Genomic DNA, 62,357 nt, shown 5'->3' on the forward strand with positions numbered 1-62,357 from the left:
TCACAAGGTTAAGATTTGTATGAAAGATGCTTATAATTCTCAGCAGACAGTATCTGCTGTAAAAACAGTACTCTTTATGTAGAGACCAGGGTCTGGCCCTGGGGTCATCTCTCCCTGGTACCATATAGAACAGAAACATTAACTCATGCTCTGGAATGCAGTCTCTAGGTTTTATCACCCAAAAGACATTGTAAATCTCCTGTCAGTGTTTTCTCCCAGAGGCCCATCCTCAGTAGAACACACAGACACAATAGTTCTAAGAACCCTCTATTCTGTTGCATAAAACAACCATTTGATGCAATAAAAGTATTATAACAATGTTGCAGTTTTGCTCTCTCAGTGTCCACTGGAAGTTGACTAGTAACAACAACTGGGACATAAAAGACACCCACCATGAGACCCACTAAATCTGCCCAAGAAGAGGCAAACAAAAGAAAAACCCACACCAAACTTAAAGACAGGAAGTAAACCAAAAAGGTGGAGCAACTAAAGGTGTTGACTCTCCACATGTATCAAGACAACTGGAGCACTGGGCCAGACACTCTTAAATAGAACCTGGACCAGCTCAGGTGAAACACCTTCCCACTAACGAGATGGACAAGCCAGCACAGGTGTAACACATACTGACTAACGATGTGACACCAATCAGTGCGTCCTACGTGCTAACGAGCTAGACGTGCTAACGAGCTAGACGTGCTAAAGTCCAACCTCAAAACATAAATGGAAAAACCAAAGCCTGTAACACCTTCCCCCTTAAGACAACAAATATATCCTATATTTATGTTGGACAAGTTTGCTCACCACCAACAGAAAACAACTTCCATTTCTCATGATAATCAACTACAATGATTCACCTTCACCAATATAAACATGATGTCTACTGGATGTCAACAATTAAAAACAAGAAAAAAACACGTATTTCTAAAAAATAATATACAATAGGATTATTTGTTTCTCCTTTTTCTTTCTATAGAATCCTAAATCCCACTAGCTTCTAGAACACTCATCTTCCTAAAACTCACTAGCTTCTAGAACTCTCCTCTTTCTAAATCCCACTAGCTTCTAGAACTCTCGTCTTCCTAAAACTCACTAGATTCTAGAACTCTCCTCTTCCTAAATCCCACTAGCTTCTAGAACTCACTTCTTCCTAAATCCCACTAGCTTCTAGAACTCTCGTCCCCTTGGAACCCAAACAAAACTCATCTCCAATACGGAAAAAACGTGCAGTCAAAATACATTGTGATCCATGGCAACGCACTGTCTAAACACAAAACTTTTTAACTGCCCACCCTTGAGACAATCAGCAACCAAGTTGTCCTCACCACAGACATGTCTGATTTCAAGAGGAAACTCCTGCAATATCCATAGTAACTTTCCACCTCACTGCAGAGCTTCTCTCTCTTTTCAGGGTTCACTAGATAGGCATGTTGTTGGATCGGGGCCCAGTCCCCAATGTCATGTTCTAGTACATTTGGGTTGGCACATCTGAGAATGAACCCTGATATTTTAAAAGCAGGGCAACAATGTCAATATAATTGTACCAAAAATTGTCAGTTGGTTGCATGAATAAATATCATCAATAAATCGATTACTAAATCTGATCATGAAATGTAAATATGAAATATTTGGTTGCATAGTCATATTTTCAATGTCTTTTCAATGACATGTTGCTAGATGGGATATCCCCAATGTCAAAACACAGTTTTAACGTGTCCTAATCAATAACCAATATGCAGAAACAGTTTGGGATATATTGAAAACCTAAACATAAAATGTGCTATATACACAAACATCTGCCACAATAAACACAACACATGGAAATGGGAGATATCTGTTACCTCACTGGTTAGAGGACAACCTGCAGAAGACAGTCAGCTACATTTTGGAGTGATGCATTTAAATGTAGGGGTCGCTAAACAAAGGAACACAACACTTATTTGTCATAACTCATCGATATCATGTTAAAATCATTTGTGTGACAGGAGGGAGATGAAGTTGCACGTCCTGTTAAAACGAACAGCTCAAAAAGCACACGGAATCTGGGAATAATGTGTACATCCCTGGTCAGAGGACAATTTGTAGAAAACAGCTAGCTACATTTTGAAGTGTTGCATTTTGATTCAAGTGCGTCACCAACATGGTAAGTGTAACACAGCTCTTTTTTTGTTAGTCACTTTTTGTTAAATCACATAAATAGTACTCTTCCATTTCTGAGCCTGGATTTTCCCCCTGAAACTAAAATCAATAGAACAGGGGGCAAATATTTAGGGTTCTACATTGTGACATCATTAAAATACTCCTACTACAATGTTAAAACATTCTACATTGTGACATTATTTCATTGATATCATGAAACAACTCCTTCATGTTTTTTCTGATGTTTAATCAGAGATCTGTTATCAGAGTATCTCTTCCCACATTGATCACAGCTAGGAGATTTCTCTCCTGTGTGTGTTCTCTGATGTGATACTAGGCTGGTTAGCCAAGAATATCTTGTCCCACATTGACTACAGCTATATTGTTTCTCTCCTGTGTGTGTTCTCTGGTGTATAGTGAGATAGCTAGACGTAGAAAAACTCTTCCCACATCGAGTACAGCTATATAGTTTCTCTCCTGTGTGTGTTCTCTGGTGTATAGTGAGATAGCTAGACGTAGAAAAACTCTTCCCACATTGAGTACAGCTATATGGTTTTTCTCCTGTATGAGTTCTCTGGTGTTTAGTGAGATAGCTAGATGTAGAAAAACTATTCCCACATTGGTTACAGCTATATGGTTTCTCTCCTGTGTGTGTTCTCTGGTGTATAGTGAGATAGCTAGATGTAGAAAAACTATTCCCACATTGGTTACAGCTATAAGGTTTCTCTCCTGTGTGTGTTCTCTGGTGTAATATCAGGCCGTCTGACTGAGTAAAACTCTTCCCACATTGATTACAGCTATAAGGTTTCTCTCCTGTGTGTGTTTTCTGGTGCTTCTTCATATTCTGTGAAGTTAAGAATATTTTTCCACAATCTGAACAGTGGAAAGATTTCTCTCCTGTGTGTGTTTTCTGGTGTAGAGTCAGAGAGCCAGATGCAGCAAAACTCTTCCCACATTGATCACAGCTATATTATTTCTCTCCTGTGTGTGTTTTCTGGTGTAATATCAGGCTGTCTGGCCGAGTAAAACTCTTCCCACATTGATTACAGCTATAAGATTTCTCTCCTGTGTGTACTCGCTGGTGTTTAGTCAGATGGCAAGATGAAATATAAGTCTTCCCACATTGATCACAGCTATAAGGTTTCTCTCCTGTGTGTGTTCTCTGGTGTATTATCAGGCTGTCTGGCCGAGTAAAACTCTTCCCACATTGATTACAGCTATAAGGTTTCTCTGCTGTGTGTACTCGCTGGTGTCTACTCAGATGGCAAGATGAAATATAAGTCTTCCCACATTGATCACAGCTATAAGATTTCTCTCCTGTGTGTGTTCTCTGGTGTATTATCAGGCTGTCTGGCCGAGTAAAACTCTTCCCACATTGATTACAGCTATAAGGTTTCTCTCCTGTGTGTACTCGCTGGTGTCTACTCAGATGGCAAGATGAAATATAAGTCTTCCCACATTGATCACAGCTATAAGGTTTCTCTCCTGTGTGTGTTCTCTGGTGTGATAACAGGTTGCTTGACTGAGTAAAACTCTTCCCACATTGAGTACAGCTGTACGGTTTCTCTCAGGTGTACTTTTAGTGCTTTTAAACTTGAGTAACTCTTCCCACAATCAAAACAGTGGTGAGATTTCTCTCCTGTGTGTGTTCGCTGGTGTATTTTAAGTTCTGATGAAGATTTGCAATGTTTTCCACAGTCAGAGCAGCAGATAGATTTCTTCCCTGTGGGTCTCTGCTGGTGTTTCTTGAGGTGATAGAATCTGGACAGACTCTTCTCTGACTCGTTAGCATCATGATGTTGAGGCTCCCCAGAGGATCCATGATAGTCACGTCTCTCTCCTGTGTGAACAAGTCAGACAGATAGTTAAAGGCTCACAACAGCAGAAATCCACTGAAAAAGGTGATGCCAACAGCGTAGCCATGATAGTGTACAACAATTGACGTCTGTAATGAATGTTAAAATGACTTGACAATTGTCTTAAGACAGTCAAGTGAGCAACAATAGTCATATTTAGTCTTGTTTTCACATTAGTAGTAACTAGAAATAAGTAAAAGGTGTTGAACTCCTAAGCAGTGTGCCAGGCGACTTTTGTTCTCAAATATAGGCACCTTTCTGTGTTTGCTAAAATTGCGACAAGGGCGATGCGCACACAATTTGATTGCAGAAACACCTCCCTGCTAATGCAGAAACCGCTAGTTATGGATGTAGTATATCTGCCTGGAGCAAAAATGGTGAGCAAGTGGCCTAAGCTGTGCCATTAGAGATTCTGGGTTCGAGTCCAAGCTCTGTTGCAGCCGGCCGCGACCGGGAGGCCCATGGGGCGACGCACAATTGGCCCAGCGTCGTCCGGGTTAGGGGAGGGTTTGGCCGGCAGGGATATCCTTGTTTCATCGCGCACTGGCGACTCCTGTGGCGGGCCGGGCGCAGTGGACGCTGACCAGGTTGCCAGGTGTACAGTGTTTCCTCCGACACATTGGTGCTGCTGGCTTCCGGGTTGGATAGGCATTGTGTCAAGAAGCATCGCGGCTAGGTTGGGTTGTGTTTTGGAGGACGCATGGCTCTCGACCTTCGCCTCTCCAGAGTCCGTATGGGAGTTGCAGCAATGAGACAAGACTATGTACCGATTGGGGAGAAAAAAGGGGTGAAAAAAAATATATATTTAACAAATGGTGAGCAAAGATTAGTTTTCACAATGTATTCTGAATATTACAGCACTAGATCAGGAGTGCTACTCAAGGAAACTCACATTAAGCTCTGTGTCTATTCACTAATTCACCACCGTGGGGGAAACTCAGGGGAGTTCTCATAGGCTGACAGCAAAAATAGCCTCCATTTCCAGGTTGATTATGATTATTATTATCATCATTTGACACTACTTTGGATTATAATTGTAAGGCTCGTTTGAATGTCCTGATTTAATATAATGTTTGTGTTATTGTCGAAAATGTACTACTTTATATTTAAAAACGACTTCAACCAGTAAAATGATCATTGGCCAGTTTACCATCAGCCTGACATCAGCCTGACAATGAGGTTTTGTCCACTAAGTGTATGCCAAAATGGTCTATAATCTCACCTAACAATAACATAGACCTACTGTAGGACCCATAACTTCACCTAACAACAACATAGACCTAGGACTATAAATCATTTAATATTTTAGGTGAAACAAGGAGACTAAAATGTCTTTGTCATGACAATTCATAACCTGATCACCAGATAATTTTGTGAATAATCCCACTAGGCTACTCTGTAATGTGTTGTCATTCTAAATGTTCTGAATAAAGGAAAATAGCTCTGTGTGTTGTACAATAGCCTATCCATCAAGGAACAGTTCTCTACACATTATGAGCTAAGTATCTCCGTTTCCAAATGGACTAACGAGACCCTACTGTAAATCAAGTAGACAATAACACATTATAAACATCAATTTGTTAGGGATGTTGGATCCAACGTGGAGCACGGCATAACTGTCTTTAACGGTGTAATGAATGAAGAACTACATTTGACTGGCATGCAGAAAATGATTTCCTGGATCAGCTGATGATAGTTGAACATGTGATTGTAACTAAAAAGCTACAGTATTAAGTATTATGTGTAATTATTTACGAACCGCATTAATGACAGTATCCATTTGGGAGTTGTCAATAAAGTTAAGGTGACTCTCGGTAAGAACCATTGGATTTAGTAAACTGAAATGATTTAGGATTTCTGTGCCCATGAAAACTGTTTTCCCAGCGTAACATAAGGAGACACTAAATGTCACGTAGTTAGAGAGCATTTCAGAGATCTGAATACAAAAAAACTGTCCGACAGCAAGATCCAGTATTTAAGTTAAAGTTCATCATATGACAAGCTTAACATTATGACTATATCTACTATTCCCTGAAGGAGGGAAACTAGGTACAACATACTATTAAATCCTCATGTTATGACTATAACTACTGTTCCCTGAAGGAGGGAAACTAGGTACAACATACTCTTAAATCCACACGTTATGACTATAACTACTGTTCCCTGAAGGAGGGAAACTAGGTACAACATACTATTAAATCCATACGTTATGACTATAACTACTGTTCCCTGAAGGAGGTAAACTAGGTACAACATACTATTAAATCCTCATGTTATGACTATAACTACTGTTCCCTGAAGGAGGGAAACTAGGTACAACATACTATTAAATCCACACGTTATGACTATAACTACTGTTCCCTGAAGGAGGGAAACTAGGTACAACATACTATTAAATCCACATGTTATGACTATAATTACTGTTCCCTGAAGGAGGGAAACTAGGTACAACCTACTATTAAATCCACATGTTATGACTATAACTACTGTTCACTGAAGGAGGGAAACTAGGTACAACATACTATTAAATCCACATGTTATGACTATAACTACTGTTCCCTGAAGGAGGGAAACTAGGTACAACATACTATTAAATCCACACCTCGCTGGAAGCCCCGCATTCCACAGGTGATGAGCGTGAGACTCGGATATATTCCTTAAATTATTTAATCCTTAAATTTAATACCTCACTTCACCGACCCAGGAAGTGGCGGAGCCAAACAGGTGTTGTAACTCGTTCATAACTGGCATGCAGATCGGTAGAAATGGTAAGATAAATTGGCACTTCAAACGGAAATGGAAAAAGTTTGCCTATTTTACCGGAAACTTCAGGAGCATAACGTCAGAATTAACGAAGGCCAACAGCAGGTGGGGAATTGGTTATTTTCTTCTGGTTATATTGACCTCTGGCTTCCTCAAGTCATTTGTGTGTGTTAATTATTTAATCAAACGCTTGAAGCATCAGTTCAGTTCAAGTTCTGCACATACAGTTGATTTTATTAAACACATGGGGTGTGTCCATATGGAAAAATACACGTCATAACATTTCAACCAATCAATTGGTAGAAAGAAAATACTATTTTTTTAAAAAAATCTGCCCTAGAACATACAACATACATGCATTCAGACCCATTCCCTTTTTACACATTTGGTTATTATAAAAATGTTTTTTTTTTTCAATTATCAATTTTCAGATAATACCTCATAAAGACATCACAATACCCCATAAAGGTGAGAAAAAAAGTTTAGAAATGCTTGTATATATATATATATATATATATATATATGTCATGCCAGTAGGCTACAGTAGGTTGTATCTCTCTAGGTCATGCCAGTAAGCTACAGTAGGTTGTAACTCTCTAGGTCATGCCAGTAGGTTACAGTAGGTTGTATCTCTCTAGGTCATGCCAGTAGGTTGTATCTCTCTAGGTCATGCCAGTAAGCTACAGTAGGTTGTAACTCTCTAGGTCATGCCAGTAGGTTACAGTAGGTTGTATCTCTCTAGGTCATGCCAGTAGGTTGTATCTCTCTAGGTCATGCCAGTAAGCTACAGTAGGTTTTATCTCTCTAGGTCATACCAGTAAGCTACAGTAGGTTGTAACTCTCTAGGTCATGCCAGTAGGTTACAGTAGGTTGTATCTCTCTAGGTCATGCCAGTAAGCTACAGTAGGTTGTATCTCTCTAGGTCATGCCAGTAGGTTACAGTAGGTCGTATCTCTCTAGGTCATGCCAGTAGGTTACAGTAGGTTGTATCTCTCTAGGTCATGCCAGTAGGTTACAGTAGGTTGTATCTCTCTAGGTCATGCCAGTAAGCTACAGTAGGTTGTAACTCTCTAGGTCATGCCAGTAGGTTACAGTAGGTTGTATCTCTCTAGGTCATGCCAGTAGGTTGTATCTCTCTAGGTCATGCCAGTAAGCTACAGTAGGTTGTAACTCTCTAGGTCATGCCAGTAGGTTACAGTAGGTTGTATCTCTCTAGGTCATGCCAGTAGGTTGTATCTCTCTAGGTCATGCCAGTAAGCTACAGTAGGTTTTATCTCTCTAGGTCATACCAGTAAGCTACAGTAGGTTGTAACTCTCTAGGTCATGCCAGTAGGTTACAGTAGGTTGTATCTCTCTAGGTCATGCCAGTAAGCTACAGTAGGTTGTATCTCTCTAGGTCATGCCAGTAGGTTACAGTAGGTCGTATCTCTCTAGGTCATGCCAGTAGGTTACAGTAGGTTGTATCTCTCTAGGTCATGCCAGTAGGCTACAGTAGGTTGTATCTCTCTAGGTCATGCCAGTAGGTTACAGTAGGTTGTATCTCTCTAGGTCATGCCAGTAGGTTACAGTAGATTGTATCTCTCTAGATCATGCCAGTAGGTTACAGTAGGTTGTATCTCTCTAGGTCATGCCAGTAGGTTACAGTAGGTTGTATCTCTCTAGGTCATGCCAGTAGGTTACAGTAGGTTGTATCTCTCTAGGTCATGCCAGTAGGTTACAGTAGGTTGTATCTCTCTAGGTCATGCCAGTAGGTTACAGTAGGTTGTATCTCTCTAGGTCATGCCAGTAGGTTACAGTAGGTTGTATCTCTCTAGGTCATGCCAGTAGGTTACAGTAGGTTGTATCTCTCTAGGTCATGCCAGTAGGTTACAGTAGGTTGTATCTCTCTAGGTCATGCCAGTAGGTTACAGTAGGTTGTATCTCTCTAGGTCATGCCAGTAGGTTACAGTAGGTTGTATCTCTCTAGGTCATACCAGTAGGTTGTATCTCTCTAGGTCATGCCAGTAAGCTACAGTAGGTTGTAACTCTCTAGGTCATGCCAGTAGGCTACAGTAGGTTGTATCTCTCTAGGTCATGCCAGTAGGTTACAGTAGGTTGTATCTCTCTAGGTCATGCCAGTAGGTTACAGTAGATTGTATCTCTCTAGGTCATGCCAGTAGGCTACAGTAGGTTGTAGCTCTCTAGGTCATGCCAGTAGGCTACAGTAGGTTGTACTCGTCTAGGTCATGCAGGTAGGCTACAGTAGGTTGTAACTCTCTAGGTCATGCCGGTAGGCTACAGTAGGTTGAATCTCTCTAGGTCATGCCAGTAGGCTACAGTAGGTTGTACTCGTCTAGGTCATGCCAGTAGGCTACAGTAGGTTGTAACTCTCTAGGTCATGCCAGTAGGTTGTATCTCTCTAGGTCATGCCAGTAGGCTACAGTAGGTTGTATCTCTCTAGGTCATGCCAGTAGGCTACAGTAGGTTGTATCTCTCTAGGCCTTGCCAGTAGGCTACAGTAGGTTGTATCTCTCTAGGTCATGCCAGTAGGTTACAGTAGGTTGTAACTCTCTAGATCATGCCAGTAGGTTACAGTAGGTTGTATCTCTCTAGGTCATGCCAGTAGGTTACAGTAGGTTGTATCTCTCTAGATCATGCCAGTAGGTTACAGTAGATTGTATCTCTCTAGGTCATGCCAGTAGGTTACAGTAGGTTGTATCTCTCTAGGTCATGCCAGTAGGCTACAGTAGGTTGTAACTCTCTAGGTCATGCCAGTAGGCTACAGTAGGTTGTATCTCTCTAGGTCATGCCAGTAGGCTACAGTAGGTTGTACCTCTCTAGGTCATGCCAGTAGGCTACAGTAGGTTGTAACTCTCTAGGTCATGCCAGTAGGTTACAGTAGGTTGTATCTCTCTAGGTCATGCCAGTAGGTTGTATCTCTCTAGGTCATGCCAGTAGGCTACAGTAGGTTGTATCTCTCTAGGCCTTGCCAGTAGGCTACAGTAGGTTGTATCTCTCTAGGTCATGCCAGTAGGTTACAGTAGGTTGTAACTCTCTAGATCATGCCAGTAGATTACAGTAGGTTGTATCTCTCTAGGTCATGCCAGTAGGTTACAGTAGGTTGTATCTCTCTAGGTCATGCCAGTAGGTTACAGTAGATTGTATCTCTCTAGGTCATGCCAGTAGGTTACAGTAGGTTGTATCTCTCTAGGTCATGCCAGTAGGCTACAGTAGGTTGTATCTCTCTAGGTCATGCCAGTAGGCTACAGTAGGTTGTAACTCTCTAGGTCATGCCAGTAGGTTACAGTAGGTTGTAACTCTCTAGGTCATGCCAGTAGGCTACAGTAGGCTGTATCTCTCTAGGTCATGCCAGTAGGTTGTATCTCTCTAGGTCATGCCAGTAGGCTACAGTAGGTTGTATCTCTCTAGGTCATGCCAGTAGGCTACAGTAGGTTGTACCTCTCTAGGTCATGCCAGTAGGTTACAGTAGGTTGTATCTCTCTAGGTCATGCCAGTAGGTTACAGTAGGTTGTATCTCTCTAGGTCATGCCAGTAGGCTACAGTAGGTTGTAGCTCTCTAGGTCATGCCAGTAACCTACAGTAGGTTGTAACTCTCTAGGTCATGCCAGTAGGCTACAGTAGGTTGTATCTCTCTAGGTCATGCCAGTAGGTTACAGTAGGTGGTAACTCTCTAGGTCATGCCAGTAAGTTACAGTTGGCTGTATCCAAGTGGAAACAATTATCAACCCAATGTGGAAAGTGTTGAATTTGGTCAACAACAAAATGAATGGCTTATTTGCTACGTGAGGTTTACTTGATCTAACAGAAGTTTCGTAGTGATTAAGTTGTTACGTGGACACGTGACATACCGACAACTTTGATAAAAACACTATAGGAGTTGTCTTCAGATCGCTATGCATATTCATGCTAGTAGCTTAGCATCTCTCTCCATTGAATACAGGCGGTTGACGACAACAACCCTCATAGAATATAAACAATAGATTACAATAATAAGATGTATCCACCAATCCAAAGACAGGATAGGCGGGAGATAGACAACCCACAGTGCAGCTTTGTGGACAACGACTCCCCTTGTCAGGACGGAGAGACATCTTGTCAGTATATCCATAATGTTTGGTGTAGCCAACCCAACTCTCACATGGCTCTATTGGGGGTCACGGTGTGTAGTAAAACATCACTACATTAAAATCACTACATGCCGTGGCCCCCCAGTCTGCGGTCAGCAGATAGACCCTCCTCAAATATATATGTTAAGTCACTTTTTGGAAACGGAACGGAGAAAACAAGGGGTAGCTTGTCTCTACGTCGTCTGATTCTAGACATATCAGTCATCATCCCAGGGCCCTCCGTTGAAGAGGTATTGACGAGCCAACTCCGAATATCCAAAGTTAAAAACTAATTGAAGGCGGTACTTACTGGTGTTAATCAGATCTCCTATCTCCTCCTCTTCATCTTCCAATGTGACAGTAATCTCTCCTTCCTTCTTAACTCCAAAAACAGCATCATCCTCTTCTTCCTCTTGTTTAACTGTAACGTCTTTCTCTTCTTCTTTCACGGTAACAGCCTCACCCTCTACTTGGTTTTGTATTGAAACAGCCTCCTCTTCCTCCTCCTCTTTGACGAGAGCTTCTTTCTCCGTCCAGCAGACCTCATCTTCTTTAGCAGGAGGAGAGTAGCTTAGTGAACGCATGGTCGGAGATGTTAGCTAGCTAGGCTAATGCTAACTTAACCAGCCCGCTAGCTGACTAATAACAACAACACCGTAAATATGAAATTAAATCGGATAACTAACTAGACGACAGAAGTGGGTTTAAAACACAGTGGCTAATATACACTAAAGCATCTAAAGAGCTTTATTGTTCGGCTATTTTGTCTAGCAAGCTACCGTGGTGTCTGACTAACTGTTGTTGCTGTTGAAAGAAGCGTTCCGTCCACTACATTATACGTCACACCAACAGCATTACCTTAAATTCCCAGACCGCCATCTGCTGACTGGAGTGGGTAACGCAGTTGAGTAAAATGATTATTTTATTGTCAGACAAAAAGTTAAAGTGTAGGAAGCATGAGTTTTTACTCGCCAGTGTAACAACACAGTGTGGTTAAAGACTTAGTAGCCTAGTTGTAGTCACGATATGGTTACCTATAAGTACAAACAGCTATGTTTTTGCATTATTACAAATTGATTAACTTATTTCGGGAAATCTTCTAAACTACCCACAATGCACTATTTCCCAACGTCATATGTATTATCAACTCTATGCTACCGAGTTTGTATGCCAGTGTAACGGTGTAATGAAGTTACATTTAAAAAAAAATGTATTTAACCTTTATTTAAACAGGCAAGCCAGCTAAGGACAAATTCTTATTTACAATGACGGCCAAACCCCTGCCAAACCCTAACCCATGTTTCCTGAAGCACCTCCCACAAATTGGATTGGATTGATGGGCACTTCTTACGTATCATACGGTCAAGCTGCCCCCACAACAGCTCAATAGGGTTGAGATCCGGTGACTGTGCTGACCACTCCATTATAGACAGAATACCAGCTGAATGCTTCTTCCCTAAATGGAGCTGTGCTTTGGGTCATTGTCCTGTTGTAGGAGGAAGTTGGCTCCAATTAAGCGCCGTCCACAGGGTATGGCATGGCATTGCAAAATGGAGTGATAGCCTTCCTTCTTCAAGATCCCTTTTACCCTGTATAAATCTCCCACTTTACCACCACCAAAGCACCCCCAGACCATCACATTGCCTCCACCATGCTTGACAGAAGGCGTCAAGCACTCCTCCAGCATCTTTTCATTTTTTCTGGAACTCACGAATGTTGTTGTTTGTGATCCGAACACATCAAACTTAGATTCGTCTGTCCATAACACTTTTTTCCAATCTTCCTCTGCCCAATGTCTGTGTTATTTTGCCCATCTTAATCTTTTGCTTTTTTTTAAAACGGTCTGAGATATGGATTTTTCTTTGCAACTCTGCCTAGAAGGCCAACATCCCGGAGTCGCCTCTTCACTGTTGACGTTTAGACTGGTGTTTTGCAGGTACAATTTGATAAAGCTTCCAGTTGAAAACTTGTGAGGCGTCTGTTTCTCAAATTAGACACTAACGTACTTGTCCTCTTGCTCAGTTGTGCACTGGGGCCTACTTCTATTCTGGTTAGAGCCAGTTTGCGCTGTTCTGTGAAGTGAGTAGTACATAGCTTTGTACGAGATCTTCAGTTTCTTAGCAATTTCTCGCATGGAATAGCCTTCATTTCTCAGAAAAATAATAGACTAACGTTTTTCAAAAGAAAGTTATTTGTTTCTGGCCATTTTGAGCCTGTAACCGAACCCACAAATGCTGATGCTCCAGATACTCAACTAGTTTAAAGAAGGACAGTTGTATTGCTTCTTTAATCAGAACAACAGTTTTCAGCTGTGCTAACATAATTGCAAAAGCGTTTTCTAATGATCAATTAGCCTTTTAAAATGATAAACTTGGAGACTATAAAATATAGAATATATTTTGATTTGTTTAACACTTTTTTTGGTTACTACATGATTCCATGTGAGTTGTTTCATAGTTTTGATGTCTCCACTATTATTCTACAATGTAGACAATAGTTAAAATAAAGAAAAAACATTGCATTTGGAGGTGTGTCCAAACAATTGACCGATACTGTATATGCATTGTGGAGGAGAACTGATCCTAGATCTGTACAAAGGCATAACATCTACAGCAGAAACAACTGTCTGTGTTAAAAAGGCCCAGCTGGATTGAATTGAGCTATTTAAAATGACATATTTGAGTCTGAAATGATTTGTAATATTTTTTTTAAGGAGTGGGGAATTTTTTACAATTAGGAAATAATATTTAATGTTTTACTCGTACCTCAGCCAGCATTGTGAATGGTTAGGAAATAATAGGTCATGTTTTACTAGTACCTCAGCCAGCATTGTGAATGGTTAGGAAATAATATGTCATGTTTTACTAGTACCTCAGCCAGCATTGTGAATGGTTAGGAAATAATATGTCATGTTTTACTCGTACCTCAGCCAGCATTGTGAATGGTTAGGAAATAATATGTCATGTTTTACTCGTACCTCAGCCAGCATTGTGAATGGTGTCTGATGCAGTGACATACTAGACCATGGCAGTAAATCTAATACTTAGGTGTTTTTAGTCATGCATGAAAGGTCTGTGGTGGTTCTGTGGTTATAAGTTACTGACCTTGGAATACATTTCTGGCCATGCTGGCAGGGTCTGAATCAAACCCAATGTCCACCTGGTACACTGACAGGGTCTGAATCAAACCCAATGTCCACCTGGTACACTGACAGGGTCTGAATCAAACCCAATGTCCACCTGGTACACTGACAGGGTCTGAATCAAACCCAATGTCCACCTGGTACACTGGCAGGGCCTGAATCAAACCCAATGTCCACCTGGTACACTGACAGGGTCTGAATCAAACCCAATGTCCACCTGGTACACTGGCAGGGTCTGAATCAAACCCAATGTCCACCTGGTACACTGGCAGGGCCTGAATCAAACCCAATGTCCACCTGGTACACTGACAGGGTCTGAATCAATCCCAATGTCCACCTGGTACACTGACAGGGTCTGAATCAAACCCAATGTCCACCTGGTACACTGACAGGGTCTGAATCAACCCAATGTCCACCTGGTACACTGACAGGGTCTGAATCAAACCCAATGTCCACCTGGTACACTGACAGGGTCTGAATCAACCCAATGTCCACCTGGTACACTGACAGGGTCTGAATCAACCCAATGTCCACCTGGTACACTGACAGGGTCTGAATCAAACCCAATGTCCACCTGGTACACTGACAGGGTCTGAATCAAACCCAATGTCCACCTGGTACACTGACAGGGTCTGAATCAACCCAATGTCCACCTGGTACACTGACAGGGTCTGAATCAACCCAATGTCCACCTGGTACACTGGCAGGGTCTGAATCAACCCAATGTCCACCTGGTACACTGGCAGGGTCTGAATCAACCCAATGTCCACCTGGTACACTGACAGGGTCTGAATCAAACCCAATGTCCACCTGGTACACTGACAGGGTCTGAATCAAACCCAATGTCCACCTGGTACACTGGCAGGGTCTGAATCAACCCAATGTCCACCTGGTACACTGACAGGGTCTGAATCAACCCAATGTCCACCTGGTACACTGACAGGGTCTGAATCAACCCAATGTCCACCTGGTACACTGACAGGGTCTGAATCAACCCAATGTCCACCTGGTACACTGACAGGGTCTGAATCAACCCAATGTTAAGGGGAGGGTAGATTGGTCAAGAGGGTGATGATTATTGTTGTTCTACTGCCTGATTGTTATGCAACAACACTGTTTACAAAAGCTTTGTTAAAGAACAACTTGTTGTTTGTGTCGCACTGCTTTGCTTTATCTTGGCCAGGTCGCAGATGTAAATGAGAACTTGTTCTCAACTGGCCACCTGGTTAAATAAAGGTGAATTTGTTTAATTTTTTTGTTTGTTAATTTTTTTACAACATTAACAATGTCTACACTGTATTTCTGATAAATTTTATTATTATTTTAATGGATGAAAAATGTGCTTTCTTTAAAAAACAAGGACATTTCTAAGTGACCCCAAACTTTTGAACGGTAGTATATATCTACATGATGTATTGTTACACCATGTAGGAGCAGTATAGACCTAGTCTGTTCATTATATACATCTACATGATGTATTGTTACACCATGTAGGAGCAGTATAGACCTAGTCTGTTCATTATATACATCTACATGATGTATTGTTACACCATGTAGGAGCAGTATAGACCTAGTCTGTTCATTATATACATCTACATGATGTATTGTTACACCATATAGGAGCAGTATAGACCTAGTCTGTTCATTATATACATCTACATGATGTATTGTTACACCATGTAGGAGCAGTATAGACCTAGTCTGTTCATTATATACATCTACATGATGTATTGTTACACCATGTAGGAGCAGTATAGACCTAGTCTGTTCATTATATACATCTACATGATGTATTGTTACACCATGTAGGAGCAGTATAGACCTAGTCTGTTCATTATATACATCTACATGATGTATTGTTACACCATATAGGAGCAGTATAGACCTAGTCTGTTCATTATATACATCTACATGATGTATTGTTACACCATGTAGGAGCAGTATAGACCTAGTCTGTTCATTATATACATCTACATGATGTATTGTTACACCATGTAGGAGCAGTATAGACCTAGTCTGTTCATTATATACATCTACATGATGTATTGTTACACCATGTAGGAGCAGTATAGACCTAGTCTGTTCATTATATACATCTACATGATGTATTGTTAGTCCATGTAGGAGCAGTATAGACCTAGTCTGTTCATTATATACATCTACATGATGTATTGTTACACCATGTAGGAGCAGTATAGACCTAGTCTGTTCATTATATACATCTACATGATGTATTGTTACACCATATAGGAGCAGTATAGACCTAGTCTGTTCATTATATACATCTACATGATGTATTGTTACACCATGTAGGAGCAGTATAGACCTAGTCTGTTCATTATATACATCTACATGATGTATTGTTACACCATGTAGGAGCAGTATAGACCTAGTCTGTTCATTATATACATCTACATGATGTATTGTTACACCATGTAGGAGCAGTATAGACCTAGTCCTATAGCTAGTCCTATATTATTTTATACTAATACAATTGCTCAGAGAAAGAGATTTAGTTTAAAATGTAATTCTCAAAAGGTTGGGGTCTGAATTATTGCCTCCCATGTTTTCAATACTCCAGCACCCTCCCCTTGGGAGGATAATGACACTGAAATGTTTTATGAGTCTGAAGACTGAGATGGCCATTGAAAATGTTGATTTTTGTGCCCAAATAACTATTTCTTTGTGGATGTTGATGTGTCTTGCTGGAAGATCCACTTATGGCCAAGTTTCAGCCTCCTAGCAGAGAGGTAACCAGGTTTTGGGCTAAAATATCCTGGTAGAGGGTAAAGTTTATTTATTTATTTCATACAGTAATTTTAGCTCATCTTTATCAAGGGTATCAATAACTAGGTGCTTATTTTGATATCTAGTTATTTGACTGAATCAGAAATACAGATGTGGAGTAGATGTAGAGTTTGTTTAAAATTCTCATAAAAAATCTGAACTAATCAAACAACACTTGTTGCTCTTTGTACGTGTTGATATAATATTAATATTTAATGGAGAGAAAAAACGTTTCCCTAAACTGCTTTATAATATTATAATTCAATGAAGAATAAAAATAGTTTTCCCTCCTCAACTGCGTTTCCTCCCTCCAGACAGCAGATGGCGATATGTGTCTTTCAGGCGATGTTTCTAGTGTGACGTATAATCTAGTGGACGGAAAGCTTCTTCAACAACTGCAGCCACCTCGGTAGCTCGCTAGCCGACAAAGTCTGAACATTCAAGTTCTTAAGACAATTTCGTGGTTTAATTGCCACTGTGATTTAAACATAGTACTCCATTTTATGTCATATTTACGTTGTAAGTCAACTAGCTGGCTGGTTAAGTTAGCACTAGTCTAGTCGCTAATGCTAACTAGCTATTATCTCCGACCATGAGTTCACTAAGCTACTCTCCTCCTGTTAAAGAAGAGGAGGTCTGCTGGACGGAGAAAGAAGCTCTCGTGAAAGAGGAGGAGGAAGAGGAGGATGTCACAATACAAAAACAAGTAGAGGATGAGGCTGTTACCGTGAAAGAAGAAGAGAAAGACGTTACAGAGAAAGAAGAAGAAGACGCGTTCAGAGTGAAAGAGGAGGAGGATGTTACAGTAAAAGAAGAGGAGGAAGATGCAGTTTTTGGAGTGAAAGATGAAGAGGGGGAGATTACTGTCACATTAGAGGAGGACGAAGAAGAGAAGACTGGAGAACTGATTAACACCAGTAAATACAGTGAGTACTATCTAATAAAACAGGGACATTGATCTGATTAACACCAGTAAATACAGTGAGTACTATCTTATAAAACAGGGACATTGATCTGATTAACACCAGTAAATACAGTGAGTACTATCTAATAAAACAGGGACATTGATCTGATTAACACCAGTAAATACAGTGAGTACTATCTAATAAAACAGGGACATTGATCTGATTAACACCAGTAAATACAGTGAGTACTATCTAATAAAACAGGGACATTGATCTGATTAACACCAGTAAATACAGTGAGTACTATCTAATAAAACAGGGACACAAACTCTGCAGTTGTTGAACTAATGTGTGATTTTTAAAAGGGCATTCTACACTCAAATATGTTTTTGTACTGTCGGAATTGTTCATGACGTCCTCCAGTGATTAAAAAAAAACCTTTCCTGTTGAAACATGAAACAAATAAATGTTTTGAGCAAAATAGTGTTTTTTTAACAACTGCAAACTAGAAGGAGTGAGTGATGTCATAGTGAGGCCTCCAAGGAGTTGGCTTGATGGGAAGTCGTGATGTCATCCAATAGGAGACTGATCTTCATGTGAATATTCATTATTCTTTTTAAAATCCTTCCTGTTCTGTCAAGTTGGTTGTTGATCATTGCTAGAAAGCCGTTTTCAAGTCTTGCATTGACTTTCAAGATGATTTAAGTCCAGACTGTAACTAGGCCACTCAGGAACATTCAATGTCATCTTGGTAAGCTCCTCCAGTGTAGATTTGGCCTTGTGGTTTAGGTTATTGTCCTGTTAGGACAGTTTTTTGTATTCAGATCTCTGAAATGCTCTCTACCTACGTAACATTTAGTGTTTCCTTATGTTACGCTGGGAAAACAGTTTTCATGGGCACAGAAATCCTAAATCATTTCAGAGTTTGCTAAATCCAATGGTTCTAACCAAGAGTCACCTTAACTTTATTGACAACACCCAAATGGATACTGTCATTAATGTGGTTCTTCAATAATTACACATAATACTTAATACTGTAGCTGTTTAGTTACAGTCACATGTTCAACTATCATCAGCTGATCCAGGAAATCATTTTCTGAATGACAGTCACATGACAAACATCACGACATGCAACAACAACCAAAGTGCTTCTTCATTCATTACTCTGGTAAAGACAGTTATGCCGTGCTCCACGTTGGATCCAACATCCCTAACAAATTGATGTTTATAATGTGTTATTGTCTGCTTGATTTACAGTAGGGTCTCGTTAGTCTGTTTGGACACAGAGATACTTAGCTCATAATGTGTAGAGAACTGTTCCTTGATGGATAGGCTATTGTACAACACACAGAGCTATTTTCCTTTGTTCAGGACATTTAGAATGACAACACATCACAGAGTAGCCTAGTGGGATTATTCACAAAATGATCTGGTGATCAGGTTATGAATTGTCATGACAAAGACATTTTAGTCTCCTTGTTTCACCTAAAATATTAAATGATTTATAGTCCTAGGTCTATGTTGTTGTTAGGTGAAGTTATGGGTCCTACAGTAGGTCTATGTTATTGTTAGGTGAGATTATAGACCATTTTGGCATACACTTAGTGGACAAAATCTCATTGTCAGGCTGATGTCAGGCTGATGGAAAACTAGCCAATGAGCATTTTACTGGTTGAAGTCGTTTTTAAATATAAAGTAGTACATTTGACAATAACACAAACATTATATTAAATCAGGACATTCAAACGAGCCTTACAATTATAATCCAAAGTAGTGTCAAATGATAATAATAATCATAATCAACCTGGAAATGGAGGCTTTATTTGCTGTCAGCCTATGAGAACTCCCCTGAGTTTCCCCCACGGTGGTGAAGTAGTGAATAGACACAGAGCTTAATGTGAGTTTCCTTGAGTAGCACTCCTGATCTTGTGCTGTAATATTCAGAATACATTGTGAAAACTAATCTTTGCTCACCATTTTTTAAATATATATATTTTTTTCACCCCTTTTTTCTCCCCAATTGGTACTTACAGTCTTGTCTCATCGCTGCAACTCCCGTACGGACTCAGGAGAGGCGAAGGTCGAGAGCCATGCGTCCTCTGAAACACAACCCAACCTAGCCGCGCTGCTTCTTGACACAATGCCCATCCAACCCGGAAGCCAGCAGCACCAATGTGTCGGAGGAAACACTGTACACCTGGCAACCTGGTCAGCGTGCACTGCGCCTGGCCCGCCACAGGAGTCGCTAGTGCGCGATGAGACAAGGATATCCCTGCCGGCCAAACCCTCCCCTAACCCGGACGACGGTGGGCCAATTGTGCGTCGCCCCATGGGCCTCCCGGTCGCGGCCGGCTGCAACAGAGCTTGGACTCGAACCCAGAATCTCTAATGGCACAGCTTAGGCCACTTGCTCACCATTTTTGTTCCAGGCAGATATACTACATCCATAACTAGCGGTTTCTGCATTAGCAGGGAGGTGTTTCTGCAATCAAATTGTGTGCGCATCACCCTTGTCGCAATTTTAGCAAACACAGAAAGGTGCCTATATTTGAGAACAAAAGTCGCCTGGCACACTGCTTAGGAGTTCAACACCTTTTACTTATTTCTAGTTACTACTAATGTGAAAACAAGACTAAATATGACTATTGTTGCTCACTTGACTGTCTTAAGACAATTGTCAAGTAATTTTAACATTCATTACAGACGTCAATTGTTGTACAGTATCATGGCTACGCTGTTGGCATCACCTTTTTCAGTGGATTTCTGCTGTTGTGAGCCTTTAACTATCTGTCTGACTTGTTCACACAGGAGAGAGACGTGACTATCATGGATCCTCTGGGGAGCCTCAACATCATGATGCTAACGAGTCAGAGAAGAGTCTGTCCAGATTCTATCACCTCAAGAAACACCAGCAGAGACCCACAGGGAAGAAATCTATCTGCTGCTCTGACTGTGGAAAACATTGCAAATCTTCATCAGAACTTAAAATACACCAGCGAACACACACAGGAGAGAAATCTCACCACTGTTTTGATTGTGGGAAGAGTTACTTAAGATTAAAAGCACTAAAAGTACACCTGAGAATTCACACTGGAGAGAAATCTTACAGCTGTGATCAATGTGGGAGGAGTTTTACTACATCTTTCTCTCTGACTCTACACCAGAGAATACACACAGGAGAGAAACCGTACAGCTGTACTCAATGTGGGAAGCGTTTTACTCAGTCAAGCAACCTGTTATCACACCAGAGGATACACACAGGAGAGAAATCTTTTAGTTGTAATCAATGTGTGAAAAGTTTTATTTCATCTAGTGACCTGACTGTACACCAGAGAACACACACAGGAGAGAAACCTTATAGCTGTGATCAATGTGGGAAGACTTATATTTCATCTTGCCATCTGACTAGACACCAGCGAGTACACACAGAAGAGAAACCTTATAGCTGTAATAAATGTGGGAAGAGTTTTACTTGGCCAGACAGCCTGATATTACACCAGAGAACACACACAGGAGAGAAACAATATAGCTGTAATCAATGTGGGAAGAGTTTTACTACATCTGGCTCTCTGACTCGACACCAGAGAAGACACACAGGAGAGAAATCTTATAGCTGTGGTCAATGTGGGAAGAGTTTTACTACATCTGGCTATCTTACTCTACACCAAAGAACACACACAGGAGAGAAACCTTCTAGTTGTGGTCAATGTGGGAAGAGTTTTACTACATCTGGCTCTCTGACTCGACACCAGAGAACACACACAGGAGAGAAATCTTATAGCTGTGATCAGTGTGACAAGAGATTCTCCGGTAAAATACATCTGATCAAACATCAGAAAATACATGAATGAGTTGTTTCATGATATCAATGATATAATGTCACAATGTAGAATGTTTTAACATTGTAGTAGGAGTATTTTAGTGATGTCACAATGTAGAACCCTAAATGTTTGTCCCCTGTTCTATTGATTTCAACATGATATGGATATTAGCCTCAGGGGGAAAATCCAGGCTCTGAATTGAAAGAGTACTATTTATGAGATTTAATAAAAAGTGACTAACAAAAAAAGAGTTGTGTTACACTTACCATGTTGGTTACGCACTTGAATCAAAATGTATCTAGCAGCTTTCTACCAGTTGTCCTCTAACCAGGGATGTACACATTATTCCCAGATTCTGTGTGGTTTTTGAGCTGTTAGTTTTAACAGGACGTGCAACCTCATCTCCCTCCTCTCAGCACAATTGATTTCAACATGATATCGATGAGTTATGACAAATAAGTGTTGTGTTCCTTTGTTTAGGGACCCCTAAATTTAAATGCATCACTCCAAAATGTAGCTGACTGTCTTCTGCAGGTTGTCCTCTAACCAGTGAGGTAAAATATATCTCCATTTCCATGTGTTTTTGTTTTGTTGTGTTAGTTTCAGGAGCAGGTTCAACCTGATTTCCCCCCAAATGGATATAAGATTTCTGTTTTGCATTTAGCTAGTGCGTTGCTATGGATCTTTATTTATTTTGACTGCACGTTTTTCCGTATTGGAGATGAGTTTTGTTTGGCCTCGTTCCAAGGAGACGAGAGTTCTAGAAGCTAGTGGGATTTAGAAAGAGGAGAGTTCTAGAATCTAGTGAGTTTTAGGAAGACGAGAGTTCTAGAAGCTTGTGGGATTTAGAAAGACGAGAGTTCTAGAAGCTAGTGTTTTTTAGGTAGACGAGAGTTCTAGAAGCTAGTGGGATTTAGGAAGACGAGAGTTCTAGAAGCTAGTGAGTTTTAGGAAGACGAGAGTTCTAGAAGCTAGTGGGATTTAGGATTCTATAGAAAGAAAAAGGAGAAACAAATAATCCTATTGTATATTATTATTTAGAAATACGTGTTTTTTCTTGTTTTTAATTGTTGACAGCCAGTAGACATCATGTTTATATTGGTGAAGGTGAAGCATTGTGGTTGATTATAATGTGAAATGGAAGTTGTTTTCTGTTGGTGGTGAGCAAACTTTTCCAACAAAAATATAGGACATATTTGTTGTCTTAAGGTGTTACAGGCTTTGGTTTTTCCATTTATGTTTTGAGGTTGGACTTTAGCACGTATAGCTCGTTAGCACGTATAGCTCGTTAGCACGTATAGCTCGTTAGCACGTATAGCTCGTTAGCACGTATAGCTCGTTAGCACGTCTAGCTCGTTAGCACGTCTAGCTCGTTAGCTCGTCTAGCTCGTTAGCACGTAGGACGCACTGATTGGTGTCTTCTCGTTAGTCAGTATGTGTTACACCTGTGCTGGCTTGTCCATCTCGTTAGTGGGAAGGTGTTTCACCTGAGCTGGTCCAGGTTCTATTTAAGAGTGTCTGGCCCAGTGCTCCAGTTGTCTTGATACATGTGGAGAGTCAACACCTTTAGTTGCTCCACCTTTTTGGTTTACTTCCTGTCTTTAAGTTTGGTGTGGGTTTTTCTTCTGTTTTCCTCTTCTTGGGCAGATTTAGTGGGTCTCATGGTGGGTGTCTTTTAGGTCCCAGTTGTTGTTACTAGTCAACTTCCAGTGGACACCCCCATAGTGTCTTTCAGAGCCCCTCCAAAAAACATGCTTATATTTTGGGTTGGATGTTGCATCCAATTAATATTTTAATCAATGGATTTTCCTTAGAATGCTAATTCGTCTTTCAGTTGTTAATCTTATGTTTGTTGTGGTAAATATTTCTGTTTATTTTCATTGTTTTATTTTTTTCCTGTGAAGCATCCATGTCTGAAATGTGTTGTATAAATAAAGCTTGATTTGAACATATTGCAAAAGAAATTAACATAATGACTGACAATCAACAGACTCTTGCAAAACCAATACGTATCTTGGTCCATCTTATTATGAAAAAAGTATAAATTCAGTATATTTCCCACTATGTCAAAATAGTGCTGGTATGTACGTTTAGTATCACTTTTCAACCAACCCAGTGCATTTGTTGAAGATAAATGTTTAATTCAACAATATGTCAAAGGATTCAACTACTGGAAACGGACACAAACAAATGGATCAACCAGATCAATCCCACTTTTCCAGCCTGCTGAAGGCGTGGTGGAGTGGTAAACACCACCCCCGGCTCTACCAGGGGCTTGAAGTGGTCTCCCACAGCTCTGCTTATGTCATGTTCTGTGGCCTTGCTGTTACATTTCTTGACTGTCCCTGCAACACAGAAACACATTTAGTCATATTATATAAAACTCTCAAAGTAATGGATATGGAGCATCTATGGCCTCAGTTACACCTGGCACCTAAATGTGACTTCTGTCATCTGATCACTCCAAGCTGCATTAGGTTCAGATCTACCAGGATGAGCCTTTGACACAGTCAGGCCACTGATTATGCATCAGCAATGTAAAGAGATGGGGTGAATGAGGGGAAAAGTAAATTTGACACAAATTACCTTCATAATAAATCAAATGTTGTTGGTCACATACAGGTGTTCAGCAGATGTTATTGCAGGTGTAGTGAAATGCTTGTCCTTCTAGTTCCCACAGTGCAGTAATTTCTAACAATTAATATCTAACAATTTCACAACAAATACCTAATACACACAAATCTAAGTAAAGGAATGGAATTAGGAATATATAAATATATGGATAAACAATGTCAGAGCAGCATAGACTGAGATACAGTTTCTACATATGAGATGAGAAATGATATGCAAACATTATTAAAGGGCCAATGATTTCATGATGCCTGTTTAACAGTCTGATGGCCTGGAGATAGAAGCTGTTGAGGATACCGTAGGATAGGGGGCGCCACAGCGCATTTTGAAAAAAAATCGTTCCCATTTTCAACGGCCTACTAATCAAACTCAGAAGCTAGGGCATGCATATACTTATTATATATGGATAGAAAACACTATAAAGTTTCTAAAACTGTTTGAATGGTGTCTGTGAGTATAACAGAACTCAAATGGCAGTCAAAACCCCGAGACCGATTGAAACAGGAAGTGGAATTCTGAATTGTGGACTCGACTTCTCATCTTTCCCTATAAATAACACCGTTAACCATGGTTCAGTGAGCACTTCCTATTGCTTCCACTAGATGTCGCCAGTCCTTTCACAGTGGTTTGAGCCTTATAGAGTCAAAACTCAGTGAATGAGACGAGTTTGAAATTGGTCACAGGGGATGGGCCATCACCATTATGACGCCGGCGGCCATGTCTGCCCCCACCTTTGGAAACGGGTTTAAAGGCCATGACATCATCCCCCTCGAATCTTATTGGCTCTCTTGGTGTTACAGGCCCTGAAGATTTATGTTATACAACGTTTGACATGTTTGAACGAACCTACATGCGGGAGCATCGCATTTTATCCGGAACTTCAGCCCTGCGCTTGGAGAGAGCCATAGGACGCGCTACCAACATCAGGCTAATGGAATGTGAAGTATGGACTTTTTGACCGAAAATACATCTGTTGTGGACCTGGGATGCTTTCTGATGAAGACAACTAAAGGTAGGCGATTATTGACAATATTATACAAGATGAGATGTGACATGCGATTGTTTCCAAGATGGTGCCGAGCTCTGTATATTAGCTAATTTTCTGAGTATCGCATCTCCTTTTATCGCAAAGTGTGATTACCCAGTAAAGTTAATTTAAAATCTGGTATGACGGGTGTTCTCAAGAGATATTCATCTATAAATGTTAGATTGACAATATAAATTAAAAAAATCGTTATAGGATAGTAAATTAGGGAAATGTAGCATTGTTTACCGGGACGCTTTTGAGGGGAAATTATGTAGTCAACCTCAGACAGAGATGTAAAATGCTGTTTTTATATATAAATATGACCTTTATTGAACAAAAGAATGCATGCATTGTATAACATGATGTCCTAGGGGTGCCATCTGATGAAGTTTGTAAAAGGTTAGTGCTGCATTTAGCTGTTTTTTGATTATATGTGATGCAAGTGGTTGGTCGGAAAATGGCTATGAAGCTGCTTTTTACGATGGACTCATCTAATATAATCTAATGATTTGCTTTTCCTGTAAAACCTTTTTGAAATCGGACGACGTGGGTCGATTCAGGAGAGGTGTATCTATAAAAAAAAAAATATATATATATATATTTTTTTTAATTATGATTTTTTTTTTTAATGCTAATTGGCGATATGATTTTTCGCTGGATTTTGATCCCGGTGACGGGATGAGACGCTGAAGAGGTTTAACAGTCTGACGGCCTGGAGATAGAAGCTGTTTAACAGTCTGATGGCCTGGAGATAGAAGCTGTTTAACAGTCTGATGGCCTGGAGATAGAAGCTGTTTAACAGTCTGATGGCCTGGAGATAGAAGCTGTTTAACAGTCTGATGGCCTGGAGATAGAAGCTGTTGATCAGTCTGATGGTCTGGAGATAGAAGCTGTGGAGATAGAAGCTGTTTACCAGTCTGATGGCCTGGAGATAGAAGCTGTTTAACAGTCTGATGGCCTGGAGATAGAAGCTGTTTAACAGTCTGATGCCCTGGAGATAGAAGCTGTTTAACAGTCTGATGGCCTGGAGATAGAAGCTGTTTAACAGTCTGATGGCCTGGAGATAGAAGCTGTTTACCAGTCTGATGGTCTGGAGATAGAAGCTGTTTTTCAGTCTTTCAGTTCCAGCTTTGATGCACCTGTACTGATCTCGCCTTCTGGATGATAGCGGGGTGAACAGGCAGTGGCTCGGGTAATAACAAAGAAGAAATGTGTGTGCCTGAGGGGAAATTAACTTTCATACAGCCAAAAGGGGTGAGAAATTACACCCATATCAGTGGACAATTTGCACTAATGTAAATAAATATAGATGATGGAACATATTACCTTTTGCTGACGTGATGAACCACTAAGGGGACATAAATATTTACCATCTAAACCATGTGTGACCTCTCACCTCTCTGGCTGTAGAAGTGTTCTTCCTAACCAGTCCCTCAACAGCTCTCTGACTGAGCTCCACCCTCACTGGGTCTTCAGAGGAGAGGAAGGCTGAGGAGGGATGGAAGGATGAATGGATCAGTCAGTCAATAATGTGTAGAGCTGCTGTCTATGCTGTCTGACTAAATCACTATTTTAGTAGTTCATTAAAGTAAATAAGGCTTTATGACTGCTGAATACCAACTATCAATCACTTAGATCATGTATTTTCAGGTAGAGATACATCCTTGGGACGTCCCTAGCCCGTTGAAGTTGACATTTAAAATGGTTAAGGTAGGGGTTAAGGTTAGGGTTTAGGGTAGGGATGTCCCAAGGATCCCAGATAGAATAATGCACAATGGTCAATGCTGTCTCTTTTACATAGCAGGTGATGAGTTCTGAACTTGAAAATATTAAATATCCTTATTATGTGAAATTGTATGAAACAATAATGTATGTTGATGCTAATATGATGTACAATATTCCATCATGTTTCTATATGATAACAATAGCGTAAAATATTGAATATACAATTTTTTTAACAGTTTCACAAATTCATTTTAATTAACTTAATCATTATGATTCAACATCAGTTCACCGTCTCACCTCATACTGTATTGGAGCAGCAGCAGCTGACTGCCCAGTTCAACGTCAGTTCACCGTCTCACCTCATACTGTATTGGAGCAGCAGCAGCTGACTGCCCAGTTCAACATCAGTTCACCGTCTCACCTCATACTGTATTGGAGCAGCAGCAGCTGACTGCCCGGTTCAACGTCAGTTCACCGTCTCACCTCATACTGTATTGGAGCATCAGCAGCTGACTGCCCGGTTCAACGTCAGTTCACCGTCTCACCTCATACTGTATTGGAGCAGCAGCAGCTGACTGCCCGGTTCAACGTCAGTTCACCGTCTCACCTCATACTGTATTGGAGCAGCAGCAGCTGACTGCCCGGTTCAACGTCAGTTCACCGTCTCACCTCATACTGTATTGGAGCAGCAGCAGCTGACTGCCCGGTTCAACGTCAGTTCACCGTCTCACCTCATACTGTATTGGAGCAGCAGCAGCTGACTGCCCGGTTCAACATCAGTTCACCGTCTCACCTCATACTGTATTGGAGCAGCAGCAGCTGACTGCCCAGTTCAACATCAGTTCACCGTCTCACCTCATACTGTATTGGAGCAGCAGCAGCTGACTGCCCAGTTCAACATCAGTTCACCGTCTCACCTCATACTGTATTGGAGCAGCAGCAGCTGACTTGATCGTTGATGCTATTCATCATGTTTGAATCTGAGAGTAAATAGAGCCGACTACACTCTAAAAATGAAGGGTTCAACTGGAGTTGTTCTCAGATCCCCTAAGAACCGTAGGGTTCTTGGTCAATGAAAAACAGCCCCAAAAGGTTCTTCAAAGAACTTGTTAGAAGGTGGGTTCATCGAGGAACCTCCGTTGTTGCTGGACTTCTTCCGGGAACTTCGCAATTACAACTGAAAACGATGGTGACAAGTTTGGATGCGACAACAGTTAAAAAAGTTACGTTGGGTTGATGTTTGGCTCTGAATATGTCTCGAAATAATGTATTATAATAATATAACATATTAATAATGAATAACGAAGACAATGATGGTTTTCTGTGAATATCTTCCATAACGTTACTATAGTTAATGAACGTAAATATTAGAAAGCCGGGTTTGACCGTCGGCGTTGTATGAGCTACAGTACAGTACCGTTAGCTAGCTAGCTAACGTTATGTCCTAACTAGGCACAACTAGGTTTGGATTATTTCCTCAACTATATTCTTTCCCATATATTCTATATCGTTTCCATAAAGCCAACATGGCTTTACACTCTCATTAATGTAAGTTTCCAATCTAGAGCAGTTCTCACTTTTGTGATAATAAACTAGCTAACTTAACTAACTAACTAATTAACTAACTAAGGACAGTGACCTGTCCAGACGAGATGTTACAACGAACTGAATCGTCAATGGAGGTCTTCCTCTTTATATAGCCTGCTATAGCATGCAATACTATTAACTCACAAGGGGGCATAATGTTACATGGACAATACTATCCCATTCTGGAAACGTTACATGTACAATACTATCCCATTTTGGAAACGTTACATGGACAATACTAACCCATTTTGGAAACGTTACATGGACAATACTATCCCATTTTGGAAACGTTACATGGACAATACTATCCCATTTTGGAAACGATACATGTACAATACTATCCCATTTTGGAAACGTTACATGTACAATACTATCCCATTTTGGAAACGTTACATGTCCGCCCCCTTGTGGAGGGAAATTAATATCTTAGATGGTAGCTGTAGATGGGATTCAAATGCATAATGGTATTAATACAGTGTCTAGACTACCTCTTTTGTATGAATGCCCTTCAGAATCCAAACACAGTATTGCCACGCAGCAAAATGTTGCGTATAATGTTTCAAGTCAGCCTGATAAAATATTGAACAATTTGTGTACAAAGATATCTTGAAATGTGATATTAGGCCTGAATGGCAGTACTGTTACTGTATGGCAGTACTGTATTGGCTAGTGCTTTCTCCAATATGTTCTTCTATTTTACATGACATTGTATGTCGATGTCATTTATCTTTCAATATTTATTTAATATATATTTTTTAATGCTTGTAAGACTATTCTTTGACACATTTTCTCTTCCTTTGAAATTCTTATAGGACAGAACATGGACACAATGCAATTGGGATCAAGAAGAAGGTACAGATTGTCACGCCCTGACCAGGTGAACTCGGGTATATTGGGTCAGGGTGTGTCAGGTTAGGTATTTTTCATTGGTTTGTGTTTGGTTTACGTTTTAGCCTTGTGTAGGCTCTAGGTGGGTTTATTTCTATGTTGGGTTCTGTCGATTCCCAATCAGAGACAGCTGTCGCTAATTGTCTCTGATTGGGATCACATTTAAGTTGCTGTTTTCCCCACGCTGTTTGTGGGGTGTTGTCTCTTTGTTTGAGCACGTAACGTATCTGCATTTTTCTTGATTTTGTGTACATGTTTAATTCCAGTGTGTTGAATAAACATGTGTTCGCTCCCAGCTGCGTTTTGGTCCGCTTCCTCGTCACCAGGCGATGCACGTTACACAGATATGTTGTAGGACAGCTGCATTTCAAGTGTACATTTAACCTACATAGCAGTCAATACAAACTGACATCTATTAGCATACAAATGTGTGCAAATGATCTTTTCAGATCTTCTCAGAAATGAATCAAGTCCATGGAATGGATATAGACAAAAATATAATTCAAGGACTATCAGAGGTAGAGAGGCGAGGCAGGGGTGAGGACATCATCCTGCTATTTTGACAGTCCCTGAAGGACAATACAGAAGAGGTATTTGCTCTTATTCCTTCCCTTTCTCTAATGTATTTTGTAATAAAATTAGCAAGTGTAGTAAGATCATTGCTTTACTTTACTAGGACTGGAGACCACAGCAGCGATTCTGCTCTTTCCCTACCTCTTCAATGAGGACCCGAGTGGCCTTTATGTCCGTGACAAGGTATGTCTATGCACCAATCATCTGTTTCTTCATAAACATAGGTGTGCATGCTTATATAAAACTACAGCTGAACATTTGTTATGTTCTTTGTTAATTGTTTGTGTATTAATCTTTTCTTACTTTTCTTGACACAGATTTCACCGCTCTTCACTCCTTTACTGCACATCGGTGGAAATCCATTTCACCATGAGAGTGAAATCCCGCTGGCCTTTGATGGGGAGAACATCCACACCCTCGAGGACGTCCCCCATGGGACTTGGAGCTCTGCTACGACTGTATTTTTTATTTTCCCTTCAATTTCCCAAAAATGTCAGAAAAACAGTTATGTTGTTAAGTTACTGTGTTCTGGGGATCAGAGAAGTTGGGGTGAAGTTACCAGGGCCAGTCATAAAGATGGAAAACTTCCTAACATAACTAAGTGGATACAATATACACACTAAAGCTGAAAAATCTGTATTTAGCATCAAGTCTACAATATTGTTAGTTTACCTATGATTCATTTTTAATGTTATTTTTATTGTACATCATTATTATTTATATATTTTAAATGTCATGAAAAGCACTATACAAAGTAAATGTATTATTTATTAGGGTCTGACATGTCTGCAGAAATGTTGCAATTTTTTTATGTGTTTTGTAAATATTAATTCACATTTGTGGTGCCACTAAATAAACAATGAATTATTTAAATCAATATTGTCAATATTGTTGTTATTAAAATATGTTTTTTATAATGCAGGGTGGGTGGACCGAGAGTTAAAAAAATGAACCCCAAAATGTTCTTTGAGGAACTTATAGGGGTTCCCCCACAGTTTCAATGTTCAATTTGAAGAACCCCTAAACTCCAGGAACCTTTACGGGACGCTTCTTCAACATCAACAGCTAGTCAGACACCTTGGTTCACTCTAACTTTATGGAAAAAGGTTTATTCAATAAATCCAGCAACTCCTCTCATACTGGGAAGAACCCTACGCCTTAAGGGCAGTTTATTTCAATTAAGGTACCCGGACGTTTTATAGTTTCATCCTTAGGGCAACTTACCCTAAAGTGGACACACAAACATCAGTTTCTGAGACAACTGCCCAGACTTTGTAGACAGTTTAATAATGCTTAAACCTCATCTTTATCAAATTATCCATTAAAGATTCCAACTCAAAACCTACGTTCATCTACATATGGGTTGTTTAAATTGTATCTAATTATATTCCCAGTATTACTTCATCAAATCTCTATTAATCATTATACACACATACAATTCATCATATTTTCATATATTCACAGAATCCATATAAAACATAAGAAATTCTCAGGTAGTCACGACAACCATTCAATTTGCTTTTTCAGGGACTCTCCATAGCAACGAAGCATCTCTCCAAACATCCTCCCTGCAGAACCAAAAATAAACTTTAGTTTCCCGGACAATGACCATGGGATCCTCAACGGTTCTCTAACCTCCCAGAGACCACGGCAAAATCAAGCCTCCCAGGAACTATAGACCTTCCTCTGCTTTCTAAAATATCATTCCCCTCTCAATACCACCCCGTGATCTTCTATGATGGGCAGTGAAGGAACGGAACCCCAAGATAACGTTATAATAAAGCTTATTATCCACATGTCAATCATCTGATTAAGCATATTTCTATATGAGGAACTATAGACCTCTAGGAGGAACTATAGACCTCTAGGAGGAACTATAGACCTCTAGGAGGAACTATAGATCTCTAGGAGGAACTATAGACCTCTAGGAGGAACTATAGACCTCTAGGAGGAACTATAGATCTCTAGGAGGAACTATAGATCTCTAGGAGGAACTATAGACCTCTAGGAGGAACTATAGACCTCTAGGAGGAACTATAGACCTCTAGGAGGAACTATAGACCTCTAGGAGGAACTATAGACCTCTAGGAGGAACTATAGACCTCTAGGAGGAACTATAGACCTCTAGGAGGAACTATAGACCTCTAGGAGGAACTATAGACCTCTAGGAGGAACTATAGACCTCTAGGTGGAACTATAGATCTCTAGGAGGAACTATAGATCTCTAGGAGGAACTATAGATCTCTAGGAGGAACTATAGATCTCTAGGAGGAACTATAGATCTCTAGGAGGAACTATAGATCTCTGTTACTATCCAAACATCAGATTATGACTCAGTCACACAACTCTCATACCACAGTCACACAACTCTCATACCACAGTCACACAACTCTCATATCACAGTCACACAACTCTCATATCAGAAAATATGAAATGGGGTCCAGGTTTAAAATAATTACATGTTTAAAACAATTACAGGTGCACCTTACTATCTTGTACTATATTATAAATGGTCTTAACTAGTAAACACAGATTCTAGTTGTCATCTCGTTCACACAGATTCTAGTTGTCATCTCGTTCACACAGATTCTAGTTGTCATCTCGTTCACACAGATTCTAGTTGTCATCTCGTTCACACAGATTCTAGTTGTCATCTCGTTCACACAGATTCTAGATATTTAACGCTAAATGACCGAACCCAGGGCATACCTGGCAGCACGTTTAAAATCATTGGAATTCACCACTTCTGAGAGTCACACAGACACTTTTCAGAATGAGGTCCTTCTTCCAATAGAGTTTAACCAGGTACCGTGTTTCACACAGAACCCACAGTCACCCTGGCCCCTCACCCCTACAGACCAATCCCCACTGTGATCAATTCAGTGTCAGGACAGCTCTAGGTCGCCCGCAACCGACCAATGATAGGTGTCTGAGTCGACTGACTCTCAGATCATCCTCCAATGACTGGGCCCTGTTTACACCTCCACACAGGAATACACACTCAGAGCCTCCTGACTGGGCCCTGTTTACACCTCCACACAGGAATACACACTCAGAGCCTACTGACTGGGCCCTGTTTACACCTCCACACAGGAATACACACTCAGAGCCTACTGACTGGGCCCTGTTTACACCTCCACACAGGAATACACACTCAGAGCCTACTGACTGGGCCCTGTTTACACCTCCACACAGGAATACACACTCAGAGCCTACTGACTGGGCCCTGTTTACACCTCCACACAGGAATACACACTCAGAGCCTACTGACTGGGCCCTGTTTACACCTCCACACAGGAATACACACTCAGAGCCTCCTGACTGGGCCCTGTTTACACCTCCACACAGGAATACACACTCAGAGCCTACTGACTGGGCCCTGTTTACACCTCTACACAGGAATACACACTCAGAGCCTCCTGACTGGGCCCTGTTTACACCTCCACACAGGAATACACACTCAGAGCCTACTGACTGGGCCCTGTTTACACCTCTACACAGGAATACACACTCAGAGCCTACTGACTGGGCCCTGTTTACACCTCTACACAGGAATACACACTCAGAGCCTCCTGACTGGGCCCTGTTTACACCTCCACACAGGAATACACACTCAGAGCCTACTGACTGGGCCCTGTTTACACCTCCACACAGGAATACACACTCAGAGCCTACTGACTGGGCCCTGTTTACACCTCCACACAGGAATACACACTCAGAGCCTACTGACTGGGCCCTGTTTACACCTCCACACAGCAATACACACTCAGAGCCTACTGACTGGGCCCTGTTTACACCTCCACACAGGAATACACACTCAGAGCCTACTGACTGGGCCCTGTTTACACCTCCACACAGGAATACACACTCAGAGCCTACTGACTGGGCCCTGTTTACACCTCCACACAGGAATACACACTCAGAGCCTCCTGACTGGGCCCTGTTTACACCTCCACACAGGAATACACACTCAGAGCCTACTGACTGGGCCCTGTTTACACCTCCACACAGGAATACACACTCAGAGCCTACTGACTGGGCCCTGTTTACACCTCCACACAGGAATACACACTCAGAGCCTCCTGACTGGGCCCTGTTTACACCTCCACACAGGAATACACACTCAGAGCCTACTGACTGGGCCCTGTTTACACCTCCACACAGGAATACACACTCAGAGCCTACTGACTGGTCCCTGTTTACACCTCTACACAGGAATACACACTCAGAGCCTACTGACTGGGCCCTGTTTACACCTCCACACAGGAATACACACTCAGAGCCTCCTGACTGGGCCCTGTTTACACCTCCACACAGGAATACACACTCAGAGCCTACTGACTGGGCCCTGTTCACACCTCCACACAGGAATACACACTCAGAGCCTACTGACTGGTCCCTGTTTACACCTCTACACAGGAATACACACTCAGAGCCTACTGACTGGGCCCTGTTTACACCTCCACACAGGAATACACACTCAGAGCCTACTGACTGGGCCCTGTTTACACCTCCACACAGGAATACACACTCAGAGCCTACTGACTGGGCCCTGTTTACACCTCCACACAGGAATACACACTCAGAGCCTACTGACTGGGCCCTGTTTACACCTCCACACAGGAATACACACTCAGAGCCTCCTGACTGGGCCCTGTTTACACCTCCACACAGGAATACACACTCAGAGCCTACTGACTGGGCCCTGTTTACACCTCTACACAGGAATACACACTCAGAGCCTCCTGACTGGGCCCTGTTTACACCTCCACACAGGAATACACACTCAGAGCCTACTGACTGGGCCCTGTTTACACCTCTACACAGGAATACACACTCAGAGCCTACTGACTGGGCCCTGTTTACACCTCTACACAGGAATACACACTCAGAGCCTCCTGACTGGGCCCTGTTTACACCTCCACACAGGAATACACACTCAGAGCCTACTGACTGGGCCCTGTTTACACCTCCACACAGGAATACACACTCAGAGCCTACTGACTGGGCCCTGTTTACACCTCCACACAGGAATACACACTCAGAGCCTACTGACTGGGCCCTGTTTACACCTCCACACAGCAATACACACTCAGAGCCTACTGACTGGGCCCTGTTTACACCTCCACACAGGAATACACACTCAGAGCCTACTGACTGGGCCCTGTTTACACCTCCACACAGGAATACACACTCAGAGCCTACTGACTGGGCCCTGTTTACACCTCCACACAGGAATACACACTCAGAGCCTCCTGACTGGGCCCTGTTTACACCTCCACACAGGAATACACACTCAGAGCCTACTGACTGGGCCCTGTTTACACCTCCACACAGGAATACACACTCAGAGCCTACTGACTGGGCCCTGTTTACACCTCCACACAGGAATACACACTCAGAGCCTCCTGACTGGGCCCTGTTTACACCTCCACACAGGAATACACACTCAGAGCCTACTGACTGGGCCCTGTTTACACCTCCACACAGGAATACACACTCAGAGCCTACTGACTGGTCCCTGTTTACACCTCTACACAGGAATACACACTCAGAGCCTACTGACTGGGCCCTGTTTACACCTCCACACAGGAATACACACTCAGAGCCTCCTGACTGGGCCCTGTTTACACCTCCACACAGGAATACACACTCAGAGCCTACTGACTGGGCCCTGTTTACACCTCCACACAGGAATACACACTCAGAGCCTACTGACTGGTCCCTGTTTACACCTCTACACAGGAATACACACTCAGAGCCTACTGACTGGGCCCTGTTTACACCTCCACACAGGAATACACACTCAGAGCCTACTGACTGGGCCCTGTTTACACCTCCACACAGGAATACACACTCAGAGCCTACTGACTGGGCCCTGTTTACACCTCCACACAGGAATACACACTCAGAGCCTACTGACTGGGCCCTGTTTACACCTCCAAACAGGAATACACACTCAGAGCCTACTGACTGGGCCCTGTTTACACCTCCACACAGGAACACACACTCAGAGCCTACTGACTGGGCCCTGTTTACACCTCCACACAGGAATACACACTCAGAGCCTACTGACTGGGCCCTGTTTACACCTCCACACAGGAATACACACTCAGAGCCTACTGACTGGGCCCTGTTTACACCTCCACACAGGAATACACACTCAGAGCCTACTGACTGGGCCCTGTTTACACCTCCACACAGGAATACACACTCAGAGCCTACTGACTGGGCCCTGTTTACACCTCTACACAGGAATACACACTCAGAGCCTCCTGACTGGGCCCTGTTTACACCTCCACACAGGAATACACACTCAGAGCCTACTGACTGGGCCCTGTTTACACCTCCACACAGGAATACACACTCAGAGCCTCCTGACTGGGCCCTGTTTACACTTCCACACAGGAATACACACTCAGAGCCTCCTGACTGGGCCCTGTTTACACCTCCACACAGGAATACACACTCAGAGCCTACTGACTGGGCCCTGTTTACACCTCCACACAGGAATACACACTCAGAGCCTACTGACTGGGCCCTGTTTACACCTCCACACAGGAATACACACTCAGAGCCTCCTGACTGGGCCCTGTTTACACCTCCACACAGGAATACACACTCAGAGCCTACTGACTGGGCCCTGTTTACACCTCCACACAGGAATACACACTCAGAGCCTACTGACTGGGCCCTGTTTACACCTCCACACAGGAATACACACTCAGAGCCTACTGACTGGGCCCTGTTTACACCTCCACACAGGAATACACACTCAGAGCCTCCTGACTGGGCCCTGTTTACACCTCCACACAGGAATACACACTCAGAGCCTCCTGACTGGGCCCTGTTTACACCTCTACACAGGAATACACACTCAGAGCCTACGAGGATTTTCTAAAAACTCCACTTAACGTGTTTTGCTCACCTCTTTATTTTTTTAAAACTACGTTCGAGATGTGGTATCCACTCGGCTCGCTGCCTCTCAGATCAAAGGTGGGTCCATCTGCTCCGTTCCTGAAGTGTGGTCTCCCTGAGATCCCAAGTTAGAGGAATCCCTTGTGGACCATTTACCCAGGTCACCAGGAGTCAGGTAATTTACCCAGGTCACCAGGAGCGGTCACCAAGTCAAGATTCACATCCCCATATGTGGTGGTTAATTTCTTTAATATCAATTGAGACAAACTTATCACACAAGTCAGAGTTATTCTAAAACTAAATCTTTATTCACTTATAAGGCAGCAGGTCAATACAACACACACATACAAAGTGAATCGATTGAGTGTTCTACGATAATGATGGCTGGTAGACGAATCACCCCCAGATGATTCATTGAGAGATGAATCACCCCCAGATGATTCATTGAGAGATGAATCACCCCCAGATGATTCATTGAGAGATGAATCACCCCCAGATGATTCATTGAGAGATGAATCACCCCCAGATGATTCGTTGAGAGATGAATCACCACCAGATGATTCGTTGAGAGCCATGAGACAAAAGTACAAAGGTCTTTTAAAGCCAAGATACACCCCTTTCAACTACATGACCAACAACAGATGTATAGAACGGGTCACAAGGTTAAGATTTGTATGAAAGATACTTATAATTCTCAGCAGACAGTATCTGCTGTAAAAACAGTACTCTGTGTCGAGACCAGGGTCTGGCCCTGGGGTCATCTCTCCCTGGTACCATATAGAACAGAAACATTAACTCATGTTCTGGAATGCAGTCTCTCTAGGTTTTATCACCCAAAAGACATTGTAAATCTCCTGTCAGTGTTTTCTCCCAGAGGTCCATCCTCAGTAGAACACACAGACACAATAGTTCTAAGAACCCTCTATTCTGTTGCATAAAACAACCATTTGATGCAATAAAAGTATTATAACATAATCTTGTAGTTTTGCTCTCAGTGTCCACTGAAAGTTGACTAGTAACAACAACTGGGACCTAAAAGACACCCACCATGAGACCCACTAAATCTGCCCAAGAAGAGGCAAACAAAAGAAAAACCCACACCAAACTTAAAGACAGGAAGTAAACCAAAAAGGTGGAGCAACTAAAGGTGTTGACTCTCCACATGTATCAAGACAACTGGAGCACTGGGCCAGACACTCTTAAATAGAACCTGGACCAGCTCAGGTGAAACACCTTCCCACTAACGAGATGGACAAGCCAGCACAGGTGTAACACATACTGACTAACCAGGCGACACCAATCAGTGCACCCAAGACACATTTCAGTTGAATGCATTCAGTTGTACAATCAATCAATTCAGATCAAATTTATTTATATAGCCCTTCTTACATCAGCTGATATCTCAAAGTGCTGTACAGAAACCCAGCCTAAAACCCCAAACAACAAACAATGCAGGTGTAGATGCACGGTGCCGAGGAAAAACTCCCTAGGAAAAACTCCCTAGAAAGGCCAAAACCTAGGAAGAAACCTAGAGAGGAACCAGGCTATGAGGGGTGGCCAGTCCTCTTCTGGCTGTGCAGGGTGGATATTATAACAGAACATGGTCAAAATGTTAAAATGTTCATAGATGACCAGCAGGGTCAAATAATAATAATCACAGTAGTTGTCGAGGGTGCAACAAGTACCTCAGGAGTAAATGTCAATTGGCTTTTCATAGCCAATCATTCAGAGTATCTCTACAACTTCCATTTCACATTATAATCAACCACAATGCTTCACCTTCACCAATATAAACATGGTGTCTACTGGCTGTCAACAATTAAACACAAGAAAAAACACTTATTTCTAAATAATAATATACAATAGGATTATTTGTTTCTCCTTTTTCTTTCTATAGAATCCTAAATCCCACTAGCTTCTAGAACTCTCGTCTTCCTAAAACCCACTAGCTTCTAGAACTCTCGTCTTCCTAAAACTCACTAGCTTCTAGAACTCTCGTCTCCTTGGAACGAGCCCAAACAAAACTCATCTCCAATACGGAAAAACGTGCAGTCAAAATAAATAAAGATCCATAGCAACGCACTAGCTAAACACAAAACACAAATCTTATATCCATTTGGGGGGAAATCAGGTTGAACCTGCTCCTGAAACTAACACAACAAAACAAAAAACACATGGAAATGGAGATATATTTTACCTCACTGGTTAGAGGACAACCTGCAGAAGACAGTCAGCTACATTTTGGAGTGATGCATTTAAATGTAGGGGTCCCTAAACAAAGGAACACAACACCTATTTGTCATAACTCATCGATGTCATGTGGATTTTTTTTTCTTTTTACCGTTGTTTTACCAGTTAAGTTGACTGAGAACACATTCTCATTTACAGCAACAACCTGGGGAATAGTTACAGGGGAGAGGAGGGGGATGAATGAGCCAATTGTAAGCTGGGGATGATTAGGTGGCCGTGATGGTCTGAGGGCCAGATTGGGAATTTAGCCAGGACACCGGGGTTAACACCCCTACTCTTACAATAAGTGCAATGGGATCTTTAATGACCTCAGAGAGTCAGGACACCCGTTTAACGTCCCATCCGAAAGACGGCACCCTACACAGGGCAGTCACTGCCCTGGGGCATTGGGATATTGTTTAGACCAGAGGAAAGAGTACCTCCGACTGGCCCTCCAGCAGCATATGGTCTCCCAACCAGGACCAACCCTGCTTAGCTTCAGAAGCAAGCAAGCAGTGGGATGCAGGGTGGTATGCTGCTGGCAACAATTGTGCGAAAGGAGGAAGATGAGTTTACACGTCCTGTTAAAACGAACAGCTCAAAAACCACACGGAATCTGGGAATAATGTGTACATCCCTGGTTAGAGGACAATTTGTAGAAAACAGCTCGCTACATTTTGAAGTGTTGCATTTTGATTCAAGTGGGTCACCAACATGGTAAGTGTAACAACTCTTTTTGTGTTAGTCACTTTTTGTTAAATCACATAAATAGTAACTCTTCCATTTCAGAGCCTGGATTTTCCCCCTGAGGCTAATATCCATATCATGCTGAAATCAATAGAACAGGGGACAAACGTTTAGGGTTCTACATTGTGACATCATTAAAATACTCCTTCTACAATGTTAAAAACATTCTACATTGTGACATTAATTCATTGATATCATGAAACAATTCCTTCATGTATGTATTTTCTGATGTTTGATCAGAGATCTTTTATCAGAGTATCTCTTGTCACACTGACCACAGCTATAAGGTTTCTCTCCTGTGTGTATTCTCTGGTGTAGAGTCAGAGAGCCAGATCCTGTAAAACTCTTCCCACATTGATCACACCTATAAGGTTTCTCTCCTGTGTGTATTCTCTGGTGTAGAGTCAGACTGCGAGATGCAGCAAAACTCTTCCCACATTGACCACAGATATAAGATTTATCTCCTGTGTGTGTTCTCTGGTGCACTGTCAGCCCTCCAGATACACCAAAACTCTTCCCACATTGATCACAGCTGTATGGTTTCTCTCCTGTGTGTATTCTCTGGTGTTGAGTCAGAGTGCCAAATGTAGTAAAACTCTTCCCACATTGATCACAGCTATAAGGTTTCTCTCCTGTGTGTGTTCTCTGATGAATTTTAATGCCTGATGAGGTGAATCTCTTCCCACAGTCAGAGCAGCAGTGAGTTCTCTTCCCTGTGGATGTCTGCAGGTGTTTCTTGAGGTGTTCTAATGTGGAGAGACTCTTCTCTGCCTCTTCAGCATCATGATGTTGTTGAGGCTCCCCAGAGGATCCACGATAGTTAAGTATCTCTCCTGCGTGAACAACAAAGTCAGACAGATGGTTAAAGGCCCACAACAGCGGTAATCCACTGTAAAAGGTGATGCCAACAGCGGAGCCATGATGTTGGACAACAATTGACGTCTGTAATGAATGTTAAAATTATTTGATATTTGCCTTAAAATGAGCAAGAATAGTCATATTTTGTCTTGTTTTCACATTCGTAGTAACATCAATGATTGTAGGCTAGAAATAAGTTATTCATGTTGTTGAAACTCTAAGCAGTGTGCCAGACGACTTTTGGTCTCCAATATAGGCCCCTTTCTGTATTTGCTAAAATTGCGGCACGAGGGCAATTTGATTGCAGAAACTCCTCCCTGCTAATGAGGAAACCACTAGTTATGGATGTACTATATCTGCCTGGAGCAAAAATGGTGAGCAAAGATTTTAGTTTTTCACAATGTATTCTGAATGTGAATGGGGAAAACTCAGGGGAGTAACCTCCATTTCCAGGTTGCTTATGAGTGCATTTCACACTACCTTGGCTTAAAATTGTAAGGATATTTGAATGTCCTGTTTAATATAATGCTTGCTAAAGCATTAAGAATTATGTGTAATTATTGAAGAACCGCGTTAATGACAGTATCCATTTGGGTGTTGTCAATAAAGTTAAGATTTTATTTATTTATTTAACCAGGTAGGCCAGTTGAGAACAAGTTCTCATTTACAACTGTGACCTGGCCAAGATAAAGCAAAGCAGTGCGACAAAAAAACAACAGAGTTACACGTTGGATAAACAAACGTACAGTCAATAACACAATAGAAAAATCTACATACAATGTGTGCAAATGGAGTACGGAGGCAAGGCAATAAATAGACCATAGTAGTGAAGTAATTACAATTTAGCAAATTAACACTGGAGAGATAGATGTGCAGATGATGATGTGCAAGTAGAAATACTGGTGTGCAAAAGAGCAAAAAAGTAAATAAAAACATGGGGATGAGGTAGGCAGTTGGATGGGCTATTTACAGATGGGCTGTGTACAGCTGCAGCGATCGGTAAGCTGATCAGATAGCTGATGCTTAAAGTTAGTGAGGGAGATATATGTCTCCAACTTCAGCGATTTTTGCAATTCGTTCCAGTCATTGGCAGCAGAGAACTGGAAGGAAATGCGGCCAAAGTAGGTGTTGGCTTTGGGGATGACCAGTGAGATATACCTCCTGGAGCGTGTGCTATGGGTGGGTGTTGCTATGGTGACCAGTGAGCTGAGTTAAGGCGGAGCTTTACATAGCAAAGACTTATAGATGACCTGGAGCCAGTGGGTTTGGCGACGAATATGTAGCGAGGGCCAGCCGACGAGAGCGTACAGGTCGCAGTGGTGGGTGGTATATGGGGCATTGGTGACAAAACGGATGGCACTGTGATAGACTGCATCCAGTTTGCTGAGTAGAGTGTTGGAGGCTATTTTGAAAATGACATCGCCGAAGTTAACCTCTATGGGCTTTTTACATGCTAATGTAAAAAGCTGGTTTTTGATATAAATATGAACTTGATTGAACAAAACATGCATGTATTGTATAACATAATGTCCTAGGAGTGTCATCTGATGAAGATCATCAAAGGTTAGTGCTGCATTTAGCTGTGGTTTTGGTTTTTGTGACATATCAAACGCTGTTTAAAATCAATTTTTATGCTACTTTTCTCGTAAAATAGCGATAATATTACAACCGGGCAACGTTGTATTCATTCAAAGGCTGAAAGAAAAAAAAATTGAATTCTCGTGAACGCGCATCTCAGTCTCACTGTCCCCAGGCTGACTGATCACAAACAGAGCTGCTGTACTTTGCCCAGAGACAGCAGACACCCCATTTCACTTTCTGGTGGCTTTAGAGAGCAAATGGAAGCCTTAGAAAGTGTCACGTTACAGCACAGATGCTGTAATGTCGATAGAGATGCAGAAGGACAACAAATTATCAGACAGGGCCTTCCTGTATGGAATCTTCTCAGGTTTTTGCCTGCCATATGAGTTCTGTTATACTCACAGACACCATTCAAACAGTTTTAGAAACTTTAGAGTGTTTTCTATCCAAATCTACTAATTATATGCATATTCTAGTTTCTGGGCAGGAGTAGTAACCAGATTAAATCGGGTACGTTTTTTATCCGGACGTGAAAATACTGCCCCCTATCCCAAACAGGGTAAACTATCATTATAACATCATGGATGAATTCTAGAATATACTATATAGCCTAGAAACCTGGTTAAACTATCATTATGACATCATGGATGAATTCTAGAATATACTATATAGCCTAGAAACCTGGTTAAACTATCATTATAACATCATGGATGAATTCTAGAATATACTATATAGCCTAGAAACCTGGTTAAACTATCATTATGACATCATGGATGAATTCTAGAATATACTATATATCCTAGAAACCTGGTTAAACTATCATTATGACATCATGGATGGCCAGTCTTTGTATTCATAGTGTAGTGAATTCAGGGGGAGGCCCTGAGCTGAACTCAAACCTGGGTCCAGTGACTGTCAAGCCAACACCTTATAACTGTTACGCCAAGATGTCTGAACTTCTTGACGAGGTCCCTATGAATTTGAGAGTGGTTACATTTCTCCTTCCCCCATCCCTCAGCTGTTTACCAAACCAAGTCTCTGGGCAGCCATTTTGTTTCTGTTTTAAAACTAGGTTGCCCCTTTAAAAAAGCCACACAATCAATCAACCAATCTGCCGTTCATACAACAACAAATCTGTCATTCCACCACTGTTTTGGTTATAAGATGATTATGGGGTTGGAGAAATGTAACTACTTTCAAATTCATAGACTGACCTATGGATGCAAGGACTGACCATCCATGATGTCAACATTATAGTTTTAACCATGTTGAGGCTATACAGTGTTGGTTTACATTTCTAAACATTGGAGTAAAAAAAGTTTCTTTGGGGGTTCTGATGGGGTACAACAGTTGAACTAAGCTCATGAGGCATGTGTTATATTCTTCAAGAATCAATGGCTATAAATTAATAATTATAAAGTCACAATATGGATGTAGCAATTGCAGATTTCCCCTTTAACACCACACATCAGTTCAACAACTGCAGAGTTTGTGCCTCTGTATTTAAGACAGTACTTACTAGTGTTTATCAGGGCCCGTTCATCGTTAAAACCATTGGATGCCTTAACATGCCTTTGGGAAACCGGGCCCAGATATCCAGATTCCTCCTCTTCTTCCTTTTTCGATGTGACAGTCATCTCCCCCTCTTCCACTCCATAAACTGCATCTTCCTCCTCTTCTTTTACTGTAACATCCTCCTCCTCTTTCACTCTGAACGCGTCTTCCTCTTCTTTTACTGAAACGTCTTTCTCTTCTTCTTTCACGGTAACAGCCTCACCCTCCACTTGTTTTTGTATTGTAACATCTTTCTCTTCCTCCTCCTCTTTGACGAGAGTTTCTTTCTCCGTCCAGCAGACCTCCTCTTTAACAGGAGGAGAGTAGCTCAGTGACCGCATGGTCGGAGATGTTAGCTAGCTAGGCTAATGCTAACTTAACCAGCCCGCTAGCTGAATAATAACAACAACACCGTAAATATGAAATTAAAACGGATAAGTAACTAGACGACCGAAGTGGGTTTAAAACACAGTGGCTAATATACACGAACGCGTCTAAAGAGCTTTATTGGTTCGGCTATTTTGTCTAGCAAGCTACCGAGGTGGCTGAATAACTGTTGCTGCTGTTGAAAGAAGCGTTCCGTCCACTACATTATACGTCACACTAACAGCATTACCTTAAATTCCCACACCGCCATCTGCTGACTGGAGTGGGTAACGCAGTTGAGTAAAATGTATATTATAATGTTCAGACAAAAAGTTAAACGGTAGGAACTTCCTGAATTGGAATTACCCCTCTACACATGTACTGCACTGGAATTATCCCATTGGCTGGCAGAAACGTGCAGTTTCGTTTTTATTGGGCCATCAAAGCTGTGTCAGGGATTTTTGTGATTGGTTCCATTTCAGTCACATGTGCATAAGGGAGAGGTGGTGTCTGATGTCTGCAGGTCAATGCAACTGAGAAATATGATCCTTGTAACTATTCTCTGTGAATATCAGCAGTGGTAATGATTGTGAAATATGATCCTTGTAATTATTCTCTGTGAATATCAGCAGTGGGAATGATTGTGAAATATGATCCTTGTAATTATTCTCTGTGAATATCAGCAGTGGTAATGATTGTGAAATATGATCCTTGTAATTATTCTCTGTGAATATCAGCAGTGGGAATGATTGTGAAATATGATCCTTGTAATTATTCTCTGTGAATATCAGCAGTGGTAATGATTGTGAAATATGATCCTTGTAATTATTCTCTGTGAATATCAGCAGTGGTAATGATTGTGAAATATGATCCTTGTAATTATTCTCTGTGAATATCAGCAGTGGGAATGATTGTGAAATATGATCCTTGTAATTATTCTCTGTGAATATCAGCAGTGGTAATGATTGTGAAATATGATCCTTGTAATTATTCTCTGTGAATATCAGCAGTGGGAATGATTGTGAAATATGATCCTTGTAATTATTCTCTGTGAATATCAGCAGTGGGAATGATTGTGAAATATGATCCTTGTAATTATTCTCTGTGAATATCAGCAGTGGTAATGATTGTGAAATATGATCCTTGTAATTATTCTCTGTGAATATCAGCAGTGGGAATGATTGTGAAATATGATCCTTGTAATTATTCTCTGTGAATATCAGCAGTGGTAATGATTGTGAAATATTTAGTTCATTTCATCAGAGCAACATGATAATTAATGATTTCTGAACAACCATTTTTTATTTAATGTCTATTAAGAATATCTGATCAACTTTATTTCACTTGGTGATGTTTCATTATAGAGAACATAACAATACATGACATCTACAGTGGTGATGTTTCATTATAGAGAACATAACATGACAATACATGACATCTACAGTGGTGATGTTTCATTATAGAGAACATAACATGACAATACATGACATCTACAGTGGTGATGTTTCATTATAGAGAACATAACATGACAATACATGACATCTACAGTGGTGATGTTTCATTATAGAGAACATGACATGACAATACATGACATCTACAGTGGTGATGTTTCATTATAGAGAACATGACAATACATGACATCTACAGTGGTGATGTTTCATTATAGAGAACATGACAATACATGACATCTACAGTGGTGATGTTTCATTATAGAGAACATAACATGACAATACATGACATCTACAGTGGTGATGTTTCATTATAGAGAACATGACAATACATGACATCTACAGTGGTGATGTGTCATTATAGAGAACATAACAATACATGACATCTACAGTGGTGATGTGTCATTATAGAGAACATAACATGACAATACATGACATCTACAGTGGTGATGTTTCATTATAGAGAACATAACAATACATGACATCTACAGTGGTGATGTTTCATTATAGAGAACATAACATAACAATACATGACATCTACAGTGGTGATGTTTCATTATAGAGAACATGACATAACAATACATGACATCTACAGTGGTGATGTTTCATTATAGAGAACATAACATGACAATACATGACATCTACAGTGGTGATGTTTCATTATAGAGAACATAACATGACAATACATGACATCTACAGTGGTGATGTTTCATTATAGAGAACATGACATGACAATACATGACATCTACAGTGGTTATGTTTCATTATAGAGAACATGACATAACAATACATGACATCTACAGTGGTGATGTTTCATTATAGAGAACATAACATAACAATACATGACATCTACAGTGGTGATGTTTCATTATAGAGAACATAACAATACATGACATCTACAGTGGTGATGTTTCATTATAGAGAACATAACAATACATGACATCTACAGTGGTGATGTTTCATTATAGAGAACATAACATAACAATACATGACATCTACAGTGGTGATGTTTCATTATAGAGAACATAACATGACAATACATGACATCTACAGTGGTTATGTTTCATTATAGAGAACATAACAATACATGACATCTACAGTGGTGATGTTTCATTATAGAGAACATGACAATACATGACATCTACAGTGGTGATGTTTCATTATAGAGAACATAACATAACAATACATGACATCTACAGTGGTGATGTTTCATTATAGAGAACATGACATAACAATACATGACATCTACAGTGGTGATGTTTCATTATAGAGAACATAACAATACATGACATCTACAGTGGTTATGTTTCATTATAGAGAACATGACATAACAATACATGACATCTACAGTGGTGATGTTTCATTATAGAGAACATGACAATACATGACATCTAAGTAGCTGAATATGATTATGGACTAACAGTTTGAAGGACACAACTCATGTTATTCTGGTTAAACAGAGAGAGACTAGTTGATTAAGGAGTGGGGATTTTTTTTACAATTAGGAAATAATATGTCATGTTTTACTCGTACCTCAGCCAGCATTGTGAATGGTTAGGAAATAATATGTCATGTTTTACTCGTACTTCAGCCAGCATTGTGAATGGTTAGGAAATAATATGTCATGTTTTACTAGTACCTCAGCCAGCATTGTGAATGGTTAGGAAATAATATGTCATGTTTTACTAGTACCTCAGCCAGCATTGTGAATGGTTAGGAAATAATATGTCATGTTTTACTCGTACCTCAGCCAGCATTGTGAATGGTTAGGAAATAATATTTCATGTTTTACTCGTACCTCAGCCAGCATTGTGAATGGTTAGGAAATAATATGTCATGTTTTACTCGTACCTCAGCCAGCATTGTGACTGGTGTCTGATGCAGTGACATACTAGACCATGACAGTAAATCTAATATTTAGGTGTTTTTAGTCATGCATGAAAGGTCTGGGGTGGTTCTGTGGTTATAAGTTACTGACCTTGGAATACATTTCTGGCCATGCTGGCAGGGTCTGAATCAAACCCAATGTCCACCTGGTACACTGGCAGGGTCTGAATCAAACCCAATGTCCACCTGGTACACTGACAGGGTCTGAATCAACCCAATGTCCACCTGGTACACTGACAGGGTCTGAATCAACCCAATGTCCACCTGGTACACTGACAGGGTCTGAATCAACCCAATGTCCACCTGGTACACTGACAGGGTCTGAATCAAACCCAATGTCCACCTGGTACACTGGCAGGGTCTGAATCAAACCCAATGTCCACCTGGTACACTGACAGGGTCTGAATCAAACCCAATGTCCACCTGGTACACTGGCAGGGTCTGAATCAAACCCAATGTCCACCTGGTACACTGGCAGGGTCTGAATCAAACCCAATGTCCACCTGGTACACTGACAGGGTCTGAATCAAACCCAATGTCCACCTGGTACACTGACAGGGTCTGAATCAAACCCAATGTCCACCTGGTACACTGACAGGGTCTGAATCAACCCAATGTTAAGGGGAGGGTAGATTGGTCAAGAGGGTGATGATTATTGTTGTTCTACTGCCTGATTGTTATGCAACAACACTGTTTACAAAAGCTTTGTTAAATCAGCACAACAGTTTTCAGCTGTGCTAACATAATTGCAAAAGGGTTTTCTAATGATCAATTAGCCTTTTAAAATGATAAACTTGGATTAGCTAACACAACGTGGCATTGGAACACAGGAGTGATGGTTGCTGATAATGGGCCTCTGTACGCCTATGTAGATGTTCCATAAACAATCAGCTGTTTCCAGCTACAATAGTCATTTACAACATGAACAATGTCTACACTGTATTTCAGATCAATTTGATGTTATTTTAATGGACAAAAAAAGTGTTTTTCTTTCAAAAACAAGAACATTTCTAAGTGACTCCAACCTTTTGAACGGTAGTGTTAATCATTTTAGAATAAGGCTGTAATGTAACAAAATGTGGAAAAAGTGAAGGGGTCTGAATACTTTCCGAATGCACTGTATTGTTATACCATGTAGGAGCAGTATAGACCTAGTCTGTTCATTATATACATCTACATGATGTATTGTTACACCATGTAGGAGCAGTATAGACCTAGTCTGTTCATTATATACATCTGCATGATGTATTGTTACACCATGTAGCAGCAGTATGGAGGTACAGTGGGGGACAAAATTGTTGACACCCTTGATAAAGATGAGCAAAAACAACTCTATAAAATAAAGAATTCAAATACTTCTATGTAAAAAAAAGGGTGAATTATATTATTGTATGCTGAAACAATTGCTCAGAGAAAGAGATTTAGTTGAACATGTTATTCTCAAAAGGTAAGGGTCTGAATTACTGCCACCCATGTTTTCAATACTCCAGCACCCTCCCCTTGGGAGGAAAACGACACTGAAATGTTTTATGAGATTAGAGTACACATTGGGTGGGATCTTAGACCCTTCCTCCATACAGAATCTCTCCAGGTCTTTGATTTATTTTGTCTGCGCTTATGGACTGCCCTGTTTAATTCAAACCACAGGTTTTCAATGGAGTTCAAGTCCGAAGACTGAGATGGCCATTAAAAATGTTGATTTTGTGCCCAATTAACCATTTCTTTGTGGATGTTGATGTGTCTTGCTGGAAGATCCTCTTATGGCCAAGTTTCAGCCTCCTAGCAGAGAGGTAACCAGGTTTTGGGCTAAAATATCCTGGTAGTGGGTAAAGTTAATTTATTTATTTCATACAGTAATTTTTGCTCATCATTATCAAGGGTACCAATAACTAGGTGCTTATTTTGATATCTAGTTATTTGACTGAATCAGAAATACAGATGTGGAGTAGATGTAGAGTTTGTTTTAAATTCTCATAAAAAATCTGAACTAATCAAACACTTGTTGCTCTTTGTACTTGTTGATATAATATTCATATTTAATGGAGAGGAAAAAAACGTTTCCCTAAACTGCTTTATAATATTATAATTCAATGAAGAATAAAAATAGTTTTCCCTCCTCAACTGCGTTTCCTCCCTCCAGACAGCAGATGGCGATATGTGTCTTTCAGGCGATGTTTCTAGTGTGACGTATAATCTAGTGGACGGAACGCTTCTTCAACAACTGCAGCCACCTCGGTAGCTCGCTAGCCGACAAAGTCGGAACATTCAAGTTCTTTAGACACTTTCCTGGTTTAATTGCAACTGTGATTTAAACATACTTATGTGTAAACAACTAGCTAACCCATTTCATTTCATATTTACGCTGTAAGTCAACTAGCTGGCTGGTTAAGTTAGCACTAGTCTAGTCGCTAATGCTAACTTGCTGTTATTCCCGACCATGAGTTCACTAAGCTACTCTCCTGCTAAAGATGAGGTCTGCTGGACGGAGAAAGAAGGTCTGTGGCTGAACGTTGTCGTGAAAGAGGAAGAGGAGGATGTCACACTACAAAGACAAGTACAGGGTGAAGCTGTTACCGTGAAAGAAGAAGAGAAAGACGTTTCAGTTAAAGAAGAGGAAGACGCGTTCAGAGTGAAAGAGGAGGAGGATGTTACAGTGAAAGAAGAGGAGGAAGATGCAGTCTTTGGAGTGGAGGATGAAGAGGGGGAGATTACTGTCACATTAGAGGAGGACGAAGAAGAGAAGACTGGAGAACTGATTAACACCAGTAAATACAGTGAGTACTATCTAATAAAACAGGGACATTGATCTGATTAACACCAGTAAATACAGTGAGTACTATCTTATAAAACAGGGACATTGATCTGATTAACACCAGTAAATACAGTGAGTACTATCTAATAAAACAGGGGCATTGATCTGATTAACACCAGTAAATACAGTGAGTACTATCTAATAAAACAGGGACATTGATCTGATTAACACCAGTAAATACAGTGAGTACTATCTAATAAAACAGGGACATTGATCTGATTAACACCAGTAAATACAGTGAGTACTATCTAATAAAACAGGGACATTGATCTGATTAACACCAGTAAATACAGTGAGTACTATCTAATAAAACAGGGACATTGATCTGATTAACACCAGTAAATACAGTGAGTACTATCTTATAAAACAGGGACATTGATCTGATTAACACCAGTAAATACAGTGAGTACTATCTTATAAAACAGGGACACAAACTCTGCAGATGTTGAACTAATGTGTGATTTTTAAAAGAGCATTCTACACTTGAATATGTTTTTGTACTGTATGAATTGTCCATGACGCCCTACAGTGATTTTGTAAAAAAACTTTTCCCGTTGAAAAGTGATATAATAATAAATGAAAAAAACGTAACTTTATTGACAACACCCAAATGGATACTGTCATTAACGCGGTTCTTCAACAATTACACATAATACTTAATACTTTAGCTGTTTAGTTACAGTCACATGTTCAACTATCATCAGCTGATCCAGGAAATCATTTTCTGAATGACAGTCACATGACAAACATCACGACATGCAACAACAACCAAAGTGCTTCTTCATTCATTACTCTGGTAAAGACAGTTATGCCGTGCTCCATGTTGGATCCAACATCCCTAACAAATTGATGTTTATAATGTGTTATTGTCTACTTGATTTACTGTAGGGTCTCGTTAGTCTGTTTGGAAACAGAGATACTTAGCTCATAATGTGTAGAGAACTGTTCCTTGATGGATAGGCTATTGTACAACACACAGAGCTATTTTCCTTTATTCAGGACATTTAGAATGACAACACATTAAAGAGTAGCCTAGTGGGATTATTCACAAAATTATCTGGTGATCAGGTTATGAAATGTCACGACAGACATTTTAGTTTCCATGTTTCACTTGAAATATTTAATATATAGTCTTAGGTCTATGTTGTTGTTAGGTGAAGTTATGGGTCCTACAGTAGGTCTATGTTGTTGTTAGGTGATGTTATGGGTCCTACAGTAGGCCTATGTTGTTGTTAGGTGAAGTTATGGGTCCTACAGTAGGTCTATGTTGTTAGGTGATGTTATGGGTCCTACAGTAGGTCTATGTTGTTAGGTGAAGTTATGGGTCCAACAGTAGGTCTATGTTGTTGTTAGGTGTAGTTATGGGTCCTACAGTAGGTCTATGTTGTTGTTAGGTGAAGTTATGGGTCCTACAGTAGGTCTATGTTGTTGTTAGGTGATGTTATGGGTCCTACAGTAGGTCTATGTTGTTGTTAGGTGAAGTTATGGGTCCAACAGTAGGTCTATGTTGTTGTTAGGGGAAGTTATGGGTCCTACAGTAGGTCTATGTTGTTATTAGGTGATGTTATGGGTCCTACAGCAGGTCTATGTTGTTGTTAGGTGAAGCTATGGGCCAATTTGTTAAACACTTGGTGTACAAACCCTTATTGTCAGCTTGATGGCAAAGCTAGCCAAAGAGCATTTTACTAGTTGAAGTGTTTTTTTTAAGTATAAAGCAGTTGATTTGCGACAATAACACAAACATATTAAGCAGGTGATTCAAGCGAGTCTTACAGTTATAATCCAAAAGTAGTGTGAAATGCACTCATAATCAACCTGTAAATGGAGGCTATATTTGCTGTCAGCCTATGAGAACTCCCCTGAGTTTCCCCCACGGTGGTGAATTAGTGAATAGACACAGAGCTTAATGTGAGTTTCCTTGAGTAGCACTCCTGATCTTGCGCTCTAATATTCAGAATACATTGTGAAAACGAAAATCTTTGTTCACTATTTTTGCTCCATGCAGATATTCTACATCCATAACTAGTGGTTTCCTCATTACCAGATATACTACATCCATAACTAGTGGTTTCCTCGTTACCAGATATACTACATCCATAACTAGTGGTTTCCTCATTACCAGATATACTACATCCATAACTAGTGGTTTCCTCATTAGCAGGGAGGAGTTTCTGTAATCAAATTGTGTGTGCTTTGCCCTCGTGCTGAAAGGACCTATATTGGAGACCAAAAGTCATCTGGCACACTGCTTAGAGTTACAACAACTTTAATAACTTATTTGTAGTTACTACTAATGTGAAAACAAGACTAAATATGACTTGTTGCTAACTTGACTGTCTTAATTGTCAAATAATTTAACAGATATGAATTGTTGTACAACTTCACGGGTATGCTCTGGGCATCACCTCAAATAAACAGTCTCAGACCTGCAGACCTGCTGTTTTCAACTCTCTAGAGACAGCAGGAGCGGTAGATATACTCTCAATGATCAGCTATGAAAAGCCAACTGACATTTACTCCTGGGGTCCTGACCTGTTGCACCCTCGACAACTACTGTGATTATTGTTATTTGACCATGCTGGTCATTTATGAACAATTTAACATCTTGGCCATATTCTGTTATAATCTCCACCCCGGCACAGCCAGAAGAGGACTGGCCACCCCTCATAGCCTGGTTCCTCTCTAGGTTTCTTCCTAGGTTTTGGCCTTTCTAGGGAGTTTTTCCTAGCCACCGTGCTTCTACACCTGCATTGCTCGCTGTTTGGGGTTTTAGGCTGGGTTTCTATACAGCACTTTGTGACATCAGCTGATGTAAGAAGGGCTATATAAATACATTTGATTTGATTTCTGCTGTTGTGGGCCTTTAACCGTCTGTCTGACTTTGTCATTCACACAGGAGAGAGACGTGACTATCGGGGATCCTCCTGGGAGCCTCAACAACATCATGATGCTGAAGAGGCAGAGAAAAGTCTCTCCAGATCAGAACTCCTAAAGAAACACCAGCAGAGACCCACAGGGAAGAAATCTAACTGCTGCTCTGGCTGTGGGAAAAGATTCAACACTTCATCAGACCTTAAAATACATCAAAGAATTCACACTGGAGAGAAACCTTACAGCTGTGATCAATGTGGGAAGAGATTTACCAGATCTAGCTATCTCACTATACATCAGAGAATACACACAGGAGAGAAACCATATAGCTGTGATCAATGTGGAAAGAGTTTCGGTGCATCTGGCTGTCTGACAAAACACCAGAGAACACACACAGGAGAGAAACCTTATAGCTGTAGTCAATGTGGAAAGAGTTTCTGTATATCTGGCTCTCTGACTGAACACCAGAGAACACACACAGGAGAGAAATCTTATAGCTGTGATCAATGTGGGAAGAGTTTTTCTCGGCAATACAGCCTGATAGTACACCAGCGGGGACACACAGGAGAGAAACCTTATAGCTGTGATCAATGTGGGAAGAGTTTTACTCAGTCAAACAGCCTGATATCACACCAGAGAACACACACAGGAGAGAAACCTTATAGCTGTAATCAATGTGGGAAGAGATACTCTAATAAAAAATCTCTGACTAAACATCAGAAAATACATGGAGTTGTTTCATGATATCAATGAAATAATGTAAAATGTTTTTAATATTGTGGAAGTATTTTAGTAACGTCACAATATAGAATGTTTTAACATTGTAGTAGCAGTATTTTAAGGAATGAATGTAGAACCCTAAATGTTCAGTTGATATTAGCCTCAGTGGAAAGTAAAATCCAGGCTCTGAATTGAAAGAGTTACTATTTATGAGATGTAACAAAAAGTGACTAACAAAAATAGAGTTGTGTTACACTTACCACGTTGGTCACCCACTTGAATCAAAATGCAACACTTCAAAATGTTTAGGTTTTCAATATATCCCAAACAGTTTCTGCATATTGGTTATTGATTTGGACACGTTAAAACTGTGTTTTGACATTGCGCTATTCTCATTTAGCAAAATGTCATTCAAAAGACGTTGAAAATAAGACTATATATATGTTCGCTTGTAGTTCAAAGTGAAAGTTGAAAAGATGTATTTTCGGGTCGTTCTTTCAATGACTTGAAAACAACTTAATTTCAAGGTACTTGCAGCCTATACATAAGGACGCAGTGTAATAAATTGGTCTATAATAAAAAAAAATGTAACAATCTTACATCACTCCAGTATTTATTTACAACATCCAAGTGTTATATGTCTTTATTCCACTTCTGAAGAAGCAGGTCTCAAATCACCTCATATTTCAAACATTCAGCCTGACAAAAGATACGTGTTTTATTATTCCATGCCTCACCCTTAAGTTAATTATTGCCAATACATATTAACAAAGGGGTGTACATTTGCTTTTCATATTTCATATTTACAATTCATGTAACATTTAGACATCATAATTATTGATGCAACCATCATTATCCTGCTTTTAGAATATCAGGGTTCATTCTCAGATATGCCAACCCAAATGTACTGGAGCATGACATTGGGGACTGGGCCCCGATCCAACAACATGCCTATCGAGATATTGCAGGAGTTTGCTCTTGAAATCAGACATGACTAATACAATTTGATTTTTGTTTGGGCTTGTTCCAAGGGGACGAGAGTTCTAGAAGGTAGTGAGTTTTAGGAAGACGAGAGTTCTAGAAGCTAGTGAGTTTTAGGAAGACGAGAGTTCTAGAAGCTAGTGAGTTTTAGGAAGACGAGAGTTCTAGAAGCTAGTGAGTTTTAGGAAGACGAGAGTTCTAGAAGCTAGTGAGTTTTAGGAAGACGAGAGTTCTAGAAGCTAGTGAGTTTTAGGAAGATGAGAGTTCTAGAAGCTAGTGAGTTTTAGGAAGATGAGAGTTCTAGAAGCTAGTGAGTTTTAGGAAGACGAGAGTTCTAGAAGCTAGTGAGTTTTAGGAAGATGAGTGTTCTAGAAGCTAGTGGGATTTAGGATTCTATAGAAAGAAAAAGGAGAAAAATTATATGATTGTATATTATTATTTAGAAATACGTTTTTTTTCTTGTTTTTAATTGTTGACAGCAAGTTGTTTTCTGTTGGTGGTGAGCAAACTTGTCCAACAAAAATGTAGGATATATTTGTTGTCATAAGGGGGAAGGTGCTACAGGCTTTGGTTTTTCCATTTATGTTTTGTGGTTGGACTTTAGCTCGTTAGCCCGTCTAGCTCGTTAGCCCGTCTAGCTCGTTAGCACGTAGGACGCACTGATTGGTGTCACCTCGTTAGTCAGTATGTGTTACACCTGTGCTGGCTTGTCCATCTCGTTAGTGGGAAGGTGTTTCACCTGAGCTGGTCCAGGTTCTATTTAAGAGTGTCTGGCCCAGTGCTCCAGTTGTCTTGATACATGTGGAGAGGCAACACCTTTAGTTGCTCCACCTTTTTGGTTTACTTCCTGTCTTTAAGTTTGGTGTGGGTTTTTCTTTTGTTTGTCTCTTCTTGGGCAGATTTAGTGGGTCTCATGGTGGGTGTCTTTTAGGTCCCAGTTGTTGTTACTAGTCAACTTTCAGTGGACACTGAGCGCAAAACACTGACAGGAGATTTACAATGTCTTTTGGGTGATAAAACCTAAAGAGACTGCATTCCAGAGCATAAGTTAATGTTTCTGTTCTATATGGTACCAGGGAGAGATGACCCCAGGGCCAGACCCTGGTCTCTACACAAAGAGTACTGTTTTTACAGCAGATACTGTCTGCTGAGAATTGTAAGTATTTTTCATACAAATCTTAACCTTGTGACCCGTTCTATACATCTGTTGTTTGTGTAGGTTGAAAGGGGTGTATCTTGGCTATAAAAGACCTTTGTACTTTCATCTGGGGGTGATTCGTCGACCAGCCATCATTATTGTAGAACACTCAATTGATTAACTTTATATGTGTATGTTGTATTGACCTGCTCCCTAATTAATAAGTGAATAAAGATTTAGTTTTAGAATAACTCTGACTTGTGTGATAAGTTGGTCTCATTTGATTTTAAAGAAATGAACAACCACATTTGGCGATGGGGATGTGAATCTTGACTTGGTGACCGCTCCTGGTGACCTGGGTAAATGGTGCTCCAGGGATTCCTCTAACTTGGGATCTCAGGGAGACCACACTTCGGGAACAGAACAAATGGACCCACCTTTGATCTGAGAGGCAGCGAGCCGAGTATAGATGAGCATGAGATAGAAATGTGAAAATATTACTGCAGGTTAAAATATTGTTGAAAAACAACTCATTGATTAGGTTTGTTTGAGAATAGCATTGTATGACTGTGATATGAGAGTTGTGTGACTGAGTCTTAATCTGATGTTTGGATAGTAACAGAGATCTGTAGTTCCTCACAGAGATCTATAGTTCTTCATATAGAAATATGCTTAATCAGATGATTGACATTTTACATTTTAGTCATTTAGCAGATGTTCTTACCCAGAGCAACTTAGAGTAGTGAACGCATACATTTCATACATTTGTAATTTTTTTGTACTGGCCCCCCGTGGGAATCGAACACACAACCCTGGCGTTGCACACACCATGCTGGCGTTGCAAACACCATGCTCTACCAACTAACGTTATCTTGTGGTTCCGTTCCTTCACTGCCATCATAGAATATCACGGGGTGGTATTGAGAGGGGAATGATATTTTAGGAAGCAGCGGAAGGTCTATAGTTCCTGCGAGGCTTGATTTTTGCCGTGGTCTCTGGGAGGTTAGAGAACCGTTGAGGATCCCATGGTCATTGTCCGGGAAACTAAAGTTTATTTTTGGTTCTGCTGGGAGGATGTTTGGAGAGATGCTTCGTTGCTATGGAGAGTCCCTGAAAAAGCAAATGGAATGGTTGTCGTGACTACCTGAGAATTTCTTATGTTTTATATGGATTCTGAGAATATATGAAAATATGATGAATTGTATGTGTGTATAATGATTAATAGAGATTTGATGAAGTAATACTGGGAATATAATTAGATACAATTTAAACAACCCATATGTAGACGAACGTAGGTTTTGAGTTGGAATCTTTAATGGATTATTTGATAAAGATGAGTTTTAAGCATTATTAAACTGTCTACAAAGTCTGGGCAGTTGTCTCAGAAACTGATGGGAGTGTGTCCACATTAGGGTAAGTTGCCCTAAGGATGAAACTATAAAACGTCCGGGTACCTTAATTGAAATAAAACTGCCCTTAAGGCGTAGGGTTCTTCCCAGTATGAGAGGAGTTGCTAGATTTATTGAATAAACCTTTTTCCATAAAGTTAGAGTGAACCAAGGTGTCTGACTAGCTGTTGATGTTGAAGAAGCGTCCCGTAAAGGTTCCTGGAGTTTAGGGGTTCTTCAAATTGAACATTGAAACTGTGGGGGAACCCCTATAAGTTCCTCAAAGAACATTTTGGGGTTAATTTTTTTAACTCTCAGTCCACCCTCCCTGCATTATAAAAACATATTTTAATAACAATATTGACAATATTGATTTAAATAATTCATTGTTTATTTAGTGGCACCACAAATGTGAATTCATATTTACAAAACACATTTCTGCAGACATGTCAGACCCTAATAAATAATACATTTACTTTGTATAGTGATTTTCATGACATTTAAAATATATAAATAATAATGATGTACAATAAAAATAACATTAAAAATGAATCATAGGTCAACTAACAATATTGTAGACTTGATGCTAAATACAGATTTTTCAGCTTTAGTGTGTATATCGTATCCACTTAGTTATGTTAGGAAGTTTTCCATCTTTATGACCGGCCCTGGTAACTTCACCCCAAATTCTCTTATCCCCAGAACACAGTAACTTAACAACATAAGTGTTTTTCTGACATTTTGGGGAAATTGAAGGGAAAATAAAAAATCCAGCCGTAGCAGAGCCCCAAGTCCCATGGGGACGTCCTCTAGGGCCTGGATGTTCTCCCCATCAAAGGCCAGCGGGATTTCACTCTCATGGTGAAATGGATTTCCACCGATGTGCAGTAAAGGAGTGAAGAGCGGTGAAATCTGTGTCAACAAAAGTAAGAAAATATTAATATACATACAATTAACAAAGAACATAACAAATGTTAAGCTGTAGTTTTATATAAGCATGCACACCTATGTTTATGAAGAAACAGATGATTGGTGCATAGGCATACCTTGTCACGGACATAAAGGCCACTCGGGTCCTCATTGAAGAGGTAGGGCAAGAGCAGAATCGCTGCTGTGGTCTCCAGTCCTAGTAAAGTAAAGCAATGATCTTACTACACTTGATAATTTTATTACAAAATACATTAGAGAAAGGGAAGGAATAAGAGCTGTTGTTGTCTTTATGGAAACGATATACAATATATGGGAAAGAATATAGTTGAGGAAATAATCCAAACCTAGTTGTGCCTAGTTAGGACATAACGTTAGCTAGCTAGCTAACGGTACTGTACTGTAGCTCATACAACGCCGACGGTCAAACCCGGCTTTCTAATATTTACGTTCATTAACTATAGTAACGTTATGGAAGATATTCACAGAAAACCATCATTGTCTTCGTTATTCATTATTACTATGTTATATTATTATAATAAATGATTTCGAGACATATTCAGAGCCAAACATCAACCCAACTTAACCTTTTTAACTGTTGTCGCATCCAAACTTGTCACCATCGTTTTCAGTTGTAATTGCGAAGTTCCCGGAAGAAGTCCAGCAACAACGGAGGTTCCTCGATGAACCCACCATCTAACAAGTTCTTTGAAGAACCTTTTGGGGCTGTTTTTCATTGACCAAGAACCCTACGGTTCTTAGGGGATCTGAGAACAACTCCAATTGAACCCTTCATTTTTAGAGTGTAGTCGGCTCTATTTACTCTCAGATTCAAACATGATGATTAGTATCAACGATCAAGTCAGCTGCTGCTGCTCCAATACAGTATGAGGTGAGACTGTGAACTGATGTTGAACCGGGCAGTCAGCTGCTGCTCCAATACAGTATGAGGTGAGATGGTGAACTGACGTTCAACTGGGCAGTCAGCTGCTGCTGCTCCAATACAGTATGAGGTGAGACGGTGAACTGATGTTGAACTGGGCAGTCAGCTGCTGCTGCTCCAATACAGTATGAGGTGAGATGGTGAACTGACGTTCAACTGGGCAGTCAGCTGCTGCTGCTCCAATACAGTATGAGGTGAGACGGTGAACTGATGTTGAACTGGGCAGTCAGCTGCTGCTGTTCCAATACAGTATGAGGTGAGACGGGGAACTGATGTTGAACTGGGCAGTCAGCTGCTGCTGCTCCAATACAGTATGAGGTGAGACGGTGAACTGACGTTGAATCATAATGATTAAGTTAATTAAAATGAATTAGTGATACTATTAAAAAATTGTATTTGTCATATTAAATATATTACTCTATTGTTATCAGATAGAAACATGATGGAATATTGTACATCATATTAGCATCAACAAACATTATTGTTTCATACAATTTCACATAATAAGGATATTTAATATTTTCAAGTTCAGAACTCATCACCTGCTATGTAAAAGAGACAGAAGAATGCACAATGGTCAATGCTATCTGGGATCCTTGGGACATCCCTACCCTAAACCCTAACCTTAACCCCTACCTTAACCATTTTAAATGTCAACTTCAACGGGCTAGGGACGTCCCAAGGATGTATCTCTACCTGAAAATACATGATCTAAGTGATTGATAGTTGGTATTCAGCAGTCATAAAGCCTTATTTACTTTAATGAACTACTAAAATAGTGATTTAGTCAGACAGCATAGACAGCAGCTCTACACTTTATTGACTGACTGATCCATTCATCCTTCCATCCCTACTCAGCCTTCCTCTCCTCTGAAGACCCAGTGAGGGTGGAGCTCAGTCAGAGAGCTGTTGAGGGACTGGTTAGGAAGAACACTTCTACATCCAGAGAGGTGAGAGGTCACACATGGTTTAGATGGTAAATATTTATGTCCCCTTAGCGGTTCATCACGTCAGCAAAAGGTAATATGTTCCATCATTATGTTTATTTACATTAGTGCAAATTGTCCACTGATATGGGTGTAATTTCTCACCCCTTTTGGCTGTATGAAAGTTAATTTCCCCTCAGGCACACACATTTCTTCTTTGTTATTACCCGAGCCACTGCCTGTTCAGCCTGCTATCATCCAGAAGGTGAGGTCAGTACAGGTGCATCAAAGCTGGAACTGAAAGACTGAAAAACAGCTTCTATCTCCAGGCCATCAGACTGGTAAACAGCTTCTATCTCCAGACCATCAGACTGTTAAACAGCTTCTATCTCCAGGCCATCAGACTGTTAAACAGCTTCTATCTCCAGGCCATCAGACTGTTAAACAACTTCTATCTCCAGACCATCAGACTGTTAAACAGCTTCTATCTCCAGGCCATCAGACTGTTAAACAGCTTCTATCTCCAGACCATCAGACTGATAAACAGCTTCTATCTCCAGGCCATCAGACTGTTAAACAGCTTCTATCTCCAGGCCATCAGACTGATAAACAGCTTCTATCTCCAGGCCATCAGACTGTTAAACAGGCATCATGAAATCATTGGCCCTTTAATAATGTTTGCATATCATTTCTCATCTCATATGTATAAACTGTATCTCAGTCTATGCTGCTCTGACATTGTTTATCCATATATTTATATATTCCTAATTCCATTCCTTTACTTAGATTTGTGTGTATTAGGTATTTGTTGTGAAATTGTTAGATATTACTTGTTAGATATTACTGCACTGTGGGAACTAGAAGGACAAGCATTTCACTACACCTGCAATAACATCTGCTGAACACCTGTATGTGACCAACAACATTTGATTTATTATGAAGGTAATTTGTGTCAAATGTACTTTTCCCCTCATTCACCCCACCTCTTTACATTGCTTATGCATATACTGTGTCAAAGGCCCATCCTGGTAGATCTGAACCTAATGCAGCTTGGAGTGATCGGATGACAGAAGTCACATTTAGGTGCCAGGTGTAACAGGCCATAGATGCTCCATATCCATTACTTTGAGTGTTGTATATAATATGACTAAATGTGTTTCTGTGTTGCAGGGGCAGTCAAGAAATGGAACAGCAAGGCCACAGAACATGACATAAGCAGAGCTGTGGGAGACCACCTCAAGCCCCTGGTAGAGCCGGGGGTGGTGTTTACCTCTCCACCACGCCTTCAGCAGGCTGGAAAAGTGATACTGTTTTTCATACCAAGAGTCTGTTGATTGGCCAGTCATTTGGTTAATTTGTTGAAATCAAATCAAGCTTTATTTATACAGCACATTTCAGACATGGATGCAACACAATGGCTTCACAGGAAAAAAAAATAAAAATGAAAATAAACAGAAATATTTAGTAAACAACAAACAGAAGACTAACAACTGAAAGACTAATGAACATTCTAAGGAAATGCCATTGATTAAAATATTAATTGGATGCAACATCCAACCCAAAATACCAGCTTGTTTTACTACTTTGTTTGTTGTTACGTTCCCCAGCAAGAAAAATCTCAAATGTTGCTCAAACAGAAGAGGGACTAACAAAGAGCCACTGACAACAACCACAACTAAACAGGTGGGTTTTAGGAGGGGCTCTGAAAGACACTATGGGGGTGTCCACTGGAAGTTGACTAGTAACAACAACTGGGACATAAAAGACACCCACCATGAGACCCACTAAATCTGCCCAAGAAGAGGAAAACAAAAGAAAGACCCACACCAAACTTAAAGACAGGAAGTAAACCAAAAAGGTGGAGCAACTAAAGGTGTTGACTCTCCACATGTATCAAGACAACTGGAGCACTGGGCCAGACACTCTTAAATAGAACCTGGACCAGCTCAGGTGAAACACCTTCCCACTAACGAGATGGACAAGCCAGCACAGGTGTAACACATACTGACTAACGAGGTGACACCAATCAGTGCGTCCTACGTGCTAACGAGCTAGACGTGCTAAAGTCCAACCTCAAAACATAAATCGAAAAACCAAAGCCTGTAACACCTTAAGA

General features: G+C 40.7%; 3 protein-coding genes across 3 annotated transcripts; 2 read left to right on the forward strand and 1 right to left on the reverse strand.

Annotated features, from left to right (window-relative positions):
• Positions 1 to 528: 528 nt before the first annotated feature.
• LOC145876042 (uncharacterized) lies at positions 529 to 49,009 on the reverse strand. Its single transcript, XM_082971815.1, has 3 exons — positions 49,000 to 49,009; positions 40,113 to 40,503; positions 529 to 3,689 (listed from the first exon to the last, which is right to left on the reverse strand). Exons 1-3 carry the CDS (start codon positions 49,007 to 49,009, stop codon positions 3,107 to 3,109), a joined length of 984 nt encoding a protein of 327 aa, XP_082827941.1. The 3' UTR covers positions 529 to 3,106.
• Positions 20,500 to 21,665, forward strand: LOC145876108 (uncharacterized; the record flags this gene model as incomplete). Its single annotated transcript, XM_082971891.1, has 1 exon — positions 20,500 to 21,665. A coding segment is annotated over one exon (1,047 nt), but the record flags the coding sequence as incomplete, so codon positions are not given.
• A 736-nt stretch (positions 49,010 to 49,745) lies between the features above and the next one.
• On the forward strand, positions 49,746 to 54,537 carry LOC145876120 (uncharacterized). The gene is made up of 2 exons (XM_082971906.1): positions 49,746 to 50,309; positions 53,244 to 54,537. The coding sequence occupies exons 1-2, from the start codon at positions 49,973 to 49,975 to the stop codon at positions 53,960 to 53,962; spliced, it is 1,056 nt and encodes a 351-aa protein (XP_082828032.1). The 5' UTR covers positions 49,746 to 49,972; the 3' UTR covers positions 53,963 to 54,537.
• Positions 54,538 to 62,357: the final 7,820 nt, after the last annotated feature.

The sequence above is a fragment of the Salmo salar genome, unplaced genomic scaffold (assembly GCF_965601325.2).
Source record: "Salmo salar unplaced genomic scaffold, fSalSal1 ptg000432l, whole genome shotgun sequence".
Classification (NCBI taxonomy): domain Eukaryota; kingdom Metazoa; phylum Chordata; class Actinopteri; order Salmoniformes; family Salmonidae; genus Salmo; species Salmo salar.

What these genes read in the sequence shown, in the direction of transcription:
- LOC145876042 (XM_082971815.1), bottom strand. An exon ending in AAACCTTATAGCTGTGGTCA is followed by an intron (nt 3,690 to 40,112) that starts GTGTGACAAGAG and finishes GAAACCGTACAG; the next exon opens with CTGTACTCAATGTGGGAAGA.
- LOC145876120 (XM_082971906.1), top strand. Translation starts at nt 49,973, where the DNA reads ATGAGTTCACTAAGCTACTCTCCTGCTAAAGATGAGGTCTGCTGGACG. An exon ending in GATTAACACCAGTAAATACA is followed by an intron (nt 50,310 to 53,243) that starts GTGAGTACTATC and finishes TCATTCACACAG; the next exon opens with GAGAGAGACGTGACTATCGG.